The sequence below is a fragment of the Lactuca virosa genome, chromosome 4 (genome assembly GCF_052849685.1).
Source record: "Lactuca virosa cultivar CGN04683 chromosome 4, Lactuca_virosa_CGN04683_v6, whole genome shotgun sequence".
Lineage (NCBI taxonomy): Eukaryota > Viridiplantae > Streptophyta > Magnoliopsida > Asterales > Asteraceae > Lactuca > Lactuca virosa.
Window position 1 is genome coordinate 174,082,674 of NC_136429.1, and position 72,089 is coordinate 174,154,762.

General features: G+C 36.6%; 4 protein-coding genes and 2 long non-coding RNA genes across 9 annotated transcripts; 3 read left to right on the forward strand and 3 right to left on the reverse strand.

Annotated features, from left to right (window-relative positions):
* Positions 1-21,311: 21,311 nt before the first annotated feature.
* Positions 21,312-23,245, forward strand: LOC145107732 (11-beta-hydroxysteroid dehydrogenase A-like). Of its 2 annotated transcripts, XM_079044684.1 has the most exons (7): positions 21,312-21,652; positions 21,751-21,943; positions 22,091-22,170; positions 22,255-22,386; positions 22,501-22,629; positions 22,802-23,048; positions 23,188-23,245. In XM_079044684.1, exons 1-6 carry the CDS (start codon positions 21,470-21,472, stop codon positions 23,039-23,041), a joined length of 957 nt encoding a protein of 318 aa, XP_078900810.1. In that variant the 5' UTR covers positions 21,312-21,469; the 3' UTR covers positions 23,042-23,048; positions 23,188-23,245. The 2 variants fall into 2 exon arrangements, with proteins under 2 accessions (XP_078900810.1, XP_078900809.1); XM_079044683.1 differs by having other exon boundaries at positions 21,313-21,652; positions 22,802-23,245.
* A 1,915-nt stretch (positions 23,246-25,160) lies between these two features.
* On the reverse strand, positions 25,161-26,830 carry LOC145107733 (uncharacterized). 3 transcript variants are annotated; one of them, XR_013707941.1, is made up of 3 exons: positions 26,653-26,830; positions 25,948-26,043; positions 25,161-25,853 (listed from the first exon to the last, which is right to left on the reverse strand). It is a non-coding gene; the product is annotated as an uncharacterized LOC145107733 (long non-coding RNA). The 3 variants fall into 3 exon arrangements; XR_013707942.1 differs by having other exon boundaries at positions 26,505-26,830; XR_013707940.1 differs by having other exon boundaries at positions 25,948-26,830.
* A 2,308-nt stretch (positions 26,831-29,138) lies between these two features.
* On the forward strand, positions 29,139-29,990 carry LOC145105371 (uncharacterized). Its single transcript, XM_079042490.1, has one exon. The coding sequence runs from the start codon at positions 29,139-29,141 to the stop codon at positions 29,988-29,990; it is 852 nt and encodes a 283-aa protein (XP_078898616.1).
* Positions 29,991-34,313: 4,323 nt separating this feature from the next.
* RMI1 (recQ-mediated instability protein (DUF1767)) lies at positions 34,314-38,135 on the reverse strand. Its single transcript, XM_079044686.1, has 11 exons — positions 37,482-38,135; positions 37,189-37,359; positions 36,945-37,090; positions 36,557-36,693; positions 36,299-36,421; positions 35,918-36,052; positions 35,404-35,535; positions 35,032-35,309; positions 34,843-34,953; positions 34,633-34,761; positions 34,314-34,537 (listed from the first exon to the last, which is right to left on the reverse strand). Exons 1-11 carry the CDS (start codon positions 38,082-38,084, stop codon positions 34,385-34,387), a joined length of 2,118 nt encoding a protein of 705 aa, XP_078900812.1. The 5' UTR covers positions 38,085-38,135; the 3' UTR covers positions 34,314-34,384.
* Positions 38,136-41,656: 3,521 nt separating this feature from the next.
* Positions 41,657-42,473, forward strand: LOC145168789 (uncharacterized). Its single transcript, XR_013742104.1, has 3 exons — positions 41,657-41,921; positions 42,157-42,245; positions 42,383-42,473. It is a non-coding gene; the product is annotated as an uncharacterized LOC145168789 (long non-coding RNA).
* A 3,556-nt stretch (positions 42,474-46,029) lies between these two features.
* On the reverse strand, positions 46,030-49,163 carry SWI3A (SWITCH/sucrose nonfermenting 3A). Its single transcript, XM_079044687.1, has 7 exons — positions 48,970-49,163; positions 48,328-48,884; positions 47,538-48,197; positions 47,324-47,460; positions 47,189-47,223; positions 46,439-46,581; positions 46,030-46,348 (listed from the first exon to the last, which is right to left on the reverse strand). Exons 1-7 carry the CDS (start codon positions 49,067-49,069, stop codon positions 46,151-46,153), a joined length of 1,830 nt encoding a protein of 609 aa, XP_078900813.1. The 5' UTR covers positions 49,070-49,163; the 3' UTR covers positions 46,030-46,150.
* Positions 49,164-72,089: the final 22,926 nt, after the last annotated feature.

The following is a 72,089-nucleotide window of genomic DNA, read 5'->3' on the forward strand; positions in this document are numbered from 1 at the left end:
CGGTTTTCAGCATTTTTACTTGTAAATTTGTTAGTCTAAGTTGGAGACACGTCCTTGGTAACACTCACCACCGAAACAGAGTGTAGGACTAACACATATGACCAGAATCTCTTGTAGGGAGAGCGTGACTGTTGTGTATAGATCTATACGGGACTGACTATCCCGCACCTCGCTGCTAGCTACAGTGGGACCGGCAGGTCTACGGGTGACAAAGTCATAAAGGATATTGGCCCCGATACGTGCCATATCAAGTTAATGCATGGTTATAAAACTCGCAATGTAGTTAACAGCGATTTACTTACGTAATGATGGATCAAATGAACTAACCTCAGAGTAATAATCAATTGATTAGTAGGGAGTATTAATAATACCTTTAGGATTCAGTTCACCATGTTTTTATTAGTTTTATCTATGTAATAAGGCTAATGTACCTCACTAGGTGTAACCAGGGTTTTAAAAGAAAACTGCTTTTATCGATATAAGTATGGTAGATACTTGTACACCTCAGTTTAGAACAGATAACCAACCATCAACTTTTAGGGAAAATATAGGATTTTCCCGGGATAACCCGACTATTCAAAAACAGATTGTTTAACGTGTAACCAACGGATATTCATATTCATTCCACGACACCTTGGATTGTACATATCTTGTATGAATCTGGAAGTCATGGAAGGAATGGGTTTTCAAACACGCTTTTCATAAGAAAATATAGGATTTTCTTGAAGAACGCTTTTCAAAAGAATCAAAGAACATTTTTTCACCAAAACTAAATGCTTATGAACTCACCAGCTTTATGTTGATATTCTTTCAAAACTGCTTGTATTCTCAAGGGATTCAGTAATACATATAAAACACCAGCTTTTGGAGAAGAGACGCTAAGACGTCAATCATAAAACTTATTGAATCATCATATTGTAATACTTTTGGGACATGTATTGTAAGCAACAATGTAACTTTTAAATTATATATATGATGGTTGTGTGTACTTTCTTTACAAATATTCAACTGTTATGATACTACGTGAAGTCATCCGCCCCCCGAATGTTTCCGCCATTCTGGTTTGGGGGTGTGACAGTAAACACCTTGTTTAGGCCGTAAACTCCAAACTCTTGGAGTTTTGGGACTTTATTGTTGCACAATAAACCCAAGGGTATCCTCTTTCCTGTTATCTCTTGAAGTACTAACTTTAAAACACTCTAACTGGTTCCAAAAAGCTTAAAAGTTAGCAGAAAAAATTCTGACTTCTATTGAAGTGAATGGTTGTGCAGAATAGAAATTTCGGGTTGTCACATGTATGGACAGTTAGGAGTATGATATTAATTTGGATAGACCATAGTGACATGATTCTGGATTGAGATGGTTCTTGATCAGAATTGATGGTCATATGGAAATATGGAAATGTTTCCATAATGGGAGATACTTGAAAAGACTACATGTGAGTTGGAAACGTTAATGTAGGAGAAGTGTTCAAGGAGTGTACCTTGAATTTGAACCTTCATTATCATAGAATTGTTTCTAGTAACAAAATTCTAATGGAACATTTAGTAATATCGTTGACTCAGTCTATGTGACTTTGAAGCCTCAACATTACAAAAGGTCAATGCATGTAAGGTTGGAATTCCAATACACTTTAGACAGTGACAAGAATGTGGAATTGTGAAATGAGCATCATTGGAATAGTGTCCAGTCGTTATGTTCACAAAGGAAGGACCATAGAGAGGCATAGTATGCATGTTCATAACATGGCATAACTGATGTTATTTAATTCAACTGGTTAGTTGATTACTTGAAACATTATACAATGAATAAAGTTGTAATTATTATGGTGATTAAATAATAGGGATTATTTATATTCAATAGGGTTGAGACCATTGTTAATTAGTTTATTATTGTGTTTCACTTTGCATATTTTACTTCCTGAATAATTTGATTATTCAAATTCCATAGTCATTCATACTTTTAGAAGTAAGTAGTGAATTAAGGTTGTCATGAATTGGATTGTAGATTGTCTAAGGAGTTTAGACATAGCAATTGTGTTGCTACAATATTCACGAGTACTTAGAAAATGGAGATTTTGAGTATTGGATAAACCCATGCTTAGAGAATTACTTTATAGATTTTATCACGAGTAATTATGAGACGATAATATCTTATATTCTTGAAATTGATATATATGAGTTTTTATTTATAAATCGGTTGTGCATTGGTATTGCAAAAAGGCAAATGTCATAAAACGTAGTGTCATGTATGATTTGGTGAGTAAAAGATACAAGCATATGAGTCGAAATTTATTTGTTCCTTTTTCCCTAATAGTAAAAGCAATATCTTTGGGCCCCTCGATGATTTGGTGTCGACATCTGAAGTGCTTTGTCGAGCTCGACCTGAATTGACGTGTTTAATTATTAGTCTGAATTCAGTCGTCATAAATCGGGAAATCGAGAAACAGAAGTTTGGACAATGAGATTGATTTCAATCCATGTCTCATATCCATATGATACCTAGAAGAATGGAGGAATATTTGATCATTTATCTAAATGACAAATATCTGATCGGATCAGAGTTCGACAGTTGCTTTGGAAAGCACCATTTGTTGTTTAATTTGGAAGTTATACATGTAATTCAGTTTTAGACTTATCCAAGTGGGAGACTATTGGATTAGGTGTCTAATACAATAACTAAATTAGTATAATCTTGAATTATTAGCAAAGTCCTTTTGGGTTGCCCTCAAACCTAATAATTGACTGAAATGCTTTTTGGAGAGAGAGACTGGTTTATTGATTTATTATATAGTTAACAAATTAAGTAGATATTAAAATAAATGATTTATTAATATATTATGAGAATAATATATTAATTAGAAATAGTATTATTTAATTATGAATTAATTAGAAATTAATTGGAGTTAATTTTAGGATTAATTTGATTAATTAAAAGTGGAAGGACTAAAGGTGACAATGTTCAATAATTAAACATTGGCCAATTCTACAAACTCTCTAGGAGGGGGGACAAATTCTAGATGGTCTTTAGGGGTTTTCTTGGGCAATAAGGAAGCCTAGGAGTCCTTAGGGAGCAAGGAAAGGGGATAAGGGTTATCTAAGGAAACCTGTCTTATCCTAGTTCCCTTAGTCACATATATAAACCCTCCTAAGGATTCATCATTTTTTCCAACCCTTCTACAAGAGTAAGAACCGAAAAATCTCATTCCCTCTCCCCTCTCCTCTTTCACCACCAACTTGCTAGGATTTGGGTGTGAGTCATTAGAGGCACGAGACTTCTGGTGCTTGCTTTTTGAAAACCAATAAAGGAAGGATTACTAGTTTATTTGCAATAATAAACTAAGGTATGTATTTTCTAATAACCTTTTAGTGATTTTCGAAAATAGCAATGTAGTTCGAGGGTTCCTAATGTTCAATAGTTGTTTTCAAATCATAGTGAGACCATAGATCCTTTATGGTGCATGTGAACTTTGGGTTTATGTTGAACCACCAAAAATAGATTTTTTTGTAGCATATAACACCCATTAGGATTGCAGCATAGATCCAGCAAGATTACATCATTTCTGGACCTTTGTGAGTAAAAAGCTTCAAACTTGCTCATTAGTTTCATAGATCTTGTTAATTTTCATATTTGTCACTTTTTTGTCACTTTAGTGCACAAAGTTTAGATCTTGAAAATTTGTGACCTTGTTATGGATAAATTTGGAAACTTTATCCATCTAAACATCATATTAATTTAGATCTGAAAGTTGGAGACTTGGACTTAATGGATTAAGTTGAGAAAGATGCATTTTTGGTCCCTTTGAGACTTAAAGACTAGATCTTGGTTATTTAGTCCATACTAATGGATAAAGTTGAAACTTTATCCATTAGGAACCATAAACATGTGATGTTGGTCCCTTTCTTCCCTCCATGCAAGAGTTATGATGCCTTGGTTTGTGTATGCAGTTAGGGTTTTGGTGTGTGGGCTCCTTCTAGCCATGGAAAGTCATAAAGTTGGAAACTTTATCACTTAGAATATTATTTGGGACTAGATTTGAGCTTTGGACGTGATATATGAATGAAATAATCACTTAATGAAGGTAAATGGAATTGGACGAGTACGTTGGGCGTACTTGGTAGTACGTTGAGCGTACCAGGCTGCAGCCTTGTAATCAAGAAGGGATCTACTACGCTGAGCATAGTGATTGAGTACATTGTGCATACTCAGTCTGTGTTGACCTCCTTTGACTTTTTGACTTTTCGAATTTGACCAAGTTTAACCTAAGGGAAAATTGGGTAATTTGAATAGTAATTGAGATTTGGGTCCTTGTTAATTATATAGGTAACCAGTAGAGATGGCTTTTGGAGCAGTGATCGGTGCAACTATTCTTTCATATTGTGATGTGAGTCTCCTCACTGTACTTGTGGTTCGAAGGCATCAATACCGGCCCACTGGGTTATGTTGTAGGATAGTAGTGGTCTTCGTGACACTTACTGATATTCCTGAATGTGCTTGTTATCTTTGTGACTCTTGCTAGTATGACTGTATGTGTAGCTATAGGGGTGAAATAGACTCGTACCGGTTGAAAGATTCTGAAGGAGTCGGAAGGGACTCAGATATTCGGAAGGGACTCAGAGAGTCAGAAGGGACTCAGCGAGTCGGTAGGGAATCAGTGATTCAGAAGGGACTCATAGAGTCAGAAGGGACTCAAAGAGTCGTAAGGGACTCATCGGTGAAATACACTTGTTACATGTTTTAGTATGATATGTATGTATTAGGGATGAGCATTTGGACCGGGGAAACCGGCCGGAACCGGTACCGGAACCGGAACCCGATGGAACCGGTCGGGTCGGGACCGGGACGATATTTTTGTGGATTTTTGGAACCAAGAACCGGAACCGGTAGAACTGGACCCGGTAGAACCGGCAAAAACCGATAGAACCGGAAAAAACCGAAATCGTATGTTGATATTTCTCGATGACCGATTCCAACATTGAAGACACGGGAACTTCGGTTCTTGATTTCGGCTAACTTTGGTTCTTGATTTCGGTTCTTGATTTCGGAACCGGGAACCGGTAGAACCGGCGGTCCGGTTCGGTTCTTGATTTCGGCTAACTTCGGTTCTTGATTTCGGAAAATGATCAACCATGTTTGATTTTGAAACCACAAAGACCATCAGTGTAACACTTTCCAAAGATATTCTGAAAGTGCCATTTTTTGGAATCTATATGGACCATCTATGAAATTTTGTGCAAAACTCAAGGACAAAATATATTTTTTCTTATTTTATGTCTTTAAAAGGAAAAAAAAGTTATAAATTAACCGTTTTTTGAAAAGTAACTTTTTCATTTTTCTTAAGTTCCCATAAACATATTTTACTTTTTAAAATTTAACCAACTCATGTTGTATGTATTTTTACATGTTATTTTTTTTTGTTGAATATATCAATTTTTTATAATTGTATACATTTGACCCAAATTTTAAATATTTGTAACGAATTTGGTGTGAATATTAATTTTATTACAAATTCGTCTTAAATTTATTTTAATTTACAAATTAATTTTTCTAGAACTTTTAAAAGATTTTTTAGGAACTTTTTACAACCTTTTTCAAGATTTTTTTAGTTTTTTTATAGGTTTGTCTTTTTAAATTCTTTTACAACATTTTGTAGAAAAAATTACTACTTGTTATAATTATTTATAAAAAAAAGTTACAAAGTTGTTTTATATTTTTCGATACAACATTTTAAACTTGGGTTATAAATTTATAATATTGTTTTAAAAAACGTGACATTTTTATATGCATCTATTACAAAAATAAATAATAAAAGTTAAGTTTGAAATATTGAATTACTTCTTTTGTCTATCGAGATAGATCAATCCGATCAAATTGACTATTAGTTGATTTCCTAAAATGACTTACAAGCCCAACGAAGTTTTTAAACCGTTCGAAAAATTCTAATCATCTTTTGTCTGTTCAAGAAAACTCAACGAACTTAACAATTTGTCTAAAAAATCCAAACTAACGTTTTTGTTCAATTCTCATTAAGGCCAATCGGCTAATAGAAGCCAATGAAGAGAAACCGATTACATGGAATTAAATATCGAGAAAATGACTTGTAAGACCAACGAAGTTTCCAACTCATTCAAAAAACCACAATCATGTTTTGTTTGTTAAAAAAAACCCAACGAACTTAACCTTTTGTCTAAAAAAACCCAACGAACATACACTTTTGTTCGATTCTCATTAGAGGCAACCGGATTCGTTAGGTATACAATTAGTTGTCAAATGACATGGCATTATATTTAATGGCGTGGAATACACAGATTAGAGTTGCCCTTTATATATCGATTTAGAGCTTGGAGAAGAGAAAAATGAACGGTGTCTGTTTTCGATCTGTTATAATGGCTATTTCTTCTTCTTCTTCCTCTCAATCGTTGATGTCTAACTCCAGATCTACAAAGAAACATTAGGCTTTCAAAGTTTGGAATGAAAACTATTTTAGACAAACGAAGGACGTCTGATTAGAATTGTTTTTTATATATCGATTTAGGGCTTGGAATGAAAATTGGAATCTGTCATTCCAACTGTAATCAACAACATTCTTTTAGACAAAATAATGTTTAACCCATCAAGACACAACTGCAGTCACTACAAATTAGCATTAATTCTCACAAAATTACATTGCTAAAACATAAAGACTACATCATCAGTATCACTACAAACATAACAAAAAGGAGGATGATGCAACACTTGTGAATCCATAAATTCCTTCTCAATTTTGCCAATCCCTTATTTGTCTTCACTTTGTAAACATTAAAATAAAGTTCATTTCAAACATTCCAAGCCCAATGTTTCTTTGTAGATCTTGTCATCTTGAATTGGACATCAACGATTGAGAGGAAGAATAAGAAGTAGCTTTTAAAAGAGATCGAACACAGACGTCGTTTGTTTTTTTCTTCTCCAAACCCTACATCGATATATAAAGGGCAATTCTAATATGTTTATTTCATGTTATTAAATATAATTCCATTTCATTCGTCAACTAAATGTATACCTAATGAATCTGACAAAAGATTAAGTTCGTTAGGTTTTTTTAAACAGACAAAACATGATTGGGGTTTTTTGAACAAGTTGGAAACTCCGTTGGTCTTACAATTCATTTTCTCGATATTTAATTCCATATAATAAACCTTGTCATATGTTTCTCTTTGTTGACTTCCATTAGCCGGTAGAGTCTTCTGCTGTTAACCCACAGATGTCGGTTGACCTTAATGAGAATTGAACAAAAGTATAAGTTAATTGGGATTTTTTTAGACAAAAGGTTAAGTTCGTTGGGTTTCTTGAACAGACAAAATATGATTGGGGTTTTTTGAATGGTTTGAAAACTTCATTAGGCTTGTAAGTCATTTTAGTCTTGTAAGAAACGACCATGCATCAGATAAAGAACAACCTTGTTGCATTTCTATAGCAATCAGAAGACCACATGCTTCATTTATCCCTACAACCATTGTCCTCTATCAATTTTAAATATAATGTTTAATAAATTAAATTATTGAAAACAAAATAAATAAATAAAGTTTAGTTATGAATTGAACTCAAAGTTGACTAAAAAAAATTGAAACTGTTTCATTTTGTTCTTAATGTCATGAACCCTTGAACTTGAAGGGTCCGAAGATGACAAAGCAACATTCACCTCTTCAAGGGAAGAACCTATCTTTCTTTGTACAACCTAAAAACAAATTATTAAATATTTAATAATTTGTTATTTGAAAATAGAGATTGAAAAGTCAACTTATAACTTACATTGTGGTTAATAAGGATCTCGATATCGAACATGATTACATGAGGCTTCCGTCATCTAGTATACTTGAAGTTTGTACTTGCTACTTTCTTTATACCGGAATCCTTTCACTCCAGTCAAAACACACTAAAAACATGTGTTAATTTTTAGATTATTCTTTTGTGTATATGAATATGATTAAATAAATTAAAAAAGATGAAATAAATGAAAAGTACAAGTACCTTGATTTTACCCTGGACATGAAAGGCTTTATGTCTTGATTCGGCCCATTTAACTGATAAAGTGGTCATGTATTTGAAAGGGTTTTCAATGTTTCTACCATATGAAGAAGAATGACTCTCACTAGCTTGAGCTTCTCTCTTATTTGAAAATTCAAGAGTAACAATGGTCTCTTCTGTAACCCTATTATGAGTATGAGTGGAAAAGTCAACATGTTCCCTATGAAGGGGAACAAGAACCGAAGAATTTGATGACACTCTTCCATTAACATGAGGTGTAGTAGTACCTACATAAATGCATCATATTTTAATATGGTCATATGGATATAAACAAACTGAATATGTAGTAAGCGGTCGTTTGATAGTTGTTAACTGGGTTAGAATAGACTGAGTTAGAGGCTTGGACTGAATCCAAAAAAAATGGATACGAAAAATATGGACCGAAGACCGAGCCCGAAACTGAAGAGTAAAACTCAGTTGCTAGCTTTGTTTCTCGGACCATATTAGAAGAAAAGTGGTGGACTCGGTCAAATGTTATGATCGAGTCAGGGGGTTTTGAAGTAAATCAAACACAATTATTGGAAATAAGGACTGAGTCCTAGCTTTGGACCCGGTCAGAACCTCTATCAAACGACCTCTAAGTTGTTAATTATGTTTGTTTATCTGTTATATATTATTATTTATTAAACAAACAAACATGGACAAGACTTTCTACTTATTTAATTAAACAAAATAACACGTACAAGATTTTTTATTCTTAATTAAAATGAACCAAAAGAACTCGCATACCTTGGTCATCTACCTGTATTATTGAGAGGCATGATTATTTGAGGATCCGAAAATATATTCCCTATGAACAGGAACCGAAGAATTTGATGACATATTTCAATAGGCTACCTACAGTTAAAAAAATGAAGCAATGAAATTATGGTAGAAAGTTGGTAGCATGATGATAATGTGTCATTATTATAAGTCGGGTAAATTGCACGGATTGTCTCTGTGGTTTAGGGTAATTTAGGTATTTGGTCCCTAACAACTTTTTTTAACTCGGATAGTCCCTACTTTATATTTTTGTTGCACGTTTGGTCCTTGTTCATTCTAATAAACTATAAAGTATGGAAGGTCCGAGTTAAAAAAAATTGTTACAGATCAAACACGCAAATTACCCTAAACCATAGGGACTAATTTACTCTTATAAGTCATACATCACCAAGTTATATTATATATCCATACAACAATGAACGGGAAAAAAGGAAAATAAACAGGGGCTTAGTGTGCATTCTTTTTTTAGACTTAAAGCATACATAAATTAGGCGCAAAAGGCAACCAAAACATGACCATAGGATATAAACAAACCAAATGTTCATGGGAAATTTTGTTATGTTTATTTATTTATGAAATGGTTTTGGCACTGTAGCACAACAAAGTTTAAAGAGTTTACACATTTAGCCACTCAAGTATTTTTGTGCGCAATAGGTCCTTAAAATTATGTTTTACCTGTCAATTACACTATGTGCCCTAATAACGGAATAGTCGGTTACTTTGGTGATGTTGGATTTTTAAATTAGATTTCTATATATTTTTTTGGCGTTATGTAATCTCCCACTTCTCTGTCTAAAAATGGCGAAACTTATCTCCATGTTACATGCTTTCATCTTCATCTTCACCTCTGTTCTTGTTGTTAGACCTGCTGCAAATCCAATGGAAGGTTAACACTATTGACACCATGGACACCGTTCTTTCACTCCAAATTTTGATTTCATAAACACTTACTAATGATTAACACCATTGACACCATTCTTACTCGTGCTTTCTAAAGTTCATCAAGAGTTGAAGTTCACCTTCTACTTCCCACCACCAACCACGATCGTCCACCACCACCAACCACCTCTGTCTACCACTGTCCACCACCACCACTAACTGCTATTATCGCTAATGAAATTATCATCATCGTATGATTCTAATCGTGATTGTAAGTCAAATATTGTCTCCTCCTTACTGCCTCAACTCAAAATAACAATATTAAAAGATAGAAATTAATCACAACCACCACCAAACAGTCCACCACTTCCATCCACCACCAAATATGGAGACATACATTACCTTTAAGGAAAACACAGATCGATGACATTCAAGAAAAACACATATTGATTAGCTTCAAGAACTTCACTATCTTTATGAACTTAATCGCTCTCAAAGAAGCCCATATCCAGATCGGTACTAATGAAGAAGATTAGATATCACCATCGCTCTCAAACAAGGCAGAAGATTTACCCCTTTCTGCACCATGTAATCGAACCAAAAACTCGAAACCCAGTTTAGCTCATGTGAAAATCAAATCCAAACCTGCAAGAAAAATCTTTTCACAGATCTGGAATCAATAATCGTCGATGAAGAATGGGCTTTTCAGATTTTTTTTCTCATCCACGATTACAGAATACTCATCGTCGACGAAGACAAACCTTTACAAACTCTCATCGGAATGTTACTTTTCGGTACACCTAGAGGGATAAAAAAACGTCGTCGTTACTACCGGATAGAGGTTGTCATAGGGGAGAATTATCATTTCAAGTGAGAGAGGAAGGATAATGAATTCACTGATTTTTACTTTTCCTTTTCCTAAGTTATAAACATTACGTGGAATTGTTTGTCCACCTTATTTGCTCTAAAAACCTGATAACCGGTTAATAAATTGATGGTTTCCCAAGTTAACATTTAAAATATGACTTTAATGACCTATTGCGCACAAAAAATACTTGAGTGACTAAATATGTAAATCCGTCAAACTTTTTTGTGCTACAGTGCCAAAAACCCTTTATGAAAACAACGAACATGAACAAGATTTTCGATTCGTTTATGTTGGACACAATTAACTTGATCTACTCACCATCTTAAGGAAAAATAAATCTAAAACAAAAAATATATATATAAAAAGAAAAAAAAGCAAATAATTATTTTTAATGAGAAAAACAAGTGTCAAATGGTCTTTTGGCTTAGCGGTAAGGAGTGACTCTTTCAATTGAAAGATCATGGGTTTATGCCTCATTGGAAACATGTGACATCCCCATTTTCACGGCCAGAAAAGACCAATTTTGTTTATGCTTTATAATAAAATCAGTCTTTTCTGGCCATGAAAATGGGGATGTCATAGTTGGTATCAGAGCATTAGTTTAAGCGAACTAGGAATTTGTAGGATTTCTAAACTTAAACTTAGAATGCTAAGCGACGATCGTGAGATGAGAGTCTTCCATGTTTTAGACACGAGCACTAGTTTATTTTAGGAAAGATGCCTAAAATGATTTTATGTGCTAAATGCTTTATGTTTTCCCTATAGTTTATTATTTGTTCGGATCTATGGTCTGTTGCCGACCGGATCTGGAAACCTTATGTGTTCAGGATTCTAAGCGTACGATTACGATATTAGAACTAGCATGTAAAGTTTTGGAGTGATAAGGAGGATTTAAACGTCTATCATGAATAAAGATCTAAATTCACCTAATTTGGTGTATAGATCAAAATGGTAAGAACCCGAAGCGGAGCTGGAAACGCGAATGAAAATAGGAATCAACGACCTCAACCCCAAATGATTGAGCAAGTGTCGATAGTAGAAGCTACACCTGAGCCGGTCACGATGGCTGGAGTTCAAGCCATGATTCGGGCTATGATGCCCGAACAAAGGGAAGAGATGAGACAACTTTTGCTGAATAATAGGGATGAACCTTCGATGCCTGTTGAACAATCAGAACTGAATGACGGAGAGTCTGGGGAAGGGAATAACAGTCGCACTGTCAGTCAAGTTGAACCCCCGCTGGTGAGAAGGAATGACGCAGAGAGGGTAATTGACAGAGATGGGCGTATGTATAAGAACTTCTTGGGCGCCAAACCACCAAGTCTTTCCGGAAGCCCAAAGCCAGTAGAGATTATGGATTGGATCTCCGAAATGGAGATGGTATTTGAAAGCTGCAACTGTAGCGACGAGCAGAAAACCGTCTTTGCGGTCAGACAACTGAAGACCGGAGTTTTAAGCTGGTGGAAGTTATTGGCAGACACGATGCCATGAGTAGAAGCTTTGAAGATGTCTTGGGAATAGTTCTTGGAGCAGTTGAAAATGCAGTACTGCTCCGAAATAGATATGATAGATCTAAACAATGAGTTTCAGAACTTGAAGAAGGGGAGGATGAGCATTGATGACTATGATACTGCATTCACCGAGAAGATGAAGTTATTTCCATGCTTGGTGCCGACTGAACTCGCCAAGATAGAGAAATTTGCTAACGGACTGCCATCATACTTTAGCCCAACAGTCAAAATGACAAGCACGTTGAAGGCAGCCGTTAGAGCAGCCAAGAATGTTGAGACCCAGTTAAGAGAGAGGGTCTGGAGAAAAATGAGGTTGGTGAGAAAAGGAAGTTCGATGGATCTTCAAAGTCCAACAAGAAAAGAAAATTCTCAAATTATGGTTCGAAAGGAGGAGGAGGCGAAGCAAAATGGTGTGAAAAGTGCAAAAAGAAGCACTTTGGGAAATGTGGCGAGGAGGTCACTTGTTTTAAATGTGGGAAGCCTGGGCACTATGCCAATGAATGCACCTTCAACAAGAAAGTTTGTTATGGGTGTAATGAAGAAGGGTACATATCGAGGGAAGTTCGATGGATCTTCAAAGTCCAACAAGAAAAGAAAATTCTCAAATTATGGTTCGAAAGGAGGAGGAGGCGAAGCGAAATGGTGTGAAAAGTGCAAAAAGAAGCACTTTGGGAAATGTGGCGAGGAGGTCACTTGTTTTAAATGTGGGAAGCCTGGGCACTATGCCAATGAATGCACCTTCAACAAGAAAGTTTGTTATGGGTGTAATGAAGAAGGGTACATATCGAGGGACTTCCCGAAGAAGAAGAAGGAGGTGGCAAGGCCAAATGTTCCGCTGAAGCCAAAGGAGAGAGCATTCCAGATGACACTGGAAGCCACGAAGGATGCAGTGGATGTCGCTTCACGTACCTTTCTTGTAAATGGATTGTATGCCAATATATTGTTTGATTCCGGAGCAAATTACTCCTTTATATCACATAAATTTGGTGGAAGACTAGCATTGCCTATAGAAAAACTTGATAATGCTCTAGTTGTAGAAGTTGCCAGTGGCAAATTCATACCTGTTAGCGACTACATTAAAAACGTCGTCATCGAATTGAACGAAAACGAATTGCACGAGGATCTGTTACCCATTGAGTTGAATGGTTTCGACATCGTACTGGGAATGGATTGGCTTAGCGCTAATGATGTCGAGATACTGTGCAAGAAGAAGATAGTGAGGGTAAACCCTCCTGGAAAAGAGTCATTTATGGTGTACGGGGACAAACACAGAGTGAATTCTGGAATCATTTCCCTGATGAATGCCAGAAAATGTTTATCTAAAGGATGCACATCATACTTGGCGTTTGTAATAGATGCTAAGAAAGAGAAGAAGGAGATGCAAAGAATACCGGTGGTGTGCGACTATCTGGAAGTCTTTCCCGAAGATCTTGGGGGATTGTCCCCTGATAGACAAGTAGAGTTTCGAATAGACTTGTTACCAGGAATGACACCAATCGCAAAAGCACCATACCGATTAGCACTGAAGGAGATGAAGGAGCTTATGACACAACTTCAGGAGTTGTTGGACAATGGTTTTATTAGACCTAGTTCATCACCATGGGGAGCTCCGGTGTTATTCGTAAAGAAGAAGGATGGATGCATGAGGATGTGCATAGACTATAGAGAGTTGAACAAGGCAACAGTAAATAAAAAGTATCCATTGCCAAGGATTGATGACCTATTCGATCAGCTGCAAGGTTCGAGCTATTTCTCAAAGATCGACCTTAGGTCAAGATATCATCAGCTGAAGGTGAGAGAGCAGGATATTGAGAAAACTGCATTCAGAACAAGATACGGACACTATGAGTTCTTGGTCATGTCATTTGGACTAACTAATGCTCCAGCAGCATTTATGGATTTAATGAACAGGGTCTGTAAACCATTCCTCGATAAATCTATAATAGTGTTCATAGACGACATTCTGGTCTACTCAAAGAGCCAGCACGAGCATGGAAAGCACCTGTGAGAAGTGTTAGAAGTTTTGAAGAAGGAGAAGTTGTATGCAAAGTTCTCCAAATGTGATTTTGGATTCCAGAAGTCCAATTCTTGGGTCATGTGGTAAACCAAGAAGGGATCATGGTTGACCCAGCAAAGATTGAAGCTGTGATGAAGTGGGAACGACCGAAAAGTCTCACGGAGATTCGAAGCTTTCTAGGATTAGCCGGATATTACCGAAGATTTATCTAAGGTTTTTCTTCGATAGCTACTCCATTGACAGCTTTGACCCATAAGGGAGCTACTTATACTTGGAGCGAGAAGCACGAAGAAGCATTCGAGAAGCTAAATAAGAAGCTATGTGAAGCACCGATTCTTTCTCTACCCGATGGAGTTGAAGACTTCGCAGTTTATAGCGATGCATCTGGAGTTGGGTTAGGTTGTATTCTGACCCAAAGGGATAAAGTGATAGCTTATGCATCGAGACAATTCAAAGAACATGAAAAGAACTACCCCATTTATGATTTAGAGTTGGCAGCGGTAGTATTCACATTAAAGATATGGAGGCATTATCTTTATGGAACGAAGTGCAAACTTTTCACTGATCATAAGAGTATTCAGTACCTCTTTAATCAGAAGGAATTGAATATGAGACAACGACGCTGGCTAGAGTTACTCAAGGATTACGACTGTGAGATACTTTACCACCCTGGTAAAGCAAATGTTGTGGCTGATGCTCTAAGTCAAAAAGTAACCCTTGAAAAGGGAAGGCCAAGAGCGTTAAGAATTGAAGTTGTCTCAACGATTGTGGAAACCATCAAGAAAGCTCAGGAAGAAGCTTCAGAGAAAAATGACCGAAAGGAAGAGCGTTTAGGCAAAACGTTGGTGTTCGATACAAATAATCAAGGATTGAAGGTATTCCAAGATAGGATTTGGGTGCCTAAGACAGGAGGAATAAGAGATCTTCTGATGGATGAAGCTCACAAGACCATGTACTCGATTCATCCCGGCAGCACAAAAAATGTATAGAGACCTAAAACCCTACTACTGGTGGCCGACGATGAAGCTTGATGTTGCAAAGTATGTGGCCGAGTGTGTTACATGTGCGAGAGTTAAGGCACAACAACATAAACCATATGGGAGTTTAGAACCTTTACATGTACCCATGGGTAAGTGGGAAGACATCACCATGGATTTTGTCACTAAACTGCCCAGAACAAAGGACGGTCACGACATGATTTGGGTGGTCGTTGATCGGTTCACTAAGAGTGCACACTTCATAGCAGCCAATGAAAGATGGTCTATGGATAAGCTTGTAAATGCTTATGTGAAGGAGGTAGTAAAACTTCACGGTGTTCCTTTAACGATTGTATCAGATCGTGATAGTCGTTTCACGTCGGTTTTGGAGGAGTCTACAAGAGGAATTGGGTACGAAGTTGTGTTTAAGTACATCTTACCATCCGCAGACCGATAGTCAGAGCGAAAGAACGATTCAAACACTTGAAGATATGCTAAGAGCATGTACCCTGGAATTCCAAGGTAACTGGGATGAACACTTACCTATGGTAGAGTTTTCCTACAATAATAGTTTCCACTCTAGCATCAAGATGGCACCTTATCAAGATTTGTATGGACAGAAGTGTCGTACGCCGTCATGTTGGCTTGAAGCTAGAGAAAAGCAGTTTATGGGCCCCGATATAGTCCATCAGACTGCAGAAAAGCTGATAGTAATTAGGGAAAGGATGTTAGCGGCCCAGGATCGTCAAAAGAGCTACGCTGACAAGAAGAGGCGACCGATGACATTCGAAGTTGGAGATTCGGTTTTGCTTAAAGTCTCACCGTGGAAGGGACTTATAAGATTTGGGAAAAGAGGAAAGTTGAGTCCAAGGTTCATTGGACCGTTCAAAGTTCTTCAGAGGATTGGGAACCAAGCTTACAAGCTAGAACTACCAGAAGAACTAGATGGTATTCATAACACTTTCCATGTGTGTTATTTGAGGAAGTTCACGGGGGAAGTTCCCGACATAATTCCAATTTCTGAGATAAGGATGGATGAAAATAAGAGGCTAATTGAAGAATCAGAGGCGATTGTTGACCGTAAGACGAAGAAGTTGCGACGCAAGATGGTCGACTTAGTGCTTGTGCGATGGAAACATTCGAATGGGCCAAACCTCACCTGGGAAACGGAGAGTGACATGATGAGTCGCTATCCGCATTTGTTTGCTGATGCATGATTCCAGGGACGAAATCATCCTAAGGGGGAGAGAATTGTAATGCCCGTGTTTCAAGGCTAAGCATTAATTTGATGATGTAATAGTAAGGGTCAAAAAATGTTAATCATTTTGAAGTAATAAAAATGAATTACTTGAATATTATGTGAATTATGTGAATTTATGTGATTATATACTTGTTTGTAAAGATATAATAAAAATAAGCGTCTAAAAAAAATGAGTTTACGATAAAGTGCTTTTTAGCCTTAGCGATCTAAAAAAAAAATCTTAGTCTACGTTAAACCGAGAGCGTGCATAAAAAGAACGTCCAAATCTGACTTCGTATGAGGAAGTTATGATTTCTCTAAGATTTAGCATAGCAGTGCACAGCCTGGAATTCGAATATTAGATCGATCGATTTTTGGCCGACACAACCTAAATGAGAATTTAAGATCTCATTAATAGGAGCTCAACGATAAAAAGACAGACGAAAACGGAGTCCGTATGTAGAAGTTATGAATTCTACACGGTCGTTTAACAGTATAATCTTCTCATACTGTTAAATTTAAAAATCGGTCAAGAAGTAGCCGATGAGGTCAAAAGGAAACTTGTAGATCTTGCCATTACCTACGTGTGGATATAAAGAACGTCGAAAACAAAGCTCGTATGCAAAAGGTACGGGGTTTAGAAGTCGGAAGGGTGTTGTAGCGAAGTGGGTGACGTGGCGCAATCTGATGACGAAACGTGGCACCAACTCGACGATTTGGACTAGCAACTCGACGAGTTGGGGGTCAGAAACTCGACGAGTTGGGCCAGAAACTCGACGATTTCACCCCTTTTTCATCCTATAAATATCCCCGAGAGTTCCTTCATTTTTCATACCAAAACCCACTTCTTCTTCTCTCTACTTACTCTCTAAACCTCCCAAAACACCCCCAAAAACCTAGGAAACTTCCCTAGCACTTGAAGAAAGCCCCGGAGCACCAAAAGGCTCTGAGAAAAAGAGTTTTTCGGTTTGAAACTCTGCCCCCGCAGAGGGTTTTCAAGCAAACCTCCCGGTTTCGTCAAATGAGATTATTTTAAGAAGCGAAGCGCTGTCCGAATTACCACCTTATCAAGTGAGTGTATAGTCACTTTCATCTTACACATAGATATGAAGTATTTTATATAAATTACGTGTTATGTGTATATATTATCTATTTACCTGAGATCTATGTTGGATGAAAGATCTAAACCTCTTTATTTTGAGATCTGAACTTTTCTTTTCAGATCTGAACTTTTCTTCCAGATCTAAACTTTTTCTTTCAGATCTGAACTTTTCCCTTCAGATCTAAACTTTCCCACTTCAGATCTAAACTTTTTAGATCTAAACTGTATATATATATTTTATACTTTGAGATCTATGTTGTATGAATGATTTACACTTCGTTTTTTTTCAGATCTGAACTGTATATGTATTTTATATCTACAAATATGTCAGGTAAAACATTGGTAGATGAAATAGTTGGGGTGTGATGAAAGAAAATGATGAGAGGCCTCGATGTTGACGTTGATCCAGTCATCTAGCGGAGTATGGATGACGACCACGGACTTTTCTAGGAAGTCCAGTGGAACGCTAGCAGGCTCGCAACCTGTAGGTGTTTGTGAACGATGTGTTCAACGGTGTACTCCATCCCCCACATGGTTGCCTGAAACATCCCAAAATACAAGCCAAAAAATTCTTTTTTAAAATCATTTAACAAACATAATATTATCATCATAAAATAAAATCATCGAACATGTGTCTCAAAATCTCATAAAATCTGTCAACATATAATTGTCTCATATAAAATATCAGAGTAAGCTCCCAGGCTAATAAAACTGTGGTGTGTGCCATGCCATCAACTCGAGCCCTTCCATTTGCTAGCTGAAGTAGGTGAAACCAAAACTGAAACTATAAGCACGAAGTTTAGTGAGCTCCCCCAAAGTACCACATACCATATAAAGCACATATAACAAATAACATAACTCTGGGACTACTCCCAACTGCATCGGGACGAATCCCGGCATCGGCTTACCCGTCATCGGACTCCTATCCGGCATCGGGCTCACCCTGGCATCCGACCGCATCGGGCATTGGGCTCACCCCGGCATCGGGCTTACCCCGGCACATACATAACATAATCACATAATCTGCATCGGGCTTGCCCCGGCATCGGACCGAAGCCCAGAACATATAACACATAAACTAGCATACATCGGGCATGCCCCGAACTACATAATACATGGCATAATGACTAACATACATCGTGCTTACCCCCGGAACACTTAACACATAACATATAACATAATCGCATATACTGCAGCGGGCTTGCCCGGCATCGGACCGGAGTCCGGAACACATAACACATATACATGCATGAATCACAAACACATCAAGCATACTTAACTACTTCTCGGGACAGCCCCGGCATCAAACCGAGGTCCGAAAACATATAAACTACATCGGGCTAACCCCGGCATCGGGCTCACCCCGACATACTCTACTACTTAAACGGGTCGGCATTGGTGCCTTAGACCCGTTCCTACTGGAGGAAAACTCACCTCGTGTGACTGACTGCTGCAACTCTGGGTGAGGAATCTCTGTCTGATGCTCCGGCGACTCTCCGGCTATAAATTTCCATAAAGGTACTTAGTCAAAAACTGATAACTACTCTTAGGGTAAAATGACCATTTTACCCCTGGCTAAAGTCAACATCCTGGTCAAAGTCAACACCCAATTGACCTGACTCGCCGAGTTGGTTCACCAACTCTTCGAGTCCCAATTCTTTCATCTGTTCCCAACCCCGACTCTACTCGTCGAGTCTAGCAAGAACTCGACAAGTTCTCCTTCAAACATAACATCGGGACTATCTTCATCTGGCTCGCCGAGTTCATCCTTGAACTCGTCGAGTTCATCTTCATCATATGAGTGTGACTAGTCTGTGACTCACCAAGTTGTATGAACAACTCGTCGAGTCTGTCTTCATGGGTTGGGAGATTGCCTTGGACTCGCCGAGTGTGTTCATACACTCGCCGAGTCCTATGGTTTCCAAGTCCATAACTACGTCTATTTTGTTGAGTCCCCCTTCAGGACTCATCTAGATCCCTTCTAGAATCAACTAGATCCCTTCGAATCAGAAAAGGTTGGGGAACCAAACCCCCGACTCGCCGAGTCCCATGAACGACTCGTCGAGTCAACTAATGTCCATGCCCATAACTCGATTTCTGTTGTGCTAATCTCATCCAAAGGGTAGATCTGGGCTCCTAAGGTCGATATAACACGTAAATTCATGAACTTTACGTCCATGCATGGGACTTTTACGCTTAAAAGACCAAAAATAGGGTCTATTACATGCATGGGGTTCTCATGGTCATAAAGTTGGCACCTTTATGCCATGAGAACCCTCCAAGGTTCCAGATCTGAAGCATTTACCCTATATTACACTCTACAATCCGAAATGGCTTGGAAATGCCCCTAAAGATGTCAAGACTCAAACTTCCAAGATGATCTAACAAATAAGGAGTCAAGGTAGGAGCTCTTTACCTCAAATAACTAGAAGTGCAACCCCAACTCTGGATCCACTGACTTGCTTCTTGATTCACCAAGCTTTCCCTTCTTTCTTCTAACTTCAAATCACAAGGTAAGGCACAAATTGCTCAAGAATGCTCACAATTGATTAGGGTTTCGAGGACAGAGCTTGAAGATGATGGAGGCTGGGGTGGAAGCCTCATAAGATGTTTAAATAGGGAGCAAACCCTCCAATTTAGGGTTTCACTCAGACAGCTCCTACTCGCCGAGTCCAAGGGTAAAATATGAAGTTTTGCTTGAATTTAAATGTATACCTGAGACCGGGTGTTACATTGCCTTACGGACCTATATGGCTGAGGAATCCCCTTAGCAGTAGTGTTCATCCCGATGAAATTCCTTAGGATAGGTCCCTTATAATAGATGTTTTAGGGACGTAAAGTGAGGATAACGGGAACGGGTAATCGGGTTGAATGATTGTTGAAAATAATAAACTGATTTATTGTGGGTTGAAAACCTTATATGTTCACCAGGCTCCCCAGCCTGACCCACTCAGTTTCTTGTTTTACAGGTAGTGACACAAGAGCATAGTTGGATGATTTGATGAGAGATTATGTATTATAGGTCAGTAGAAACAAATAGAAATGTTGTAAGGCCTATGTTGTTTTTGGTTTATGTTTTTGATATGTATTGACAATGACATCCCGGGTTTTGTAATATAATGAAAATACATTTCTTCGGAAATGCTTTTGACTATATTTTTATTGGAACAAATTCCGCAACATTTTTTTTTAAAAGAATTACTCTGATTTTATTATAAAGTATAAACAAAATCGGTCTTTTCTGACTGTGAAAATAGGGATGTCGTTTCAAAAAATAATAAAATAAAATAAATGAGAAAAAAAAACAAGTGAACAAGAAACCACAAATGTTTTTTTAATAGTTCAGTGGAACCAAATGAGTAACTATTTTAATAGTTATTCTTAATACGTCTGTTTTGTAAATGCGGCTAACTTCCCGGCTCTAAAAGGCTAAATAAAAGCTTAGTGGGGTCCATTTTCATAAAAAATATATATATAAAAACATAAAATTCAAAACTTTTTTGGGGTTTTCAGGTAAATGAAATGTCAATTGGGGCAATTTAATGAACAAATAGGTGTTAAGAGGGTGATTTTAGTAAAAATATGATTTTTGAAGGGTTTATTAGTAATAAAAATAGTGGGACTCACTCCTAAGTGGGGTCCATGCACCCCTAAATGGGGCTGCATCCGCCACTAAAGTCTATATCCCAATAACTTGTTATCACAACTAACTTCCCGGCTCTAAAAGGCTACATAAAAGCTTAGTACAACTATATCCCAATAACTTGTTAATTGTTATCACAACATACATAACATGACGAGTTTTCCTATAACTACTTACTTTTACATAAACTAGAAAACGGTCTAGTTTAACTACTACATAAATTTACACAAGGAGCGTATTTTATATGTGAGACATTAGTCTTTTATACATTATGCGTATATACCTATACATAGAGAATGACAGCTAAAATATTAATTATAAAATAGTCCCCAAGTAGGATAACATTTTGGATGTTTCCCCTAACTAGATCTTCCTCCCTGTAGCATAAACTCAAATACATACTCTCATGGATCTGATTCACAAGCTCTTAAACTTTGTTCTTCCTATTTTAACCATTATCCTGTTACTATTTCTTTATCCCCTGGTCTTACTATTCAGGTTCTTCAACTACTTCATTAAATTCGCTATCCCTGAAGATCTCGCCGGAAAAGTAGCGCTGATCACCGGAGCTTCTTCTGGTATTGGCGAGGTAAAGTACAAGCAGTTTTACTGTTGAATCATTGAATTTTCGTTGATAATCGACAATGTAAATTGAGATTAACTAACAAACAATAAAACTACTTGAAGTATTTGGCGTATGAATATGCAAAAAGAGGAGCGCGTTTAGCATTGGTTGCAAGAAGAAAGGAGCAGCTGGAGGCGGTTGCAGGGAGGGCGAGGGAGCTGGGGTCGCCGGAAGTGATCGTGATTTCCGCCGACGTTTCGAAGGTGGACGACTGTAAGCGGTTTGTCGACGAAACCATCCACCATTTTGGTACCTGTGAGTGTTTACAGTTTGTTCGTTGACCTATATTTTTTCTTAAAATAACTTTTCCTTTAATTTGTTTTTAAATTAGTTAATTCCCTTTGTCGAAAAGTGAATCATTTGTTTTTCTTTAATTAATTCCCTTTATTTTATGTGGAAAAGTGAATCACTTGGTGAACAATGCGGGAGTATGCTACATTCAGGAGGATCAAAGATGTTCTTTGGATTATGTTTCACTCATGGTACCAATCTAAATTATATAATTAAATAAATAAAATCACAAATTAATAACAACTTTGAATTTACTATTTGTCTAATTTTAACAGGACATAAACTTTTGGGGTTCGGTGTATGCAACCCAATTCGCAGTTCCATATTTACGTAACAACAAAGGCAAAATAGTCGTCATTTCTTCTTGTGCTGGATGGTTTGCCACTCCAAAACTAGGGATTTATTGCGTAAGAACAACAAGTGTTAGATATCAATATCATCACTTCACTTGGTTTAATTTAATTTAATTTACATTGTACCAAAAATTTCTTAATTATTGTGTTTGATATGGTCTTTGTTAGGCAAGCAAAGCAGCGCTGATAAGATATTTTGAAACGTTACGTGTTGAGTTTGGTTCAAATATTGGGATAACAATTGTCACCCCTGGAGTTGTCAAATCAGAAATTACAAGCGACAAATGGCTTTTGCAGGTAATGCAGGTGGTTCTTGAATGATATCTTTATAAAAAAACAGACGAGGGTTTCACTTTGAAAAACACTCTGAGAGTTTCAATTTCAATATGGATTAGATTCTTGGACTCTTATTATGACATCCATCTATCACGTCGTTGTATAACTGTTACATCTGACTATTATTGTGCAGGCAAACCTATATTGGGCACCGATGGTGTCAACAGAAGATTGTGTCAAGACAGTTTTAAATAGTATAAGACGTGGAGATGAGTATTTGACGGTGCCAAGATGGATGGGGATTTTCTTTATGTGGAAAACACTTTGTCCCGAGATACTAAAATGGATTACCCGTTTTTTATTCATCATGTGTTCGAAGTATTCTCAGGAAAACAAGAAACCATGTTTGTCAGACAAAAGTCATATTGAATGATGTCATGGTAGTATATGTTTTTTTTTGTCTTTTTTTTTTTTGTATGTTTGATTAAAAATGGTGACAAAACAATTTGTCGTGTGTGATGTACTTATCAATTTTAAACTATTTTGATTTGACTAAACAATGTATGTTGTACTTTTCAGGTGTTTTGTTTTGTAAGGGGATTGAAGAAAAAATAATGAAAATTGCAAAATTGGTTCATATACTTTATCAAAAATTACACTTCGAGTCTAACTTTTTTTTTGTGGCATGATTAGTTCAAAATTGAAAACATCATACAGATTTGGTCTCTCGAAAATTTAAATCCATTTGAAAATACTGCTTTGCCCTCTTGATTTTTTCATTTTCTTTTATTCACTTAAATATATTTTTATAATTAAAAAAAGAGTAAATTACATTAATGGTCCCTATGGTTTGGATTAATTTGTGTGTTTAGTCTCTAACTATTTTTCTTAACTCGGATTATCCTTATAGTTTTGTTTTGTTTCATCCCTCACAGACCTCAAATGACTATATTGCTCTTATCTATTTCTTTTCTGATTTTTTATATATAATTATTAAAAATTCATCTTCGATTAATTAGTTTTTGTATATATGGCCCCACCCACCCCAACCCTAATTCATCATGTCAACCACCACCATCGTTTTCTCCATCTGCCACTTCTTCATCGGAAAAAAACCTAATGTTCAACCCTTGATTTAATAAAACCATAATTTCTACCAATTTAGGAGTTTTTATCCGTAATAGGGTTATTCAAAAAAATTATTTCCATTTTAGTATAGTTTCAAAACTCTTTATCATACTAGTATTATTTTAAATTTAAAATTAAAATATTGTTTAAAGAAAAAAGAAAACATGTTAGTACCTCTCTCTGTCCCTAAAACAAAATTAAAAAAAAAAAATTAGGGGTTCACTTGCCTCTCCTCCGTCCATCGGCGACCTTCTGCGTCTTCCTCCACCTTTCATTTGCCACCTATAGCTTCCTCATCCATCGTCAGCCACCTACAGCTTCGTTAAAGGTATGCTCGATTCTGTTTCAGATTCCAATTCTGATGTTTCTGTTGCAATTGAGAAACTGGTGCAATCGGTTTCTAGCTCCAAAAAGTCTGAATTTGTTTGATTTAAAAACTGCTCAGGTTCTGTTTTCCTATGTTATGTTCGTTTGTAGCTTGAAAATTTGGTTTTTAGCTCCAAAAACCCGATTTTGTTTGGTTTTCTCTCGGTTTTTAGGTTAAACTACATTGGTTTTCATTTTGTTTATTTGTTTTCAGTTTTTTAGTTTGATAAAGTTATAATATTAGCAATGAAGTTGAGTTAAATGAATTGGAAGATGGAATTGGAGACATGATTGACAATGATGATTTTTCTATAATCTCTCAAGCTATTGTTGTGACTAATGTTATGAATATAGACAATGAAGTTGAGTTAAATGAGATATTGAAAGATTGAATTGGAGATGAAGATGATGAAGAAGCATCTTTTGACAACAATGTTCAAGTACCTTCAACTTTCACTAATATGGAATGAACAAATTTGAATATTGATGACAATTGGATTATATCACAATCAACGAGTAAGAACGATTTTACGCGAGAGTTGGAAAAAGATTCTTTCAATGATAAAGATGAACTTATTAAAACAATCAAGATACATTGAATTAGGGCACATAGACAATTTGATGTCATTGACTCACGCCCAACTATTTGGACTCTAAGATGCAAGTTATATTTCAAATCTGGTTGCAGATGGATATTTCATGCAAGTAAACGTAAGCGTAGTGGACATTTTTTATGGTATTGTTGTTGCTATTCTCTTTTTTTTCTTTCTTTTTATAGGTAAGGATTTGTTACTAGTCAGGTTCAAGCTAATTGTGATGTTTTTCTTTTTGTAATAGACAATGTTTGAGGCTTTTTTAATTGTGGTGTGTTTTTTTTTGTATCTTAAAAACATTGTATTTGTAATGTTTAAAGTTTTTACACCTTAAAAACATTGTATGTGTAATGTTGGGAGTTTTTGCAGCTTAAAATATATTGTATGTTAAATTTATGATGACTAAAATTTGATGATCAAAGGTTTGTAAAAGAAAAACGGATATTTAAAATAAAAAAACAAAAATTAAAAAGATAAATAAAAATTGTTATTAAAAAAACAATAAAAACAAGTAAAATACTAAAATAAAAATTAATAATAAAACAGTAAACATGTGAAATAAAAAAGAAAAATCTGACTTTACAAAAAGTAATTGAAAAAAATAAAGAAAAATAAAAATAAATAATAATATGGTAAATATTTATAAGGTTTAGATTATTTTTGATCACTTAATTTTTGGTTTTGTGCTCATTTGGTCATTTAATTATTTTTAAGTTTTAAAAGGTTATCAAACTTTTGACTTTGTGTTCATTTAATCACTTAACTTTTGGTTTGGTCACTTAACTTTTACATTTGTACTGATTTAATCACCTAACTTTTAAAATTGTTTTCATTTAGTCATTAAATTTTTAAAAAAATTTAAAAGTTTAATGACTAAATGAGCACAATTTTAAAAGTTATATGACTAAATATTATCAAACCAAAATTAAGTGATTATTATGAGCACAAATACCTTTTAAAACTTAAAAAGAGTCGAGGGATAAATGAAAACTAAAAGTTAAATGATCTAAACAAATACACTACGCTCTTATGAAAAAAACGCACGTGGTACCCTCCACCTCCCCACCCCATTTCGTCTTCTCGACCACCGACCTCCCTCACCAGAGTTTTTGTTTTGATGAAACCAAGATCGTTAATGGAGTGACCAAAGCCCTCTTTCTGAAAAAAAAAAAAAACAAAAAAAAAAAAAGTAACATAACAAATGTGCATTCCATTACATTTGATCTGATTTTAAAGAAACAAACCCTCTTACCATTAGTACCAATACCATCTTTCTCTTTTTTGTTGCCGTTGCCTCTCTATTCTTCCCTCGCCAGAAATCAAATCTCTAGCGATTTTCATCAAAGACCTAAACAAACAGAAGTAAACAACCCAAAAAAAAATGTGGGGTGCAATTGTTACCTTTTGTTTTTATGCTTTGATTTAAAGGTGTATGAGTCAGAGGGAGATGAAATCTAAAAATCAATGACGATATAGGGTCGTCGATTCAAAATTCAATCGCTAAATTTATGATAAGGGGTCATCGATTCAAAGTTCAATCGCTAAATTTATTTCAGACCTGACTCTGATTACCTCAAGTATCGACTAAAACCTGCTACTTGTTAACTCCCTAAGTCAGTTGCGAGGGTGAGGATGAAAATCAAGTTGCGTAATTCATATTTGAATCTGGGCTTCGATTCAAATTTTGAAGGGGGAAATCAAGTTGCAGGTTTCAGATAATTTTAGAAACAGAACTGGTAGAAATTTGATTAAAAAAAATTCAGTAAAACACCAACACTTTTGAAAACGATTCATCCAAATCACATCTACCTTCCATTTTCTTTTTTACTGCTATTCGGTATCTAAGAACACAACAACACCATCTTCAACTACCAGCAACACACCCTATGTGAGAAATCGAATCCTCCATTGTTTCACACACGAACGCCTAATTCCAAATAAAATAAAAAAAACTCACTTTTGTTGCAGGGGCGGTGGCAGCCGAGGGGGAGAGAAAGAGAGACGAAATGAAGAAAATTGGGTAGCGATGGGTTTTCTGATGAACGCTAATTCACATCGGAACTGAACAGTTATGATGCTGGAGGGTTGCCGTCGGCGACAGAGGCAAAAATGAGCTGGAGGTCTCGTTGGGGAGCTTGATGACACAAAATAGGAGAAGAGGGGGAGTGGGACCCAAAAACTTAATTAATAATTCTGTTTGATCATTTAAAAATAAATAAAATAATATTAAAAGATTTTCTAGTAGGTGACGAGTGAGAAATATTATTATAATTAAACATGATAAACGTTAATTATATATAATATTACAAATAATTAAATATAAAATACATTAATCGTAAAAAATATTGTTTATAATATTATCATAATTAATATTTCAATCAATGCTTTTTTTATATGTGCCTATAAAAAGAGCATTCATTGAAATATTAATTATGATGAATATTATCATAGTTAAATATGATAAACATTAATTATAAATAGAAAAATTAAATATATTTCTACTTTTTGTTCCTATAAATACTCTTATCTATTTAAATGATGACATGTGTCATATTAATATAATAAAATTTCATTAAATAAGCATTAAATGTAGGGGTGTAAGTGAACCGAGCTACTCACGAACTACTCGGGATCGAATTAAACGAGCATGAGCCGAGCTCGAGCCTAAATATGAGGCTCGTTTATTAAACGAGCTCGAGCCGAGCTTCAATTCATGGGCTCGCGAGCCTAAACGAGCTTAAACGAGCCTATATATATATATATATATATATATATATATATATATATATATATATATATATATATATAGAGAGAGAGAGAGAGAGAGAGAGGCTCGTTTAGGCTCGATTAGGCTCGCGAGCCCACTAAATTGTTCACGAGCCGAGCTCGAGCTTCATTTTAAGGCTCGAATCGAGCTCGAGCTCGAGCTCGAGCTTCCTCAAAATTAAACGAGCCGAGCTCGAGCTTGGTCAGGCTCAGGCTCGGCTCGGCTCGTTTACACCCCTAATTAAATGTTACACATATCACTATTTAATTTGGTATGAAGATTTGTAGGAATAAAAAATAAAAAAATATTTAATTTCTATTATAAATAATATTATTTATATTTAATTATAGTAATGTTATACATAATTAATGTTTATCACATTTAATTATGATAATATTTTTTATAATTAATATTTCAATTAATGTTTCTTATACGTGTCTATAGGGCACTTATTATAAAATCCCTTTTGTTATATTCTAAATTGTAAGGAATCCAAAAAATTATTTCATGGTTTAATTAGAAGAAAAAAATACGAATATTAATATAATTTCTTTAAATACAAATAAATGAAAACTAATTTATAATTGGGTAAATTTATTCAAGAAAATATAAACCAACCAGAACCAATAAATAAATGTCAATCTATTGATATTTTTTATTAATTAATTTATTTATTTTATATGGAAAAGTGAATCATTTGGTGAACAATACGAGGGTGAGCTACGTTCAGGATGAAAGATGTTCCTCGGACTATCAGTCATGGTACTAAGCTAAATCACCTAATCAAATTAAAATAAAATCACATATTAATAACCACTTTGAACTTACTAATTGTTTGAATTTATAACAAGACATAAACTTTTAGGGTTCAGTGTATACAACCCAATTTGCAGTTCCATATTTACGTAACAGCAAAGGCAAAATAGTCGTCATTTCTTCTTATTGTAGATGGTTTGTCATCCAAAAATTAGGGATTTATTATGTAAGAACTGTTGGCGAATTGGTTGTTCGGCCATGGGCTTTTAGTTGCGGGTCAACCCATCGGTGTTTTGGAGTGTTGTCCAAGATACGTGATATATGGAAAGTTTCATTTTATGTGAATAGATGATATAATAGGAATTGTAATTCAATAAGTTTTTTATTCTATATATGTATGTGTCTGATCATGTATAGAGTAGAGGCCAACTATTAGAGTTTTGTGATACTGAATTTCTATAATATAATCAAAATGTTAGTTTGATTAATAGACTTCTTTTAATTGGTATCAGAGCGGTTACCTGTGGCTTCCGATCATTCAATTTCTCAGGCGGCAATAGGTTTCTTCGCATGCAAAAATTGCTTTAAAGTTTTTTCTTCGTATGCAAAATTACTGCTTTTCCTCCAAGTATTTAATACCCCAATTATTTATTGATTGGCTCCTGGATCAAGAACACGTTTTGAAGAAAACAATTGTTTTCTTGTAGTCCAATTAAAGAAAGCAGCGATTCTGGTTCTGTTGGTCGTCGTTTCCAATTTCTTAATTGGAATCATTATTTTTCACCCATTGAAGATAAAGGTGTGTGGTTTGCTGTTGCTTGTTCATGACAGGAGACGGAGCGAATCTGCCCGCGAAGGAGGCACACTCGATCTAGTTTCAATTTCCACAGTTGACGCCATTAAACTACACAATATAGAACATGTGTATGAAAGTTTTACTCGGCATTCACGGCGTGTGGGACGTGGTTGATCCGGGTTCAACGGATGCAAAGAGAAAAATTATCGTGATGGAATTACTGTTTCAATCGATACCGGAAGATTTAATCTTGCAAATCGGGAATCTCGTCACTGCTAAGGAGATGTGGGAAGCAATCAAATCTCGGAACATGGGTGCGGATCGAGTGAAGGAAGCACGTTTGCAAACATTGACTTCGGAATTCGAAAGTTTGAAGATGAAAGATACGAGCACTATTGGCGATTTCTCTTCAAAACTATCGGGACTTGCGACCGTTTCAGCGACACTTGGAGTAACAATCTCACAAGAGAAGTTGGTGAAGAAATTTCTTACGAGTCTTCCTAGTCGATTCATTCACATCGTAGCGGCACTCGAGCAAGTTTTGGAATTAAAAACCATTACTTTTGAAGATGTAGTTGGGCGGCTGAAAGCTTACGAGGAACGGACTAAAGAAACCGGCAAAGCATCCGATTCCGGTGAAAAGCTACTTTATGCCAAGACCGAAAACTCAAATCGAAACCAAGACTCAAGCCGTGGGAGAGGACGTGGTGCATACCGTGGGAGACGAGGCCGAGGACGTGGTCGTGGTCGGGATAACACCCAAAACCACGATCAAAGGGACTCATCAAAGAATCGTGATGATCAAAGACGAAAAGGCAAAAATCATGAACAAAGAGACCTATCAAATATTCAGTGTTACCTGTGTGATAAGTTCGGACACTTTGTTTCACGATGCCCGGAACGTAACAGGAAACATGAAGCAAATCTCAACGATTCCCGAAAGAGGTCGATCACGAAGAAGGAACATTTTTTATGATGCAAGAGGAGACAATCTTCCTAAATGAAGACAAATACATTCCACCCAAAGTAGAGGCGAATCAAGAAGACGACGATATGTGGTACCTCGACAATGGGGCAAGTAATCACATGACCGGGAAGTACTCATATTTTTCGGAGTTGAATGAACGGATAACCGGAAGAGTAAGATTTGGAGATGGCTCGTGTGTTCGAATTGAAGGAAATGGATCAATTTTGTTCGAAGGTAAAAACGGTGAGCAAAAGGTTATGAAAGATATCTACTATATTCCCTCTCTTTGTAGCAATGTCATTAGTCTTGGCCAAATGACACTATCCGGTTGTGACATTAGAATGCATGGTGATTACTTGACTATGAAAGATCGAAATGGAAGATTGCTAATGAAGGTTCCACGTAGTGAAAATCGTCTTTATAAAACACGACTTAAAGTCGGAAAACCCCAATGTTTGCAAGCAAAGATCAATGACGAGTCTTGGTTATGGCATGCACGACTAGGCCATATCAACTTTGGTGCGGTGAATATGATGCACAAGTTGACTAATGGAGTTCCAGTTTTGAAACATCAAGAAGAAGTTTGTGAAATTTGCGTGATAGGCAAACAAAACAAACACATATTCCCGAAGAAAACCAATTATAAGTCTAAAAATATTCTCGAGATGCTACATGGAGATATTTGCAGGCCTATTGATCCTCCCACGATGGCCGGTAACGTTTATATTTTGGTACTAAATGACGATTTTTCTAGATACATGTGGTTTTTTTGTTGAAACACAAAAACGACGCGGCGGATGTAATTAAAAAATTCAAAAAGTCCATTGAAAATAGGACCGGGAAGGATATAAAGACGTTCCACACGGATAGAGGCGGAGAGTTCAAATGATTTTAATCGTTTTTGGAGCGAAGAAGGTGTTGCAAGAATGTTAACGGCTCCATACTCACCCCAACAAAACGGCATAGTAGAACGACGAAACCGGACACTAATCAAGATGACACGATGTCTTATGAAAGCAAAAGAAGTTCCAAATCAGTTTTGGGGTGAAGTCGTTCGACATGCAACTTATATTATAAATCGTACCCCTACACGAGCATTAGTAGGAGTCACGCCTTACGAAAAACTCTATGGTCAAAAACCGAATCTTGAAGATTTAAAGGTGTTCGGATGCGTTGCGTATGAAAGGATTGTTTCGAAACATCTAAAGAAACTTGACGATAGATCGAGACCATTGGTTTATTTCGGAACGGAACCGGGTTCGGGAGGTGTTCGTTTGTATAACCCGGATGAAAATAAAATAATTATTAGCACCAATGTAATTTATGATGAAAAAAGGACATGGAATTGGAATGACACAGTGGACCACTCTTCGAACAAAGGAGCAGAGAAAAATGATGTAGGAACATTTGTTATACATGACACAACTATGTCTATTGGGCCTACTATAAATGAGCCTAATTCAACTCCTCTCAATAATAGCCCTGCAGCAGCGAGCCCACCAGGAAGCAACCCAGCGGCTACCACTGTTCAACAGGGGGTTCTGGTAGCCCAACGACGAGCACAACAGTAGTAGACAACCTAATCTCAACACAACCTGATACGGACAGCAGCGATCACGAGTCTGATGGCAATAACGAATTCGAAAATAACCCTGTACGTCGTTCTAATTGTGTTTCCGTTTTGCCGATTCGCCTCAACGATTATGAACTTAACATGAATGAATTGATGTTATCGTTTGATGAGGAACCAAAGGATGTTAAAGAAGCCATTGTGAAACCCGAATGGCTTAAGGCAATGAAAGACGAGATCGAGTCAATTGAAAGGAATAAAACTTGGAAGCTGGTGTCTCTTCCCAAGAATGTCAAACCCATCGGAATAAAGTGGGTATATAAAATCAAAAGAAATGCGGATGGATCTATTTCTAGGTACAAAGCGCGACTCGTAGCAAAAGGCTATGTACAAGAACACGGCATTGATTTTGATGAAGTTTCCGCGCCGGTAGCCCGACTCGAGACGATTCGTTTATTGATCGCTCTCGCGGCCGGGAAGGGATGGAAAATTTACCACTTGGATGTAAGGACGACCTTCTTGCACGGTGAATTGAAAGAAGAAGTGTACGTACAACAACCCGAAGGTTTTGAGAAAAAAGGAGAAGAATGAAAAGTGTACAAGCTTGTGATAGCTTTATATGGCCTAAGACAAGCACCAAGGGCGTGGAACATTAAACGTGATGGCATTTTACGCGGAATGGGCTTTATACGATGTTTACAAGAAAATGCAGTGTACAAAAAGGTAGCAAAAGGCGAATACATCATAGTGGTTGTTTATGTTGATGATTTATTTGTGACTGGGACGTGCCAGGAAATTACAAACCAATTCAAGAGTATGATGTCCGCGAAGTTTGAAATGTCGGACCTTGGATTATTAACTTATTATTTGGGGATCGAAGTTTCTCAACAAAAGGGGTTCGTGACAATTAAACAAGAGGGCTATGCAATGAAAATTTTAAAAGAAGTCGGGATGGAAGAATGTAATGCTACACAATGTCCAATGGAACCAGGACTAAAATTATCGAAAGCCGAGAATGAACCAGAAGTTGAAGCCACTCATTACAGAAGGATAGTTGGATGCTTACGTTACCTCCTTCACACTCGTCCGGACTTATCTTACTCGGTCGGGGTAGTAAGTCGTTATATGCAAAGTCCGAGAGAATCTCATGTGCGCGCGATCAAGCAAATTCTTCGTTACCTTCGTGGTACAATTTCGTTTGGAATTAAATATGAGAAGTTTGACGAGTTGAAACTTTTGGGTTATAGTGATGGTAGTCATAATGTAGACATGGATGATGGTCGGAGTACTACCGGTCACATTTTCTTTCTTGGTAAATCCCCTATTACGTGGTGCTCGCAAAAGCAAGAAACTATTGCTTTATCTTCATGTGAAGTCGAGTTCATGGCAGCTACTTCAGCAGCATGTCAAGCAATTTGGCTAAGGGAGTTGCTTGCGGAGGTGACCGGATTAGAGAAGCAAAAGGTGTTGATTCGTATAGACAACAAGTCGGCGATCGCGTTGTCTAAAAATCTGTTGTTTCACGGGAGGAGCAAACACATTCACACTCGTTTCCACTTTATTCGAGAGCGTGTGGAAAACGAGCAAGTTGAAGTCGAACACGTGGCGGGAAAAGAACAAGCGGCGGATCCCCTAACAAAGGCCTTAGCGCGAGTAAGGTTCAGTGAAATGAGATCGTTGCTCGGTGTGTGCGAGCTACCGTCTCAACCATTCAGGGGATGATTGTTGGCGAATTGGTTGTTCAGCCATGGGCTTTTAGCTACGGGTCAACCCATCGGTGTTTTGGAGTGTTGTCCAAGATACGTGATATATGGAAAGTTTCCTTTTCTATGAATAGATGATAGAATAGGAATTATAATCCAATAAGTTTTCTATTCTATATATGTATGCGTCTGATCATGTATAGAATAGAGGTCAACTATTAGAGTTTTGTAATACTGAATTTCTCCAATATAATCAAAGTGTTGCATATTAATATCATTACTTGTTTTGATTTAATTTGAACTATTTTCGTAATTATGGTGTTTAGTTTGGTCTTTGTTAGGCAAGCAAAGCAGCAATCATAAGATATTTTGAAACGATACATGTTGAGGTTGGTTCACATATTGGGATAACAATTGTTACCCCTGGAGTTGTCAGATCAGAAATTACAAACGACAAATGGCTTTTACATGTAACAGAGTTGGTTTTGGAATTGTATACTTGCAAAAATCAGATGACGGTTTGAATACACTGTGGGAGTTTCAATTCTAATTCTAATGTGGATTGATTCTTAGACTCTTTATTATGACATCCATCTATCAAGTCGTTGTGTAGCTTATTTACATTTGTAATGACTATTGTTTTGCAAGCAAACCTAAATTGGACACCGATGGTGTCGACAGAAGATTGTGCCAAGACGATTTTAGATGGTATAAGACATGGAAATGAGTATTTGACGGAGCCAAGATGGATGGGGGTTTTATTAATGTGGAAAACACTGTCCCAAAATACTAAAATGGACTATCCGTTTACTCATCACATGTTCGTAGGGAAGCAAGAAACCATATTTATCACAAAGAGATCATATTGAATGATGTCATGTTAGTATGCTTTAGGTTTTTGTATGTTGTGTCATGTATAATGTACTTTTGGCCCAGATTTTAAATTTTAAATATTTGTAACGAATTTGTATATGCATCTATTACAAAAATAAATAACAAAAGTTTATATGAAACGCAAAAGTGCCACCTTAGTGAAGGTAAAAACATGAGGCTAGAAAAAATCATAAACATATTAATTCTTGAGACATTAGAATTAGATGGATGCAAACATATAAAGTTTGAAATATTGCTTATGGGGAAAGATCAATTGGATGATTTTGATGAGTGTTAGTTGATTTTAGTCTTGTAAGAAGCGACCATGCATGAGATAAAGAACAACCCTGTTGCATTTCTATAGCAACCGGAAGACCACATGCTTCATTTATCCTTACAACCATTGTCCCCTGTCAATTTTCACATAAATATAAATGTTTAATAAATTTAAATTACTAAAGACAAATAAATAAATATATAGGTTAGTTATGATTTATGAATTGACCTCGAAGTTGACTAAAAAAACTTGAAACTGTTTCATTTTGTTCTTCATGTCATGAACCCTTGAAGAGTCTGAAGATGACAAAGCGGCATTCACCTCTTCAGGGGAATAACCTATCTTTTTTTGTACAACCTGAAAACAAATTATTAAATATTAAATGATTTTTATTTTTAAAAAATGGAGATTGAAAAGTCAAGTTATAATATAACTTACGTTGTGGTGAATAAGGATCTCGGATATGAGGCTACCATCATCTATGTATACTTGAAGTTTGTAAGTGCTACTTTCTTTAAACTGGAACCCTTTCACTCCAGTCAAAAAACACTAAAAAAAACATGTGTTAATTTTTAGATTATTTTTTTGTGGGAAAAATATGATGAAATAAATTTAAAAAGATGATACCTTGATTTTACCCTGGACATGAGAGGCTTGATGTTTTGATTCATCCCATTTAAGTGATAAAGTGGACATGTATGTGAAAGGGTTTTCAGTGTTTATACCACAGGCATATGCAGAGGAATGAGTTTCTCTCTCATTTGAAAAGTCAACAGTGGAAGTGGTCTCTTCTGTAACCATGTTATGACTATGAGTAGAAAAGTCAACATGTTCCCTATGAAGGGGAACAGGAATTGAAGAGTTTGATGAAACTCCTCCATTAAAAGGAGCTGTGGTAGTGGTACCTAAAGTACATAAAACACATAGTAAAGTTAAAAAAAAAAGAACATGGACAAGATTTTGTAAATTTAATTAAAAGGAACAAAAGAACTTACATACCTTGGTTGTCTACCTGTATTGGAGTTGTGGCATTTTGAGAGGTATGATTATTTGAGGCTCTAAAAACAAATTCCCTATGAACTGAAGAACTTGATGACATATTTCCATTAACAGAAGGTCTAGTAGTAGTACCTACATTACATTACATACATGGTAAAGTTTTGAAAATAATAATAATAAAAAAAAAAAAGTACTTGAAGCAAAGAAATGATGATACAAAGTTGGTAGCATGATGACAATGTAAGTCATACAGCACTTAATGGAAAAAAGAAAAGAAACAGGAGTTTAGTGTGTATTCGAGTTTTTAATATGGCTTAAAGTAGACATAAATTAGGCACAAAAGGCAACTAAAACATGGCCATAGGGATAAAAAAAACTCAAATGTTCATGTAAAAGTTTGTTAGAACAAAAAAAAAAAAAAAAATCCGATTCGTTTAACTATATGAACTGATAAACATGAGCAAATCTACTTTAATGCATACTAATTTCATGAGGTAAATACGAATTCACATACCTTGATCATCTACCTGTATTGGATTTAAAGTTACATTTTGAAAGACATGATTATTTGTGGATGCTGAAACATATTCCCTATAAACAGGACCTGAAGAACTTGATGCCACTCTTCCATTAACAGAAGGTGTGGGACCTACATACACATAAATGCAAGGTTGTTGAAACTGACAGAGATCTTAAAAAAAGGAATATGGAAAAAAGAAAGTAAACGGTATTTGTTCACACACATTATCTATCCATAGAGCACTTAATGGGAAAAAAAGAAAAGAAACTATACATAAATATGGCACAGAAAGTTTGTTTTCATATTAAACAAACAAGCATGAACAGTTATACTTTAATACATATTAATTTATGAGGTAAATACAAATTCACATACCTTGATCATCTACCTGCATTGGAGTTGCATTTTGATTATTAGAGGATACTGAAACGTGTTCCCTGTGAACAGGAACTGAAGAATTTGATGCCACTCTTCCATTAACAGAAGAAGGTGTAGCACCTATAAAACATGAAAGTATGGTTAAGTAAAAAACACTGGAAACTAAATAAAAGATGGTAGAAAGTTGTTAATATTGACAAATCTCCTTTAATACACATTAATTTATGTAGCAAATATGAATTCACATTCACATACCTTGGTTATTTACATGTATTGGAGTTGCACTTTGGGATACAGTGTTAGCTGAAGGTGCTGAAGAATCGACATTGTCAGTTGGCCATGCAGCACGAGTAGCTCTAGTTGCTAAAGAGGGTTCAACTCCTGTTCTTGTTCTGAAATTAAACACAACATACAAATTAATAGTTTGAATTTAACAAAAATCACTTTCATTATAGATATCAATCTTTCGTGCCTCTCCTTTCTGATCTAATCTTTAATGGTTTTACTCTTGATCAATGAGTAAACCAGAAATAAGAAACACCCATATGTTCACACAACAAAAAATTGTGTTTTTACTCCAAGAACAAATGAAAAAATGAAAAAGAAAGTATTACCACGTGAAAAATGTTCATCATCAACTAACCTTTTGCCTCTTGGAGGCTTATTGACTTCATTAACAAGTCTTTGCCTTGCTGCATCAAGCTCCTCAACTAGTCCTCCTAAAACTTGAAACACTTCTGGAACCAGCATTAGTAGCCCATGCCTTACATTTACATTAGAAACAGCAACCTAAAACGGGAAAATTGATCTGGATTTACTTTGTTATGAACAAGAATGTGTAGCAGTTGTAAACTATTCCAGTGAGTGTGAGGACTAGAATACAGAACCTTCAATCCAGCAGGTGAAAGGGCATCTAGATCTTTAATTGGCTGGTATTCCATGCCAAAGATTCGTTGAACACCATCAGTCATAGACAACTTAAGGCACCTCTTTAAGCCAGAATGTGCCTTCTTGTATCGCTCTCGAAGAGGTTGACTAATATTTACTATCTCATCAACCTATACAACCGATGATCGTAACCAAAACAGCTATTAAGCTGATATCATCATCAAATGAAGTCCAATTCCTACAAAAAATCATCAAATAAGAACTAACTAGAGACAAAGAAACAATAAAATACCTGTAACACATAGGGTCCAGGAAGATCAACAAGGTGCATTTGATGCACGTTATCTGGAAGAAAGCCTGCCCCGCAAATGTTCATATCAGAATGCAAAAACTTCTCAAAGCAGAGCTTAGCCTTTTTTGTTGCATCAAAGCTGGAAAATCCAGGGACGTTTGTCTGGAGACCACGAAGACAAGCATCCAACCATTCACGCCGTAGTCTCAACCCTAAATCTTCTAGAATTTTACTGATTGGACAACCAGAGGCTTCACTCGTACCAACACTGCTAGTTCTGGAATATTCCGAGGAATAACCCGTCTGGTTTGAGGGTGGGGGCGGGGGCGGAGGCGGGGGCGGAGGCGGAGGTGGAGACTGAGGAGAAGGGAGGAGATCCTCGGCTGCATCGATGAAGTCCTCGTCGGATATTTCGACTTGGATGGAAGTAGAGGGATTGGTAGGGTTAGAGTTGATGGAACTTAGGGTTACATCTTGAAGATTGAGGGTTTCGCATTCGATATCATCGTGTTGTTGAGGAGGAGGTTGTACTTCCTGTATTTCTTCGTCGTCTTCTTCTTCGTCGGATGAACAAATTATCCTCAAACGCCTTCTGGAGGACATTGTCGTCTACAATAAGCGCACCGTTTTCCCTCCACTTTTCTCTCTTTTTTCGAAATCATTATACAGAGAGGGAAGTCATAGGGTTTTAAGCCATTTAATTTTGTTAAATTTACCATATTAGTTTTTTGGTAACATTTATCAAATAACAATATTTTATTATAAAAAGATATCATTAGTAAATTAACATTTTAAAATAAAAAATCATCACCTTATATCTAAAATTTTAGATTAAACTTTTTTTTTACTGATTTACCAAAAAAAAATCAAAAACAATTGTTTGTCAAGGTTTTATGTTTTGGTTTTTCTAATAAATGCTCGTTTATTAGACCATCGAAATGGTCTTCACGAATGGACTTGTGGTCTATGTGGCCACGAACTACAATTGTAAACACTACCCCACATATTAGTGTATTTACAATACTCAATAGTCACTACTAATTATAGTGGTGGGTGTTACTTCATCACTATATTATACTATTAAAATCATGGGATATCTATCATTAATACACCACTCTACATCATTTTTTTAAGTAAATTTAATTCAAAAAATAAAATGAAAATACAATAAAAACATATATAATTTTTAAAACTAGTTATTTGTTCAATAAAAAAAGACATTACATTAATTAAAAAAACGACAACTTAAAATAAAATAGAACAAAATACAGGAAAAAAATGCAAACACAAACAACTGCCCTTAACCCTATTTTTTAAATAATGTTTTTCCATTTTGGGAAATTATTCAACTTTTGTCAACTTTGAGATGTGCAAAACACTTGTGGTTTGTGTTTTCGTATTGATTTATAACACTCATAAAAATCACAAGAAATTTAAACTTTTTAAACAAACCCAATTTCATAAATTGTTTACAATCATTGTTTTCAAAACAAGAGGATGTGTACGTTCTCGCCTTCGCCTTCCCGCAGTCATCCGAAGTACCTGAAACATAACCCGAAATTGTAAGCCAACGTTTAGTGAGTTCCCCCAAAGTATCATCACATGACATAAGCATAATAACAAATAGCATGCATATAGAGCCTTCAGTCTGACTAGAACGATGCACCGGCCTACAGACTATCTGGTACACTCACAGAACCTTCAACATGACTGGTACGCCTTATTGGGCCTTCAGCCTATCTGGAACGTTCCTCGGGCATTCGGCCTGACTGGTACGCCCCTCAGGCATGCGGTCTATCTGGGACGCCTTGTGTCTCTTGGCTTTCAGCCTACACTAGTCCTCCTCAACCAAACCACACATATATCATGTCGACATATACATAACAGATAAGCATACATATAACCAATCAACCGACAAACAAACAGATCTTACAGATCACTAATCATAGTATCATCTTATATACCAGGATATCGATCTAACAGATCACCACAACACAAAACATATTATCACATAACAGGATATCTAATCCAATGGGTCGGCCTTGGTGCCTTCGAACCGTGAGTACAGTGAGGAAAATTCACCTCACAAACTGAACAAAAGTTGATGAGGTCTCGACTCCAAATCTCAGCTCTAACTGTCACCTATTCCAACCAAATGACCAATCTCGCATGTTGACCACCATCAGAGTGGTTGACCTCATACGTTGGGCGTACTCCCAGAAGCTTCAAAACTCATTAAGTGCTTAATGGCTTAAGCACTCACGTCCATATTTCAAATTCATGGCAAAAATACACTCAAGAGTCATAAACTTTCCAACTTTATGACTTTGCATGCCCATTAAGTGCTTATCTCAACTTCTTAATCCATTAAGACATCCTACAAGATGTATTTTTGCCATTAAGACATGGAGCAAAACCAACCATTTGAAACCCACTTTATGACTCAATACTCTTTCAAGGGTCTAAAAGGACAGCTTAATGGGTCAAGAACATGCTTTGTTCATGAAACACCACATTTGGGACAAAAAGAACCTAAAACTAAGCCCAAAACAAGATCTACAAGAAACTACACCAAGTTCAAAACTTGATACCTCAAAATGGTGCCAAAAGGTGGTGTAGTCTTGGATCTAGAGAACTTCACTCCTTCAAGGTGGTCTCCTATTCCTTCCTTATTCTTTAAAATCACAAAACACACATACACTCAAGCTTAGAAATGATTCACAATAGGGATTAGGGTTGCAAAAACGTATCAAGAGGGTCGAGGCTGATGAGGTGAGGGGAAATGAGGCTATAATGGGGTTTAAATATGAGCCAAACCCTAAAAAATTAGGGTTTGCATGTCTGCCACGTACGCCCTGCGTACTAAGGCGTACCTTAGTATGCTAAGCATACACACGTACGCATGTCTTACTCCCCAACCTTCCCAAATTATGAAAATGCCACTAGGGCTTCCAATTCACACTTCCTTCTACTTAGGGACCAAAATGCAATATAATTCAATTATAGGGTTAAAATTAAAAGCACCTTATCATCGGGATGTTACAATTCTCCCCCACTTTAACTAGACTTCTTCATCGAAGTCTGTCACTTTAGCAGTGCGAGGTGAGTTTCCTCACCATGTTTAGCGGGTCTAAGGCATCAATGTCGCCCCATGATTTGTTATGTAGGATGTTAGATGTCTGTGTGACTCTTGCATGTGTATGTGCTTGTTATGCTTATATGATTTGTATGTGGACGGGGCCCGCTATGTGAGTTTGGTAGGGGCCCGTTATATGACTTTGGGTGGGGCCATTTACACTGATTGGGCGGGACCCATTATGTGATTTATTTATGTATGGTATGTGGTATTTTGGGGAACTCACTAAGCTTTATGATTACGGTTTTCAGTTTGTCTTTCAGGTACTTCACGATCAAAAGGGAAGAGCCCGGGATGATTGCATAGTACACACCACCATTTTCCGCATTTTGATATTTACTCTGATATATTGTGATGTAGTGACATACACTGATCTTTTGGGGTTGTATGGCAATGTTTGGATTAATGTTTTATTAAATCAAAAATAAAATTTTTGGGTCTTATTTTTGGGACGTTACAATGTATCTTTATAACTCTCGCAATTTTAATGATTACAGGTTCGGGATAGCCGAATTTAATCAAGGCTATTAGATGAATATTAACAACTCACTAACGCATTAACCTTAGGTATTTTATCATTTATCTTTCTTATTGGAAAAAACATCATAAATGGTCCCTGTGGTTTCCCAAAATCTGAAGTTTAGTCCGCGTGGTTTAAAAACCTCATAGATGGTCCCTGTGTTTTCAAAACTTTTGACGATTGGTCCTTATTGCTAACTCCGTTAAGTTTTGTCCGTTAACTAAAGGGCATTTTCGTCATTTCACGACCACATGGACCATTTATGATGTTTTCACTTATTTTAAAATAATAATAATAATAATATGCAAAACGGGTCTCTCTCTCTCTCTCTCTCTCTCTCTCGCGTCTGCCTCACCTCCGATCATCATTAAACCCGCCCGCCCCTTTCCTCCACACAAATACGACGATAACCCAAACATGAAAATTAGAAAAATCAAACCTCTCTAAACCTGAAAATCAAACACCAAGCCATCGTAATGTTTTGTTTATTCAGATGCGATTAAAAAGGAAGAGAACGATGGGGTCTTTGATATTTCACCAATTTTGGTTCGGTTTTTTTGGTTCCAGGGTTTGAATGTTCTTTAAATCGATTTTTTGCCATTGTTTATTCTGAGAAAGAAAGGTTTACCCACATTTTGAGGATAAAGAGGAAGATTTGAACTCCGATTTTGAGGTTGAAGATAGTGATGAGAGGTTGATGGTGGTGGGGGTGGGAGGTTGATGATCTGAACTCTGGTGTTAAGTCCCCATAAGAAGAAATTAACTTGATAAAGCAAGTATACGAGTAAGTAAGATCCATGGAAATCCATTTGTTCTTCACAATTATTGTTACAACTCGATTCATGTTTCTAGGTTTTGATTCGATTGGGAAATCCATATGTTCTTCAAGATTTGAAGAATTGAACTTCATTTTTTGTGGTGTTTTTTGTTCATTTTGGTGTGTTCACAGTGGTCAGGAGGAAGATATTTTTTCCCTTTCTCAATTGATTACCTAAGTGGGTGGAGATGATGATGAACAGGACAGAGGCCGGAGCAGGTAGCTTGAAGAGAACAAATGAGGTCGATGGTGGTGGCGCATCTATCAAAGCAAAAGAGAGTTGATGGCTAGGTAAAACTTCCCCAACATTCTTCTCCCAAATCAACTTATGATTGCTTAATTTGATTTCGTTTCTATGAATCGAAAAGATTGGGGTGAGGGTTTTTCATTTCATCTGCTCAATTTCGATATCCTTTTCTTAATTGCAGGTATGTTTTCATGGATTCAAAAAAAAAGGAGAAGAGAAAGGGGTGGATCGCAGACAACGATTTTGGTTGTAGGGAATGTATGTTCGTATTGTGTGTGTATATGTGTTCTTGACGAGAGAGAGAGAGAGAGAGAGAGAGAGAGGGAACCCCTTTTGCATATTTATTTTAAAATAAGTGAAAACATCATAAATGGTCCCTGTGGTCGTGAAATGACGAAAATGCCCTTCAGTTAACGGACAAAACTTAACGGTGTTAGCAATAAGGACCAATCGTCAAAAGTTTTGAAAACACAGGGACCATCTATGAGGTTTTTAAACCACGGGGACTAAACTTCAGATTTTGGGAAACCACAGGGACCATCTATGATGTTTTTTCTTCTTATTGAGTGATTTCCTATAACTATCGCAATATAAACCCTTTTAATTCTATATTTGATAATTATATCTTTTAGATCTCATAATTATTTTGTTTGTATGTATATATATATATATATATATATATATATATATATATATATATATATATATTCGATACATCTATACACCCTAATTATGGTTATTTGAAAACAGGATATTTGGGTAGAGTAATGATTAGGTACAATGTATATCTCTATATTTGACCAGGATTACTTCTAGGTACTATGTTATCATAGGAAATTGGTCATTATAACACCTAGGCAATATTTCTTCCTAGAATATCAGACATCGTATCTCTTAGGCATGATATCATAGCTTACAAATATGTATAGTATCTATAGCTACATTATCCTAAGGTTTCATGCTTTATGAAACGACTGATATTTATAGGTATAAATATATTTTAATAAAGCAGCTTGATAAGCATGTATTACCCCCCCCCCCCCCCCGGGGTAAAACTTTTAAAACAGTAAAATGGGGTCGTGAACTCACTCTAGTAGCGTAATCTGAAGCATCCATGCTATTACACCTGAAGCTTCACGTCATTAGGAGGACTTATGAAATAGCTTGAGAGAAATAGAGAAAGGGTTTTGGGTGTGAAGAAATCAAAAAGTGAGCACCTCTATTTATATTGCTTGTGCGCGCGACACACTTCACGTGCGACGTGCACTCGACTCGTGGCTCCATCCAGAGTTTGATACGTGTCACACTTCGGATGGTTCACATCTCTCTAATCTTGATGAATATGGATGTCAGACGTGCACGTCAAGCATGACACACACCTCTAAATCTTTTATAAAAAATCATATCTTCCTTATATGAATATTGTTTCTTACACTCTTTATATATTTGTGTGGCTCTCTATTAATACTACAATTTTCCTTAAGATTGCATTGTCAAATTTGAACTTTTATTTTTAACCCATATTTTATATTTTTTTTTAAATCGTATCTCCTTCATACGAACTTCGTTTTGACATTTTTTATTTTTAAAGTCCTTACCTCTCGAAGTACTACGATTTTGCTTTTAACGACGTTAGCTAAAACTCAACCGATTTCTTTGTGTCATTTTGACGTTAATAGCGATGTTAACGCAGTTGATTTTTATCTTTTATAAAATCATAACTCCTCTAATCGGAGTCAGATTTTTACAACACTTACATCATTGGGGTCACTTGTTGTGTACTTTCAAAATACACTAACCATTATTAAAAGTGGTGTAACTTTTTGGTCACTTATTTTTACCCTTTTATTATTACCTAATTGATCATATTTTTCATGAAATGTGAAAAGTTCTATTATCATCATTTGTCGGTGCTAATATCTAATGACGGCCGATGACAAGAATCTCTCAATTGTCATAGATTTGAGTAGACCGATGTCCGATCTTTATTTGGTATAAGGTTATTCGTGATAAATGTTCTTTTGAAGAGACTACTGTCGAGTTTGTGATTTCCATATTTATGTGAGTTTTCTCACTATACTGTGTGTACCATTATATGTCCTTGTGTGGTGGGATGTATGAACATTGTTAGTGTATGATTCTATTGGTAGACTATATATATTAGTCTTTGCTATGTTATGTGGATGACCCTATGGGTGGTTGACCAAGAGGATTCGAGCCCAGTAGGAAGATGGTTGGGAGTCCACATGTATTGGGATGATCACCCATTGAGGTGTTGATTGTGAGTCGTCTGGGGTCTACATGTCACGTGGGGAGTTGGCTACGTGCCTATTGATCCACTAAGGTGTTAACTGTGAGTTTATTGTTGTTATGCATTTTATGTCCGATGGAATATTATGGTATATTAGGAAACTCACAAAACTTTGTACTTACATTTTGAAATTAAATATTTTCAGGTTGTTCCGTTGATAGAGGGAATGGCGTTGGATAACTTTAAACACATCGAGATTTATATGTTTTGGATTTTCGCAAACTTTGATTTATGTTTTGTCTCGAGGTTTGGTGTTTTGAAACTATTTGATACTTATGATCCTTTTATGAAAATGGTTTCGAGTTGTTTACTTTTATTTTTTAAAAATCAATTTGAAATTTATGAAGTTACATAAATAAGTGAATTGGTATCAAAATGAAAAATTATAAAACCATCAAATTAGACACCGTAAGTGCGTCCAAAGACTAATTTAGTTTATATTATATTTTGAGTTGTTTTTAATTAAAACCAAATATTATTTAAGGAAACAATGACAAAAAAAAATTGTATGATATGATATTTAATAAGTGGACCATTTTTTACTAAGGGATCATTTGGTTTGCCTTCTAATTGGCTCCAAAGCTAGGATCGGTCCTCAGTGGACCGAGTCAGTATGTTTGTTTCCCTTCTGCACCTTTGGACTTAGTCCCTATTTTTTTTACAAATCCGGTCCTGTTATTTTTTCCTCCTAATCAAAATTGTTCTTCGTTTTGCTTTTGATCAACCCCTCCCTTGGACTTGTTCATCGGTTCACATGTTTGGTGTTCTATTTTACTTCTAAACGGTACAAACCTCTAACCCGGTTAACAACTATCAAATAACCATAAGACCAACCGGTATGGTTAACATGAGACATTTGTGGTGATGAAGTGGTAGTCGACTAATATAGTGAACACCATCATGGTGTAATGTTGTGGCGTAATCACCATCATAATTAAATCTAATCTCTCTCTCTCTCTTAATTAAAAATATGTTTTTTATTTAATAATAAAAAAACTAAAATGATACAATGATGTAGAGTACTCACTATTTTATAGTGACAGTGACTTATGGGTAACGGATGACCTAATGATATTATATCACCACCAATTTAACAACTTAGATACTGGGCTGCAATGTTCAATGATATTTTGTGTTGATATGGTGTATTTCTTAAATGGTTAAAAGTTCAACTTTGATCCGTTTTGAACCAGGAATATAGTTTAGAAGAATATTAAATATTTCTTATTATGGTTTAAAACGACTCTCCTAGCCAAAATTAAGAGTTCCAAACCAGAAACAATTTACAATTCAGATTGATTTGGTTTCAAACCGAAAAACAACTACTACAAATACGATTTTCTATTTTTAACATAGACAAATAAAATCACAACTCTTACATCAATAAAATCACCTTTTCGGCTCTCTTTTTTTTATCATCTATTATAATCCAAACTCGACTAAAAAATAATTTGAAAAACTAAAAAAACAAAATCTAGACTTTCCCATCCAAAAAATCAACACAAATTCAAATCATCTAAAATCAAATCTTTACCCATCCTCAAATATAAAACTATCATTCATACAAATTCTACATTTTTCTTACACATCAATACTTCCCAAAAAAAAAAAAAAAAATCTAAACTAAAAGATATTAATCTAGAGTATAATCTCTACTTGTGACTTAACCACCGTCCGATCCCTCCACCTACTTACACCGCCATCAACCGCCTTCTCAACCACTTCCATTCGCTCCACCACCAACGATTCCTCCACCTCAGCCATTTGACTAAACTCTTTTTCCATTATCACTTCCACCTCTTTCAATAACTCCATCTTATACCGCAACTTTTTCAACTATTGAATCCGAAAAATGTTTAACTATTAGTCAAATATCTTAAACATCTATATGATAAATTATTTATAAAAAAAAAAAATGAGGCCCACCTGTGTATTAATTACGGTTGACACCAACCGTTCAACTTCTCTCTCTTCTTGGATTGCTAATAATTTGGCGTGCGCGGCTGCCGCACCAAGCGCGGTTGCACTTGTGGCTCTCATCCGTAACGGTAAAGGTATAACACCTTTTTCTGTATACAGTGTAAAGTTAGGTGTTGTTTCTTTTTTACTTAGGGAAAAACTGCAATAAAGTCCTTACATATTGGTCTCATAATCGATTTAGTCCTTATATCTTTTATTTATTCAATTAAGTCCCAAAAACCGGTAACCGTATTCAATTTAACCCTTTTACCCTCATCCAACTTTCAAAAATTACATTTTTGGCCCAGATTTCAAAATTTATTACAAATTTGGTCCAAAATTTACACTTTTTGCCATTACACACTAAAATTTACATATCTGGTCCAAAAGAAATTACATTTTTGGCCCAGATTTCAAAATTTATTACAAATTTGGTCCAAAATTTACACTTTTTGCCATTACACACTAAAATTTACAAATCTGGTCCAAAAGAAATTACATTTTTGGCCCAGATTTCAAAATTTATCTTTTTATCTCTCTTTTTTAAACATGTTACAAATCAATCATTTTCTTAGGAGACATGCTTTAGTGTATAAAGTTCTAAAATCTGATAGATTATATATATGACTTAATAGAAAAAGTCATGAAAAGAGGGATTTTAAGGTTAAGTTCTAACTGTTTACAAATTTGCAGTTGTTTAATTTTTTTTTTATGTACCTGATTCCATCTCTGAGTCATTGCCTTGAGAAATCCTGAAAAAAACAAAGGATATAAAATATTGATTTGTTACAATTTACAGACTAAATGACTGATTATAACATGTTTAAAAAAGAGAGATAAAAAGATAATAACCTTTCAGGCTCATTGTCATTTTCTTCATTATCAAATATTTCTTTTGGAATTTCATTTTCTTCACAAAGAGCTGTAACTGCAGCCTCAGCAGCAGAAGCTGCAACATGTGGACCCACCACAGCAGATATGCGAGCAACCTATAACAGATTACAATAAGAAAAAAAAAAGTAATAAAACTAGTTAATAGGTTATAGAGTAGCAACATATTACATACCTGTTGCATAAGTGAATGACTGACATTGGGGACTACTTTAGAACAATCGTTTTTCACAACACAATTGTCCTCTAAATCTCCATCTTGCTGCTTCTGAATCTTGAAATCAGAAACTTGACTTTCTTTTTCTTTAAGTTCTTCAGGGGCAACTAACAATGGTCCCACTTGTTCATCTTTATTGTCAATCTGTGAAGAATCTGAAATGGGTTCAATGCATATTCTCTTTGGAGGAGGGGCTTCACTATCAGCATCACCATTTTGTTCTATTTTGTTTTCGGGTTCAACATCTTTAGTTTCTTGAGGTGGTGGAAATGGAGGGCATACTTGTCCTTTTTTCTGGTTGTTTGGATTGAAATTGGTGTCCTGGTGTCTGAATCTATCATATGTGGGTCCCAACATAAGTTGGCCGAAAGGTAATTGTATAAGTTTTGAAATACACTCGAGTTTACTCTTGGTTTGAACATTTTGAGCTACAAGATCCCAGTCGTCTCCATGCTTTAATACGGATTCTAGAAGAAGTAATGTTTCTGCTTCTGTCCAAGGAGTTGCATTGTTCTTATTGTCAGGAGTGGAGTCGATTAACTTGTAATCATCAAGGGATTTGTTCTTCCCATAAGCTCCGTTTTCAAAGCACTTAATGCAAATGATGGAAGTCTTGTCCTGTATATAAAATCAGATGTGTAAACTGAAAAGATAATCTGATAACTATGGTTTCTGAATCAAAGATGGAATAATCTATCAATTCATGTATACACACAGAGAAAAAGAAAACAAAATCAAGTAATCAAACCTTTGTATACTCGTAATGACCAGATTCGCACAGCTCCTTGCAATTTCCACATACCAAATCGATCAATTCCTGGTAAACATCGGAATGAGAAGAAAGGGGTGGCATTTTGAAATCGCTCTCAGCCAGATGAGAGCCATTGATATAGCTAACAGTAGTCGGCAATGAAACAGGTTTCAATGAATTTGGAATTGCAACAACCCTAACACCATGAGGAGGCCCTTCCTCCACCTTAACTTTCCATCTCCCTTCCTCGTCCTCCGTAACCAAATCATTATCTTCACCACCGCTCGCTGATGACGGAGATGGTACACCGAAATTAATTAACCCCCACTTTTCGAGAAACCGGAACACCTTGAGAAGATAATTGACGTCACCGACTAGCGATTTTCGGACTTCGGAGAACGTTAGCCTTCTAGAAGGATCTTCCCGATACTTTGAAATAATGAAATCTCGATACTCCTTGTACACCCTAGGGTTTCTAGTAAACGAAGCCCCGTCGAAAAACTCCTTGAGCGAAGTTTTCTCGGTTTCGTGAATGTTATCCCAAGAAAACCAGGCTGAAACAGCAAGAGAAAAACGAATTGAACTAGGGTTAGGGTTTGTTTCCATGAGAGAGAAAGGGAGAACGGAGTGAGGACTTACCGGAGCTGCCGGGGATGGTGTAGAGTTCGAATTCAAAGCGATGATCGTCGGCGGGAAGGAATGGTTTTAAAAATTGATGGTGTGACTGTGAGCTCTCCATCTGGGGGATGGATTTTGCAGCGAGTGAGTCTCTCGTATAAAAAAACTGAGTCAGCCGAGTCGTTCCATGTAAAGTAAACTCCTTTCGCTCTCTTGTGTTGTGTCTATATGTGACGGAGTTTAGAAACGTTGGGTTACCATGGACCCTTTTTTATTATTTGCAACGTGTTTTTAATTTACTTATTAACATTTATATTTAGAATATTCGAATTAAGTGATTGGATTAATTTATATCTTTTAGATTTATATTAAAGACCTAAGACCCTAAACACTATACAATATTATACTTTAACACATCTTATTATACTTTAATACATCTTGCGGTTGGAACGTAAGGTTTCTCGAATGCTTAAATTGTTTCGAAAATCTTATTGAATAATGTGGTGTTATTATAAAACTTCAAGTTGACTCCTTATATTTGGACATATTTCATTGTGCAAGGTTTGTAGCGTAAATGGTAGGTATAATGTTTCGTCTCTTTAATAAGTTGGATATATTTTGTATATGTTATTTTTGTTTAAGGTGTGCAGGTATAAGTTTGGTTAATGCCTTGCGGGTCTGTCGATCCATGGGCTATCCATGGGTGACCCGATAGAGGTTGGTGGGTGATATATTGTGTAGTTGCTAATTCAATCAAGATGATCGAAGTTATCTTCTCTTTTAGTTTGGGGTTTCCTCTCTCTTAGGGTTTCATTGATCATTTGTATAATTATTTGTTCTTGCTTATTCTTATTTGAGTGTGTAGTAACGAAAGTAGATTTAGGTTGTATGTAGTGATGTTTCAGTTGTAAAAGTTGAGAAAAACGAACGGATCTATCATAATAAAGTAGATAGTTCATGTTGAAATTCAAATTGTTATTTTGTACATGGTATCAGAGCTCAAGGAGTCTCTTTGTCGTTATGCTCTTCAATCGATGTCTACTTGACTGTCGAGTATGCCTCGCTTTGGTTCCAGGATTGATTGTCTTCGATTCTTTGTTTTTTTGTGATTCATCCCACATCTGTTCAGGATAACGACGTAATCTTAGTTGAGATATGTTGTCTCTGATCTATGTGTGTGTTGTGTCCCTAATTAGTTAGGGTTTCTTCTTACACGAATTTTCATAACCCAAATTAACTAGGGTTTCTATAAACCCTAATCGATAAAGACATATTCATTGTAGGTACGTGTCTTAGTGTGTTTGTGTATCCTCATTGATGTATTGAAGACCTTAATCAACCACTGTAAGTCTTCTAACCCTATATGTTCATGATCCCCTTCCTAGGGTCGTATGGTTGGCTCATTGTAAGCATGTGTTTCTTTCTCTGATTCATATTTGATTTGCTAGATATTAGGGTTGGTTTACCAGGTTATGATCACCAATGGTATATATGTTTGATTGATTGTTATTGTTCTTGAATCTGTTTTTTGTGTTGTTTTTTTCGAGGTGTGTGTTATTGATCTTGGTTCACCGTCATATTGGTTGAACATCCTTATCGTTAAGTAACTCAGTTTCTCTGTGTTTTCTTATTTCCTTGATTTTCTATAGTTGTTGGTGAAACGCCTAGTGGTTATAGTACTAAGTCGGAAACACTAGATGTTGATGACCCTCTTCATATACATCCTACAAATATTGTAACTGGAACTATAACAAGTTTTAAACTTATTGGAACCGAAAACTTTAAGGTTTGGAAAAGTTTTATGACTGTGGCCTTAAAAGCTAAAAATAAATTGGTATTTGTCGATGGTACTGTTACTAAAATTGAAGATGATCCAACTAAATCTCTTAAATGGGAAAGAGCCAATTTTGTTATGTGTTCTTGGATTATTGGATCAATATTTGAGACCATTTATGCAGGACATGCTTGCTTTGAAAAGGCAATTGATATATGGAATTAATTAAATGACGCTTACTTTATATCTAATGGATTTATTGTCTTCAACATCAAAGAATAAACTCTTTAACTCGAAATAGGTTATATGTGTCTGACTACTACAACAAACTTGATTCATTATGGACAGAATTTGATGGGTCAACAAATCTACAGAATGTAACACCCGATTCAAGGTATTTTCATTTTGACCCTTGGCGTGTAATTAGTTTCTAAACTTGGTCCCTAAGGGCATTATTGTAATTTTTAGGAAGGGGGAACGTACTCTAGGCGTACCTCTTGTTCGTGGGGCGTACGTAATCATGGGGAAAAACCCTAATTTTAGGGTTTGGATCCTATTTAAGTAACATTATGGACTCAAGACCTTTCCCCTCATCAGCCTCCTTCCCTCTAAAGACTCGCCATGAAACCCTAACTATTCTTTGTGTGTTTTGAGCCTTGGTGGTGATCCTTTGTTTGTTTTTTGTGCTCTTTGAATAAGGGGGATCTTAGTGGTGAAGCCTTGGTTGGAATAGAGCTTGAATATCCAGAGTCTTCATCAACATTGCAAGCATATGAAGTGTGGAGATTTCCCGGATTAGTAGTCCGAGCATTTATGTGATTTTTCAGTAGTTTGAGGTGAGTCTCCTCCCAGTGTTTGGCGGGTCGAAGGAACCAATGTCAGCCCATGGATTATGGTTATTTGTATGCTAGTTTCCTATGTGACTCTTGCATGTGTTGTATGTATGTCGAGCAGGGTCCGATGTTAGGCGGGGCCTGATGAGTGTGTTGGGTGGGACCCATCGCATGTTAATGACATATATGTTCTGAGCGGGGCTTGATGTCGGGCGGGGCCCGATGGATGGAGACCATGCCCCATTGTATGTATGGTGTAGGGTATTTTGGGGAACTCACTAATTCTTGTGCTTACGGTGTTCAGTTTATGCTTCAGGTACTTATGGTTCGAAGGGGAAGAGCTCGAGATGATCGCATCGCACACACCATGATGTTTCCGCTTTATTGACTCTGATATATTTTGGATGATTATTGATACACTATGACTTTCTTATGGGTTTGATTAACACGTTTGGTTGATGTTTATTTAATATAAAAACAAAAAATTTTGTTCTAGGTTTTTGGGACGTTACAAATTGGTATCAGAACCTTGGTTTGAGGGATTCAGACATACTATCGGGTGTGTCTGAACTCAAACTGAGGGTTTGATAGATTTTTTCATAAAATAAATGCTTTAGTTAAAGGATTTTCTAATAAAAGAAACGGGTGTTGTGCATTCAATCGACTGAGCTCAAGTACGTTCTCCCAAAATACCCATACATGTTCTATGTGATATGCTTTGAATTATGAATTTGTGAACCACATGCTAGATTATAGCTAAAGATCTGCTCATGATTGCACGATAGAATGCTAAGAGAGATGCATTTATATGCCCATTGTATGAGCTCATAGACTTGCATGCTAATTTTGGACCAGTCAGTGATAGGATGGCCTATTTAGGTTATGCTTTGATTTCGATTACTCAACGCTCGAATGTTGCTTGCTTTGTGCTTTTAGGAGTTCCCCTTTAACAACAGCTAACTAGTAATCGAATACGCTAAGTTACATATTATCGAGATTAGATAATTTTATAAGGTTGGGTTTAACCCTATTACGCATCTCTTGTCTGAGTGCAACCGTTGTAGCGTGAGACTTTCATTCAAAATTTATATGGTGTCAGTAATATGTAATTGTGTTTGTAAGTTAGTTAGAGGATGTTAAAAGGAGTTCCTTCTGCAGCTGATGATAGAGAGTGGTATGGTGGTATCCCTAGGAAAACCTAGGATGTTATCTGGTGCCGAGAGCTTTACTTTATTAGGGATTGTTGGTTTGATAGGATGGTAACTTGGGGGATTCGGGGCGATCCTTGAGGAAAGTACGGATAGATGTGGAAGGTAGTATGGGCCCGTACTACTGGAAGCAGAAGATTCGTACTCGAGTCAAGGAAAGTCACGATGAAACCAGGATGCTTGTTGAGTATGGGATTCTTCGAGTATATTTTGATGGTTTATATGTTTATTTTCCATACGGTGGTCACTCGAGGAAGCTCTGGTGGAGATACGGGTGTCGGTGTCGGAGATGGTTCGGGTTCAGGCTCTTGGGTCGGGATTATGGATGAACAGATACGGGAGTTCATTTCATCAGAGATTACCTGCAACATTCTCGAGCAGTCTCATGTGATCTTCGGTATGATCAATGAGGGTATCATAGAGATTCTGGATGAGCGCTTGGGCGCTTTTCGTTCTGAGATGGTGGCAATGATGGGAGCTCACGCTTTGACTTTCCGTGAGTTTCGGTCATGTGGGGCTACGAAGTTATTCGGGAAGAAGGACCCGATTGTGAGAAGGAGTTGGTTAGCGGATGTCACAAATTCCTCTCGTACTAGTTGTTGCCTCAAGGGGCAAAGGTCAGACTTGCATCCTGTATTCTGAAATATAGAGCTCGAGACTGGTAGGAGGAAGTTGGACATGCCTTGGGAGGCAAGGCGGTTGATTCAATGACTTGGGAGGATTTCGTGATGAGGTGTCAGGCTGAATTTGCACCGGCGATTGAGGTCCAACAGTTGGCGAGGGAGTTTTAGGACCTTCGCCAGACTACTGAGACGGTGGCATATATCACTGTTATATTCCCAGAGAGGGCGTTATTGGTCCCGCAATATGTGGTGGACAAGTATATGAAGAAGGCGAGATATCACCAGATGTTGAGGAGCGATATCAGACAGTTTGTGATCAGATCCAGTTGCAAGACACTCGAGGATATGGTGGCGCGAGCCAGAGAAAGGGAGATTGACATGGAGATGGAGAAGAAGAGGAAGTCGTATAAGGTTCAGAGTTTCGAGGGTTCGGTCAAAAGGCCAAAGGTTTTTTACTCAAGATCAAGGGGCCAGCAGGGTCGAGGCCTCTGTGGAAAATACGGTAAAACGCACGATGGGGGATTCAGGGTGGGTGGTTATGGTTGCTTCAAGTGCGTCATAACGGGTCACTTCAGGAGGGATTTCATTACCACCACCACAATCACCCATGCATCTGATCTGATTTGCTTCCATTGCAATCAGAGGGGCCATAAGAAGACCAACTGCTCGAGTTTAGCAGCGGGAGGACCAGTCTTAGCACCCGCTCCGGCGACACTGTGGATTATTGATAGCCGTCAGGGCAAGGCAGATGCGCCTGTTGTGAGGAGCTAGACATTTCATATGACAACCAAGGAAAGTCGTGCGGCACCAGATGTGGTGACAGATATGTATCTTATCCTTATCTTTTAAATTATGTTGATTTTTCTGCTTGTATTTGTGTTTTGTTTTTAGGGTCGTTCCTCGTGAACGGTATCTCTGTCTTGGTTTTGTTTGATTCGGAGGCTACCCGATCATTTGTATCTCTCGCATTCATAATGAGATTTGTCGATGTTATGGGGGGAGCTGGATTATCCATTAGATGTTGAGATTGTTGATGATCGTCATGAGCGAGTATCGAGGGTTCATCGAGGATGTATATTGGAGTTGTTTAGCGAGCGGTACCCAATTGATTTGGTTCCCATTCCCCTACGTGAGAGCGAGGTCATTATGGGGATGGATTGGTTTATCCCCAATAGGGCAACGACTGATTGTGAGCATCAATTAGTGCGTATTCGGATCCCATGCAAGGGAGAGCTAGTGATTCAAGGAGAGGATGTTCAACATGGACCGACTCTCTGTTCAGCGGCTCAGCCTTGAGGATACCTTCTGCAGGGTTGTTCTAGATTTGTTTCTAGTGTGATGGATACCCGGGAGAAGGGTAAGGCGACTGTGGACGATGTACCGATTGTTCAGGAGTACCCAAAGGTGTTTCTTGAGGATTTGTCTGGTGTTCCTCCGGAGAGGTCGGTGGAGTTTTGGATTGACTTGGTTCCTGGTGCGGCCCCGATAGCCAAAGCACCTTATCGATTAGCACCCCCAAAGATGCAGGAGTTGTCAACGCAACTGCATGAGCTGTTAGACAAAGGATTTATTCGTCCTAGTAGTTCATCATGGGGAGCGCCCTCCTATTTGTGAAGAAAAAAGGATGGGTCGCATCGAATGTGTATCGACTACCGGGAGCTAAATAAGCTAACGGTGAATAACCGTTATCCGCTCCCGAGGATTGACGATTTATTTGACCAGCTTCAGGGTGCATATTGGTTCTCCACTGTTGATATGTGTTCAGGTTATCATCAGATGAGGGTCAGAGATGATGATATGCAGAAGACGGCCTTCCGGACTCGTTATGGTCATTACGAGTTCGTAGTGATAACCTTGTTGGGTTTTGAGTACTATAACACTCCTATGGTGCACATGCAACCCTAAATGCTTTGGATCTATGTTTTCTCTAATTATACATGCATTATCATTTTTCCAAATCATTATCCTTAACTAGCATACAATTGAACAATATAACTAGTTAGATGGCCTACCTTTAAGAAGGACTTGTAGTTCTTGACCTTTGAAAGCTTGAGCACCCCAAGTGTGATGCCTCTAATGGTTCACAAACACCAATATGCAAAAGGAGGTTTGAGAGAATAGGCTACTAGCACAAAATCAACTTCACCCTATTGGAAAGTAAGTGGCAACCGATTTTGGCTCTAGGAGGGGCTTATTTATAGTGTTGCACGTGCTAGGGTTACACTTTGTAAACCCTAATGCTCCATGACTTTTCACATTCGTATGCTCCATGGGTATAACCTAGGGATGTTATTCGGGTCGGAACCGAACCGAACCGACCCGAACCCGAATAAACCGAAAACCGAATAAGGGTAATTGTATGAACCGAAAACCGAACCAAATAAGCAATACGGGTTCGGTTCGATTTGGGTATTATTCGGTTCGGTTCGGTTCCGTCCCGAATAACCCAAATAACATGTACAAGATGATTAAGGAGCCGAATAACCCCAATAACCCAAATAACATTTACAATGTGATTATAAATATTGTATTTTGTATGAATTTTGTAGCTTATGATTTCATAACAAATCTTTTAAAGAAAAAAAATTAAACACTAAAAATTAAACATCTAAAACACCCAAAAATCTATCTATAAGTATATAAGTTAAACATTAAACATTCCACACCTAAATTAAAATATGAATCTTAAGTTTTTATCCATATCCAAAATAACATTTTTCAAACACGAATTAACTATTCGGGAATATTAATTGGTTGTTTTCCCTTTCCATCTCCGTTCTTTATCGCCTCTTCTAAAGCTTTGGTGTAATACGCTACTGTCGATTTGGTGTAATACGGATGATCGAATTCGATTTCGTTGATTTTTTTTGGTCTATTACGTGGGTTTTGTTGGGTAACGATCGATAGAAAAGAAGACCGAATAAGCAATCGTGTTAGGAAAAAAAATGTGACTTTTCATATTCGGTTCGGTCCTTTTGGACCGAATAAACCCTTATTCGGGTAACCCGGACCGAATAACCCGAAAACCGAATAAGCCTTATATAGATACCCGAAAACCGAATCGAATTGCTTATTCGGATCTAATTCGGTTCGGTTCGATTCGGTTTTCGGTTCGGTTCGGGTTTTCGGGACAAATTCTCATCCCTAGTAGAACCTCCATGGATTAACTTATTGGTTTAGCCCATCTTAATAATCATGGATCATTAGCCCACACTACAATAATCATTGATTTACATAATCAATCCCCATATATTTAATTAGTCTCTTTTGACCACAAATTTAATTCCAATTTAATTCTTGATCAATACTAATTAAATAATTTCATATTAATATATTATACTTGTAATATATTAATAAACCATAAATAACCTCATTCTCAAAATCCATCCGATCAAATTGCACTGGTGAAGGGAACCCAAAAGGACCATGCTACAATCGTGTCAAGTACATACCAGTTATAGTTATGAGTTTAGACACCAAATCCAACAGTCTCCCACTTGGATAAGTCTAATAACTATAGCTGCCAATGTGACTTCAGGATCCGACTTAACAATCGTAAGCTTTCAAAAGCCGATGTTGAACTCTGACCTAGTCAGTGACGCGTCCTTCAGATAAGGGATCATATATTCCTCTATTCTCAAGATATCTATGCGGACAAATACATGGAACATAGTCATACTTATTGTCCTGCAGTTTGTTTCCCGATTTCTGATTTTTCTGACATAGAACATAACTGAACACATCAATTTAGTTCTGACCGGGCCCGACACATAGTCAAAACATAATCATCGAGGGGCCCAAGATATCACTTTTAATCCTCTTAGGATAAAAGGAACAGATAAACTTCGACATTAAATGCTTGTACTAACTACTCATTAAATCATGCACAACGATACATTTTATAACATCAAGTTACTTATGCGTTTTCGTATCATCAATGCACAACTAATTCATAGTCAACAACTCATATATCAGGGTTTGAAGACTTATATGATATTATCGTCTCACGATCACTCATGATAAATTCCATGAAGTGATTCAAGTGATCGCGGGTTGATTCCAATACTCAAATCTTATTTTAGGAGCACTCATGAATGGTGTAGCAAACTTTTGCTATGTCTAACACCTTAGACAATCTACAAGCCAATTCATGACAGTCTTCTTTCATACTTACTTCCAACGTATGATCGACCGTGGATAGTTTGAATAATCTTATTACTCAGGAAGTCAAAACATGCAAAATGAAGCACAAGAATAATACTAATCCTATATGGCCCCAAAACGTTTAAGTATAAATAAAACACATTTTATTTAATCACCATATTGATTACACATTATTCATGTATATTGTTTCGATTTATCAACTAATACTTGAATTAAAAACAATAGTTATTCCATGCTCCAAGCATGCACACTATGTTTACCTACGGTCCTTACCTTGTGAAATAGATCAATTGTAAACATTTCCAACGATGCTCATTTCACAATTCCAAATCCTTATCGTAATTGTAAGAATACCAAGTTCTTTCCACTTATTGTAATTTGCTAGATTTTAAACTTACATGCAGTGATCCTTTTGTAATGACTATATACACAAGTCACAGAGACTTTGTCAATTACAAAACTTTCCATTGGAGATTGTACAAGACAATTCCATAGATCTGAAGTCTCGTATTCAAAGCACATTCCTTTGAACATCCTTCTTGCATAAAAGTTTCTAACTTTCTCATAGATTCTTGATATCCATCTCCCATTATGGAAACATTTCCATATTTGCCATATGACAACTCATTATTAATAGAATTCTGTCTATTCATAATAATGTCAATATGGTCCATCCATTACTATACTTCCAACTATCCATAAGCAACCAATCTTTGGCGAACCTTGGATTGTTCTTAGCAGTTGTTTAATAACTTTAGTCATATACAGTTCTAGTCATTTTTCCCTCTTAATGCCATAGGCATTTGGAAAATTAAAAGACATAAATATTATAGCATATGCAATCGATCCTATACCCGAAGCATATAGAATACGATTCATAATGTCTTACATAAAGACATGATACTTGATCAGTCTCTTGCTATAATATTTCTATTTGCCATGTTCTCACAATTCGAACTATGAAGAGGGATGTCGTAATCATAATCAAAATTTGAGAATGTAATTAATATTTCCATATAGAATTTCCTTATGTCGAATATTTTTCAACATAACATTCATATATGTTTTTGACTAAATTTGATTAAAAATCTCAATCTAAGCTTTTAGAATTGAAAAATGAAGTATAAGTTTCTCTCCCTTAATTATAGCAAAAAAACTTTTCAACCCTACAACTTTGCGAATTGAAAACTTTGTTTTCTATAATTAACATTGCTAACTTGCAACACTTACCATAATAGTTATGCTCCCACTAGCATAACAATTATTTTGTTACTTGCATAACATTTATGCTCCCACTAGCTGTGACATAAATCCAGAAATCATCTGGACTTCTACAAATCAATACTTTATTTACTTTCTTACCAAAGTTCAGATTTCTGACACAAGATGCTTCGATAAGCCTTTATCTAAGCCGACACACCTTTTATTAGAAAGCTCATACATGTGTCTAAACAATTTTAGTACTTATATCAATAAGTCTCAAATGTTTAGATCTTTTGCCATTTCTCACAATTCGAACTATGAAGAGTGATGTCGTAGTCATGATCGAATTTGAGAATGCAAATATCACAATTGCTAACTCTTTAAAATCTACTTAGTGAAAGCGTTTCCTCACAATCATTTTCATGAATTGGAGAGAAACCTTATGACACTTAGATTTTATGGTGTATGTGTTCCTATCCATGTGAATTTGTCAAAACCTGAATCACAATACAAGGTTAGTGACAAATCCAAACTCATATGGACCGAACTTGTTCAATCTTAATTTCTTGCCACCTGCTAGCTCAAGGGCCTGCCATTACTTCCAGATTGCTATGCAAACAATTGAGAACTCTTAGAACTCACATGCATAGTCAACTGTAACTGGAACGAGCACAAAAACAAGAACATGTCAACACGATAGGTTACAAACCTCAAGTCGTGTGCTAGTGATTAACAATAAGTTTATTCTTGATTAGTTCTCGAAACTTTTCAAGACCTTTAAGACTCCCACTAACCTCTTGACATGTAAGATTCTCTTTGTCAATAAACATTACTTGACAAACAAACATTCCAGAGTTAGTGCGGTTTCTTATCAAGACAAACACTTCACACAATTGGTCTTAGTTGGTATTTGTCGTATCCAAAACATCACAACTTACCAATTTCAAATGTACAAGAGTAGAAAACATTTTACTCTACATTTGCTGATATCACTCAATATACAATCTTGGAGTATAACTCTAAGATTTGATTTTGGAACGAAGTATGATTCATCTTAATTGATTTAACCATTTCAACAATTTATGATTCCTCTTCTTAGCCAAACAAATGCACTAAGGTGTCCTCAGAGGACCAATTGTGATGTGGTTTTCATAATCATTAAGATGATCATAAAATACGATACTTAAGTACTTTCCCATCTTTTCAGATTGAAGAAACTTTTATCATTCTGTCAACTTTGATTATGCTTATTCGTTCTGCTATACATTGAAACTTTTTAATAACTCAAAATTATACTTAAGCTTGTAAGCATAACCATATTTACTAACTTTAGTAAACCATAACGAATAATCTTATCGTTCTTTGTGGTGGACCTGACCAGTGCACAACCAAGTGTACCCGATCCCCTTGTCCTTCACTTGACTCACATATACATGTGAACAAGGAATTAGTCTTAATTTCCCAAAGATGAAGGTCCTCGTTCATCACATAATACAACTTGCATGATTCCAAGTTTCTATTCAATTGAAACCTGGGTGATGATAATCTTTCCTTATTTGTTAAATTTAGACACTACCACAAACGAAAGAATCAAATCCATATTGCTAAAAAACATACAAACATCAATTTTCACAAATGTCATTGCAATGAAATATAAATAAGATAAAAAGTCAAAATTTTATTTATTTATAAAAGGTGCGGAAAAACTTTTCCTTACAATGCAATTACATATGAAAACTATGTTATTACAAATTTCTAAGCAATCTATCATAACTCCTAAGCAGTAGCTCAAAAATCCGATCATCGAATCAGGCGATCAAAATCCATCTTTTCACGATCAGATTCAGCTCACTCTTCTTTTAAGCTTCCTTTCTTTTCTTTGATCCTACAAAACATCAAAATGCGACCCTGTCACATCATGTATTAAGAATCTCCAAATAGGAACTTAATAGAGTTAGATAGTGGACTTACCTGAAGCAGAGTCAAACTTTCTGACTTTACCATCCTTATGGTCCTTCAAGTAGATACGGCAGCTTCGCAACCAATGCCCCTTCTATTAGCAATAGAAACAAATGGAATATTTGGGAATGGTACACGGGACAATCTCAAACTTAGTCTTTCCCTTTCCCTTGGAAAGAGAAATATTTTCTGGACTTCCAATGTTTCCATTGTCAATGTCCATGGAAGTTTGGGAAACAGATCTTCCAATCATATTTGCATTACCAGTGCGCCAAATCATTTTTGATTCAGCAGCAATTAGCAAATAGGTAAGATCGATAAGGACAAGTTGCGGTCTGTCATATAGTAGTCTTTAACAAACTGACTATACGACTCGGGAAGTAACTAAAGAAACAAGTCAACAACCAACTTCCTCGACACAACGACTCCTAACATTCACAGTCTGTCAATGTGTGACTTCATCTCAAAGACATGTGCACACACATACCTTCCATCTTGGTTTTTGCTAGCCAATAGGGCGTGAGTGACCTTGAACTTTTCAAGTCTTTGAACTTGTGGGTCAGGGAGAATAATTGGAGGAGGTGGAGGATGTGAAGTATGATATTGTGGAATATCGTCTTCATGTGGAAAGCTTTTTCCAAAAGATTCGGGAAGACCATAGTTGTCTGAACTAGACATCTCCAAAGGAGAAATTCAAGTTAGTTGATTTAAGTCCTTAATATAACACCCAAAACGAAATATTAAGGCTAGGACCCAACACAATATTTTACAATTGCGAATAGGGATGTCGTAATCCAATTGTGAAATATTTGAAGGTAGGTAAATGACAATTTACCAATTTTCACCATGAAAAACGAAATAAATTATTAAGTTTTAATTGGTTTGAAATTCCTATATCTTTGAGATTCATTGAAATTTTCAAAGGCATGTTTAAATCTCGATTGTGCCCTTCAAGTTCGTGACTGGGATTCCGAGGATCACAAACAAGGTGTGAATAACCATGCAAATTAGCTTGGTACACTCAGTGTTACAAATCACTTAATCAATGTGCCGGTTAACCACACACGCTCCATTGATTTATGATTAACATCAAGCTACCCTTTGTCATGCACTGTCAGTCCCAGATTAGTGTGTCGGTTAACCACACACGCTCCACTAACGACTTAATAGGGTGCAAAGTGCAATTTCATGGATTAGCATCATTTTCACATTTTCCTAAAGTAACTAAGTTTGGGAATTTAATAAAAGTTTAGTTACTTTATATTTATTATTATACTTTTAATGAGGGAGACTTAATGTCCTATCCTACCCGTTCAGCTAACGACCCTCCACCAGTCAAGGAAGCGGTGGGTGAGAGTGGACACCCATTAAACTGTCATTTTATAGGCAGCAACCTTATACCCCCCTTATAGACCGGCTTCGTGAATGAGGCCTACTAACGGTAAGACTGACTTGTCTTATATATATATATATATATATATATATATATATATATATATATATATATATATATATATATATATGATTTAAACTTCTAATGTTATAAAATATAAGGGTTGAATTTTAAAATTTTAAAATTCTAAGGTTTGGAATTTAAATGTTTCAAAAGTGAGACTTTACAAATTCCACAACTTGAGGGCAAGTTTTGAAACTTGTCAAAACTCTTCATATCCATAACTTATGAGTTTAATGTGTGTTTTATGAAAAGACTCTTGATAATCAATAACTTGAGGACAAGTTATGGACTTCGCTAAAAACAATTATAAAAAGACTTTTCATGTTCCATAATTTGAGGACAAGTTATGAAACTCATTAAATAATATTTAGATCAATTCTAACAAGGAAAAAGTATCATATAATATTCTATTGATCTAATCTAACTTATGTAGCAAGGCAATTCATATCAAATAATACAAATAATTAACCTATTATCTTAATATTTGACAGTTGTCCTTTCATTTTCATAACTTATAAGTTTAATGTCATTTTAATGTATGAGACTTTTCATTTTCCATAACTTGAGAACAAGTTATGGAGTCCATTAAAGGCATTTAGATCATTATTTTAATTAACACAATAATCAAATAATTCATCCATGATCTAGTTAAACTCATAAGAACAAGATAATTCATATCAACAATCTTCAAGAAATTAGCCTAATCATATAAACTAATACAAATCTTGAAATTATGACAATTATCTTTTAATTAGATAAGCATGATCACTACCATATCAAAAAACAGATTTCATGGTTCAAAAAATAGTTTGGGGTAATGATCCTAATCAAATTCTGGCCAAAAACTCGAAAATTTTCACACAGGAACACCAATTCGGCGAGTACATGAACTGAACTCATCGATTGGGTCTGTTATTGAGTGGACCCATTGAGTCAGACAGTGGACTCGGCGAGTTCATCAGTCAGATGCAAAAAATTCGATTTTTTTCAACTTGGAAAACTAACAAGCATCAAGTATAACAGAAAACAATCTTAGGCTCCGATACCACTATTGGGTTTTGAGTACTATAACACTCCTATGGTGCACATGCAACCCTAAATGCTTTGGATCTATGTTTTCTCTAATTATACATGCATTATCATTTTTCCAAATCATTGTCCTTAACTAGCATACAATTGAACAATATAACTAGTTAGATGGCCTACCTTTAAGAAGGACTTGTAGTTCTTGACCTTTGGAAGCTTGAGCACCCCAAGTGTGATGCCTCTAATGGTTCACAAACACCAATATGCAAAAGGAGGCTTGATAGAATAGGCTGCTAGAACAAAATCAACTTCACCCTCTTGTAAAATAAGTGGCAACCAATTTTGGCTCTAGGAGGGGCTTAACCTCCATGGACTATCCATGGATTAACTTATTGGTTTGTCCCATCTTAATAATCATGGATCATTAGCCCACACTACAAGAATCATTGATTTACATAATCAATCCCCATATATTTAATTAGTCTCTTTTGACCACAAAAATAATTCCAAATTAATTATTGATCAATACTAATTAAATAATTTCATATTAATATATTATATTTGTAATGTATTAATAAACCATAAATAACCTCATTCTCAAAATCCATCCTATCAAATTGCACTGGTGAAGGCAACCCAAAACGTCCATGCTACAATCGGGTCAAGTACATACCAGTTATAGTTATGGGCTTAGACACCAAATCCAACAAACTTTCGGGCTCACCAATGCTTCATCCGCATTCATGGATCTCATGAATCGCGTATTTAGGCCTATGCTAGATCGGTCTGTGATTGTGTTTATGATGGGTTTTATAGATAACAAAAATCATATTTTTTTGCGGAAAAGATAAAACCCTAAGTTTGCATACACCATAAGGATATAGGTTTTCACTATAGAATGCAATAATCAATTTGAATACCAAGCACCCTAATATTGCCCTATATTTTCGAAATAAATAAAAGGGTTAAGAAAACATACCTTTTGATTATGCTAGTAAATAATCAAAGTAAGATTCTTCTTGAAATTGCTTGAAGCTAGCACCACAATTGTCGTGCCTCTAATGGTTCACACCCAATCCTATAAGGCTTAAAGAGAGAGGGTAGAGAGCTTCAAAATTTCGGCCTAATGTTTGCGAGAAGGGGATGGATGAAATTGTGAAGGGCACGAAGGTCTTTATATAGCTGAAGGAAACGTGGGGCCAAAGCTAGGGTTTTAGGGACAAGGCCTAGATTCATTAATATAATAACCAAGTTGCCTCATCTGCTTTTCTCTTAGCTTATGGACGAAAATTCTAGGCTTACCCTAGCTAATTTTCATCCACCTCATCCCATGAGGTTCTAGAGCCTTCCCGGTTCAACTTTTAATAAATAACCAAACATTCCCTACACTTTTAATTAATCAAATTAATCCCAAAAATAATTCTAATTAATTTATGATTAATTATTAATTAAATAATATGATTTCTAATTAATATATTATTTTCATAACATATTAATAAATTCATTTTGATTTCTAATTAATTTATTAATCACATATAAATTAATAAATCAGCCTCTCTCTTTCTAAAAGTCATCATTTTCAAATACTAGGTTTAAGGGCAACCCCAAAAGGACTTTGCTAATAATTCAAGATTATACTAATTTAGTTATTGGATTAGACACCTAATCCAACAGTTTATCAATGACATCCTTGTCTATTCCAAGACCCAGGAGCAACATGAGGAACACCTAAGAGAGGTATTGGAGACTCTAATAAGGGAGATATTGTATGTGAAGTTCTCCAAGTGTGAGTGTTTGTTGCGCGAGGTGCATTTATGGGACACTTTGTAAACCAGAACGATATTATGGTTGATTCGGCAAAGGTTGAGGCGATGACGAGGTAGGAAGTTCTGAGGTCTCCATCTGAGATTCGAAGTTTTCTGGGATTAGCAGGTTCACGATTTCTCCAATATATCGGTTCCATTGACCCGATTTACGAAGAAGATTGTCACTTTCATTGGGGGCCTGAACAGCAGGCAACTTTTACGACTCTGAGGCAGAGATTGTGTGAGGCGCCTATCCTGACCCTGTCGGAGGATGTTGAGGATTTTGTGGTGTATTGTGATGCATCAATCACAGGTTTGGGTGTGGTATTGATGCAACGAGATCATGTGATCGCTTACGCTTCGAGGCAGCTGAAGCCTCATGATACAGATTATCCTACGCTTGATATGGAGATGGGGACGGTGGTTTTCGCCCTCAATATTTAGCGACATCACCTTTATGGGGTCTATTGTACTATCTACACGGATCACAACAGTCTGAGGTACCTGATGGATCGGTCGTATCTGAATACGAGGTAGCATAGATGTTGGATGTGGTGAAGGATTATGATTGTGAGATCCTTTATCACCCAGGAAGGTCAACGTGGCGGTCGATGCTCACAGCCGCATGGCGGTTGCTGCCCCAATCAGGGATTTGTGTTTGAGGATGACAATGATTACCCCACTCTTAGAGCAAATTTGATAGGCTCATGTTGAGGCTATGAATGAAGAGCACCAGAAGAGCGAGAGCATACTAGGTCAGGTGGCTTCCTTTGATTATGATAGCCGATGATTATTGACCCTTCATCGGAGGGTGTGAGTTCCATATTAGGGTAGTGCGTGTCAGATTTTGATGGAGGAGGCACACAAGTCGAGATTATCTATTCATCGCAGAGTGACAAAGATGTATAAAGATCTCTGGCCTGAATATTGTGGCCATGTATGAAGCGAGACGTGGCCTGGTGTTGTGATATGTTGGAGAGGATTAAGTTGGAACTGTAGGGGAGATCCGCGTGTGTGTCTTATCCTATTATCACAGTGCAAAAGAGAGAGATGACCATTAGTCGACGTCCAGGAAGGGATCTCGGGACGAAGCTCCGACGATCAAGTCAGTATGAGATCTGAAAGAGTTTGTAGTAGATTACGGGAAAGAGAGAGAGAGTCCCCTTCTTCGAGAGGAAAAAGGATCATTTAATACCTGTTCCAGAGGCGTGTCCCTCAACTGATTATGTTGAGGATTCCCTCGTTAGTTACGACGTGACGAACCTATATTGGAGGGTCCTCTGTCACGTCTTTTGCCTCATTACCTCATTGGTTAGAAGGAGATCTTCTAAATGTTTACCAAGACCGTGGCTATCGTCTAATAGGAGAGTGGGACTCTCTGATTGGTCCCACGTTTGTCGGGATATAATTTCCTGGAGAAGAGGTTAAGGCACAACTCTACGCCTTAACTGCCATATCATCGCCCTTCGCGATGGCGAAGGCTCGAACTTGACTTTAGACTGGGTTTAACCAGGCCAAGCCCAGTGTCAGTTTGACTTCTCTTTTGACATTCCCCTGATGGATACGTTAACACCTGGTATGTGGAGAGGTGCTTGACTTGCAGAAAAGTCAAGGTCGAGCATCAGCGACCTCATGGCAAAATGGTGTCGTTGGAAGTTCCCTTTTGGATATGGGAAGAGATTATGATGGATTTTATCACAAAATTTCCTCGGACGGAGCGCAGAGTGGATTCAATATGGTTCATCGTTGATCGATTGACTAAGAGCGCATATTTTATTCCGATCCAGGAGAGTATTTGGGCAGAGAAGCTGACCGATATCTACATTCGGAAGGTGGTGACATGACATGGGGTGCCAGTTTCTGTGGGGATGTTCGGTTTACTTCCAGGTTCTGGAAGAGGTTCCACGAGGAGTTTGGTACTCGTCTGCACTTCAGCACAAATTTCCACCCGCAGACTGATGGCAGAGTGAGCGGACTATCCATACATCGGAGGACATTGTGCGGGCATGTGTACTGGATTTTGGCGGTAGTTGGGATGCGTATCTTCCTTTGGCGGAATTTTGTATAACAACAATTATCACGCCAGCATTGATCGACCTCCTTTTTAGATGCTCTATAGGAGGAATTGTAGGACCCCAATATGTTGGGGTGAGGTCGGTCAGCGGGTCACAGGGAGTACGGAAGTGAGTACGGAGGTGGTACTCAAAACGATAAAATTGATTCAGTAGGTTTGCGACATACTTCATACAACATAAAGCCGACAGAAGAGCTACGCCTATAGACGTCAGTCAAACTAGGAGTTTCAGGTTGGGGTATGGTACTCCTGAAGGTGTAACATTGGAAAGGTGTCATCCGATTCAGGAAGCGGGGTAAGCTAGGCCCCAGGTAGATTGGTTCTTTCAGGGTGATAGCCCGGGTGGGCAGGGTTGTGTAACATTTGGAGCTGTTAGAGGAGCTCAGTCATATTCATAGCACTTTTCATGTTTCACAGCTGCGGAAATTTTTGGTTGATGATTCCGTAGTGGTTCCATTGGAGGACATTCAGGTGGATGATCGCCCGAATTATATAGAGAGACCAGTGGCGATACTTGACAAGTGGACGAAGACTCTGCGAAACAAGGTTGTGGATCTCATAAAGGTGCAGTGGCAACACCGAAAAGGTTCAGAGTAGATGTGGGAGCCTGTGGACGAGATGAGAGAGCATTACCCAGAGTTATTTGCAGCAGCGGACTTCGAGGACGAATTTATTCAAGTGGGGGAGAATTGTAACATCCGATTCAAGGAATTTTTCATTTTGACCATTGGTGTGTAACTACTTTGTAAATTTGGTCCCTAGGGGAATTATTGTAATTTTTAGGAAGGAGGAGCATACGCTAGCATACCTCTTGTACATGGGGCGTACGTAATCAAGGGACAAACCCTAATTTTAGGGTTTGGACCCTATTTAAGCAACATTATGGACTCAAGACCTTTCCCCTCATCAACCTCTTTCCCTCTAAAGACTCCCCACGAAACTATAGTTGTTCTTTGTGTGTGTTTGAGCCGTGGTGGTGATCCTTTGGTGTTTTTGTGCTCTTTGAAGAAAGAGGGTATTGGTGGTGAAGCCTTGGTCAGAATAGAGCTTAAAGATCTAGAGTCTTCATCAACGTTGCAAGCATCTGAAGTGCGGAGATTTCCCGAATCTGCAGTCCGAGCATTTATCTGATTTTTCAGCAGTTTGAGGTGTGTCTCCTCCTATTGTTTGGTGGGTCGAAGGCACCAATGTCGGCCCATGGATTATTGTTATTTGTATGCTAGTTGTTTGTGTGACTCTTTCATGTGTTTTATGTGTTTTATGTATGTCAGGCGGGGCTTGATGAGTGTGTTGGGCGGGGCCCATCGCATGTTATTGACAGATTTGTTCTGGGCAGAGTCTGATGCCGGGCGGGGACCGATGGATGGAAGGCATGTCACATTGTATGGTGTGGGGTATTTTGGGGAACTCACTAAGCCTTGTGTTTACGGTATTCGGTTTATTTTTCAGGTACTTCCGGTTCGGAGGCGAATAGCTCGGGATGATCGCATCGCATATACAATGATTTTTCCGTTTTATTGACTCTGACGTATTTTGGAAGATTATTGATACACTATGACTTTATTATGGGTTTGATTAACACGTTTGGTTGATGTTTATTTAATATAAAAACAAAATTTTTGGTTCTGGGTTTTTGGGACGTTACACTGAATGTGTTTGTCCTGCTACTACACAACTACACGATAATTCTAAACTCATGAAACTCATGCAATTCCTAAATAGTCTTGATGATTGTTATAATTAGGTTAAAAGTCACATTATCTTAACTGGTCCATTATTTAATGTTAGAAATTCATTTGTTATAATTTATAAAGAGGAATATTTTTGAGAGAAGTGGTTCAATGTCAAATAGTTCAAATAAAAGTCAAATCACTTATGCTTTTAATAGAAAGTTTAATGATAACAGAAGACCCAAAGATCCAAATCAAAATCTCCAATGCAATAACTGTGGAGTTAAGGGTCATACAATATAAAAAATGTTAGAAATTGGTTGGCTATCCCAAAGATTTTAAACCAAGAAAGTATCAATATAACAAAAAGTTATAATAACTCAAACAATAACAATTTCTCTAATAACAACTCTAAGATATCATTCTCTAGTAATACTGTTACTTCTAATAATTTTGATGGTATCTATTCTAGTCTCAATAACCATGATCTTAGGCTCCCATTGGAGAACAATTCTCCAAACTTCTTCAGCTAATTGGTGATAAACAATTTATGGATGAAGTAAATGTCACTGCAAATATGGTAGGCACTTTATGCAAATCCTTTATTTTGCTAAAATTAATAAATAGGGAACATGAACTTGTCAGGAAAACTTACTTTGTTTGATGTGTTTTTTGTTCCTGGATTCAATGTAAATCTCTTATCTGTTCACAAACTATATAAATATAGTAAATATAAGATTCTTTTTTATAAATACAAATATTTGGTGCAAGACTCGTAGTATGGAGACTGGTAATGATGGATGGGGGTTGTATTGTTAAATTTACATTAATCTTAACGACTGTACACACATTAACCCTAACGGATACATGCAAATCCCAAACTCATGTACCGAAACAACCATAATGAAACACTCATATTAACCTTAACGAATGTGCTCGTTTGTTTCAAGTATTGTACTCACTTGAAGTTGTCAATACATCCCATAAAATAACATATAACAATCAATTATCAAGTGAATACTAATTACACAACATTTACTACAATTCATGCTACTTTGTTGAGTTTTTGTATTTTCCTAGCCCAACCTCTGTTTAGTGTTTTAAGCGTACAACAAAATCTACAACTCTAAACGTGTAACACCCAATTTTTGGATGTTTCTGATTTCTGATTAGTGGACCATAATTGGATCGAATAAAGGTCATGGGCTTCAAGAGAATAAAGTGAAAGAACCCCTTTCTAAACTTTAATATTTCTGAAAGACCCAAACTTTCATACTTCACAATATTGTTACTCCAAAACATGCTACATGCATATTTAATAATAATATTTTACATTGATAATGTGATTACAAAAGACTGGATACAAACCGACTAAGTTTTAATATATTACAAAGTGTTATACTGATTACATAACTACCCACGATATTATAGTTTTATACATACGTAAACCCAAGTACAAAAGTAATAGTATAAACTATTCTAAATCTTCCAACAGTATATGACTATACTGGATTCTCATTACCTGCAATTGTTAAACACTGAGAGGGGTAAGCGGTGACGCTTAGTGAGTTCAATAATAGATACAATATAACGTTATGCCATATATATACTTTAATATGGCAGAAGCAAAGGTGTACAAGGAACAACAAAGGCATATGTGAAATGCGGCAAGCTTTCCATATCAATCAATGATTTGATTCAATGATATACAATCCATGAGACATAACAATTTAAATACTTGATATACATCAATAACACTTTGGCACAAATGGAACATAAGACATACAATTTTTGATTAAACATTTTGGTAGATTTTAGGCTTTTAGCCCTATCTAACCTTCTGCCAATGCCATAGAATAGATGTCATTCTCTTACGAGACATGCTCTACATGACCAGAGGCTACATACCAGTACCACCGTGAATCTAAGTCCTTTCACTAATCACATGGTCAAAGGTACAACTTTGCTACCATAATAGCAAAAATAATAACACGAGATGATAATACGAAAAAACACATAGCACATATAACACATAACATACAATTGTTCCTATATATTGAACTCACCGTGAAATAACCGGGGGTTAAAGTATTAATTTAGGCAACACTTCGACTCTAAAAATGACTTTCTGTGACGAAATCGGGGATTTTAGTTGAAAACCGAGCCTTTCTTGGGCAAAGTTTCGACTCGAAAATATAATTTTCTCGGTAACTTCGGAGTGTCGGGACTTGCTTCGGGTGTCGGGAATGATACCGGGACTTCGGGGGGTGTTAGTGTAAATGTAGAGAGAGTAGAGGGTGTAAAGTGAGATTTTGTAACATAAATACGACAACCTTCACATCCCTTATATAGGGTCCAAAGCAGCTCACTACGCGGGGCGTAGTTCCTCGGTACGCTGGGCGTACTGCATGGCAGTCTTCTACGCGGGGCGTACCTGCGAGGTGTCGACTGATCGGAACCCGGGCCTCAGACGTTCCATCCATGCGAGATACATGTCTAACTTGATAAGAAATGAGCTACGTGGCCAACTTCTGACCTACTCGTACGCTGGGCGTACGACTTCGGATAAGTCTTGAATTTTTATTTATTTTTTTATTTAAAAACTTCAAAAATTCATATCTTTTGCATACAAGTTCCGTTTTTGACGATCTTTATATCCACACGTAGGTGAAATTATGCTCTACAACTTTCATTTAGACTCCGTCGGCTAATTTTAACTTTATTTTTAAAGTTATATTTTTAACGGGTCGGGACAGGAAAAGTCTGTTAAAAATTCATAACTTCTTCATCCAATGTCCATTTTCGTCTGTATTTTTACCCGTTGTACTACTATTGATGAGACATTTGATTCTCATTTAGGTTGCATCGGCTAAAAATCACTCGATATTTATTTCGAGTTTTTAGCTCTCTACTGTTATTCTGAAACTTAGAAAAATCATAACTTCCTCATACGAAGTTAGATTTGGACGTTCTTTTTATGAAAAATTATCGGTTTAACGAATACTACGACTTTCATTTAGATCACTAAAGCCAAAAAGTAGTTTATCGAAAACTCACTTTTTACATCATACGGCGTCGTGCCGGTTTTGTCGTGAAACTTCAAATAGTCATAACTTCTTCGTTATAACTCAGATTTCGATGAGGTTTTCGCCTAAATGTTTCTAACGAGATTCTTTACAAGTTTCATTAATATAATTTTACTTATTTTCAAATTTATATTTTCATTAATTTCAATAGCGGACATTTGATTGGAATCTCATAAGACTTCCAATATTTTCCGAGTGATTCTAAACATAGTTTTACTTCATTTCTAGTAAAAACTATCTGTTAGAACTCAACGCTCAAA

Coding starts and splice junctions, on each gene's coding strand:
- LOC145107732 (XM_079044684.1), top strand. CDS start 21,470: ATGGATCTGATTCACAAGCTCTTAAACTTTGTTCTTCCTATTTTAACC. Junction 21,653..21,750: donor CTTCTTCTGGTATTGGCGAG/GTAAAGTACAAG, acceptor AACTACTTGAAG/TATTTGGCGTATGAATATGC. Junction 22,171..22,254: donor TGGATTATGTTTCACTCATG/GTACCAATCTAA, acceptor TAATTTTAACAG/GACATAAACTTTTGGGGTTC.
- LOC145105371 (XM_079042490.1), top strand. CDS start 29,139: ATGTGTATGAAAGTTTTACTCGGCATTCACGGCGTGTGGGACGTGGTT.
- RMI1 (XM_079044686.1), bottom strand. CDS start 38,084: ATGTCCTCCAGAAGGCGTTTGAGGATAATTTGTTCATCCGACGAAGAA. Junction 37,091..37,188: donor TTTCACCTGCTGGATTGAAG/GTTCTGTATTCT, acceptor TTCCCGTTTTAG/GTTGCTGTTTCTAATGTAAA. Junction 36,422..36,556: donor AATACATGTAAATAACCAAG/GTATGTGAATGT, acceptor CATGTTTTATAG/GTGCTACACCTTCTTCTGTT.
- SWI3A (XM_079044687.1), bottom strand. CDS start 49,069: ATGGAGAGCTCACAGTCACACCATCAATTTTTAAAACCATTCCTTCCC. Junction 48,885..48,969: donor CACCATCCCCGGCAGCTCCG/GTAAGTCCTCAC, acceptor TTGCTGTTTCAG/CCTGGTTTTCTTGGGATAAC. Junction 48,198..48,327: donor GTCATTACGAGTATACAAAG/GTTTGATTACTT, acceptor TTTTATATACAG/GACAAGACTTCCATCATTTG.